Below are 54,508 nucleotides of genomic sequence, written 5' to 3'. Positions count from 1 at the left end.
GATGGGGTTTCACCATGTTAGATATATTTTTTCTGTCACTATCTATTGAGTGACTGCTGTTTGCCAGGCACTGTTGTTAGGTGTTGAGGATTCAGTGGGGAAGAAGACAGACATGATTCTTGCCTTCTTTGAGCTTACAGTCTAGTGGAGGAGACAGACATTAAAAAAAATATCACACAAATGTTAGGCTGGGTGCCATGGGTCATGCCTGTAATCCTGGCACTTTGAGAGGCTGAATGGGAGGATTGCTTGAGCCCAGAAGTTCAAGACCAGCCTGGGCAACATAACAAGATCCCATCTCTACAAAATAAGTAAATAAATAATAAAATAAAATGTTTGTACACTTGAAGTTGTGATGTGTCCTACAGGAAAAGGCCAGTACTCCCAGCAGAAGGCCTTGAATATAGAAGGTAGTCAAAAACATCTGTTGAATGTAACTGAAGGGGTTGCTGGGAAAATCAGATACAAAAATGGTATCAAGGGTTTTACAAGTGCAAGAGAGCATTGGTCCCTTTTCCAGGGAGATTAACGGAACTCTATCATCTCCCTACCCCCACTCTGCTTTGGGCTTCCTTTATTAGAGTGACTAATGTGACTCTTCAGAGCTGAGCTTGGGGAACTTTTTTGGTTATGTCAGGGTGTGCTTTCAACTCCCCCATGTGCCCTAGATGGTCATCTGACATACGACACCTTCCTCTTCTTTTCTTCCCCCTCTTTCTTATCTTCCCCCTGAGATAGCTGGGGTTCTCCAGCTGCTTCGTGGGGCTGCTTGACTACATAGAAGGTGGGATATATTGGAGTGTATCTGCTCAGAATTTGTAGGGGAGGAGGGAGAGAGGTGACAGAGGCAGGCCTGGCTCTTCTGGGGGAAAGCAGAAATACGGAGGGGCTTAGAGTACCCAGGACAGACAAGATCCACAGTATCAAGAGGTCCAACGCCCCTTACAGATCAGGTCTCTGTTTCCCTACTTTCAGATGGGTAAATGGAGGACATCTAGAAAGGGCTCCAGGCAACGCAAGAATCAGAGGCAGGCAGGGCCAGACAGTTTTCTACCTCTGTCTCCCTAATATCTGGGTCAGGGTCTGGTGCAGAGCAGACACTCAAGTAAATGTCTGTGGAACCTGTGAGGGAGACCAGGTCTCCTGATGCCTGAGGCAAGATGGACTGGCAGGGCTGGACCCAGACCCAGATTGGTCACCCTTTGCTCCCAAAGACAGAGAGCACAATGGCCGAGCTGGAGCTCTCTTGAGCCAAATGGACAAGTGTAACATAAACATCAGGGAACAGAGAAAGAGCAAGAAGAGAATTAGGCTAGCAGATAAACCCTGAACAGCAAGCACTCATGATTTCGCAATTACAATTCATCAACCAACAAGCAAAAGCTTGGCCGCCTCAGAGTAAGCAATAAAGAAGGAAGGGTTGCCAAGGAGCACAAAGGGCCTGCCAATTTCATCTGTAGACATTGAAGGTTGACATGATTCCTACCCTCAAAACACTTACAGTCCAGTGTTGGAAGGAGGTGTAAAAGCAGACACCTGCATGGGGTGCTGTGGGTTGCACAGACGAGAGAAGCACCTGCATGCCCGGGGAGTGAGGGGGGCTCTGTGGAAGAGGGCCCGCTGCAGTGAGGAGAAATGGATCAGGCGAGAGAGGCCTGGACGGGCAGTACAAGAAAGACTGTCGTGAGCTCACCAGATGGGGCTGGGATAAGCTGGACCCCAAAGAAACTTCGAAGGGGCAAGAGAAAAACAAAGGAGAAAAGTGGAAGGAAACAGATCAAGGGGACTGGCACCAGAGCGCTCAGACAGGGTGGTGGAAGCGAGGGTAGCTCTGATTCACCCTCAGCCTTTGGAATGACTCAGTTCTAGGAAGCTTTGGATACCTGAGGTTTTGCCATAATTTCTTTTCTTCCGATCTTCTCCCTCTCTCCTACCCTTATTTGGTTAGGTATTGCAATTTCAGCTCAGTTGAAAACATTAGGGCCAGGGGTGGTGGATCACGCCTGTAATCCCAGCACTTTGGGAGGCTGAGGTGGGTGGATCACTTGAGCCCAGGAGTTAGAGACCAGCCTGGCCAACGTGGTGAAACCCTGTGTCTACCAAAAATACAAAAATTAGCTGAGCGTGGTGGTACAGACCTGTATTCCCAGCTACTCACTTGGGAGGCTGAGGTGGAAGCCTAGAGCCCAGAAGGCCGAGGCTGCAGTGAGCCAAGAAAGTACCACTGCACTACAGCCTGGATGACAGAGCAAGACCCTGTCTCAAGCAACAACAATAACCAATAGCAATGGAGAACCTATTTAATGCCAAGCACCAGGCTAGGTATTCTAGACAGAGTATACCTAATCCCTTCATTCACCAAATTTTTCTCAAGGCCCTACTTAAAGTCTGGTATTGTTCTAGGTTTACAATTGCTTGTGTGTTGGTTTAGGGGGCAGGGAACACAGACAGGGAATAAAAGAAGTGCATATGTTATCAATACAAGGATTGGAGTCATCGGAGAATTTCAAAGGAGACAGAGGGGAACGCTAGTAGCTGTGTGACTTTGGACCAGACACTTCCTCTCTTTGAGTCTTGGTTTCCTCATCTGGTGAAAAGGATGCATCCTATTTCTTTGCTGTGAGATTTAGCAGGAGTGTTTGAAAGGCTTCTCATGTAGTAGCTGCCATCCAGGAGCTGTTCATTAGCGCTACTATTCAGCTGTGGGGAGCGAGTATTTGCAGTGTGCTCTAATGGACTGAGAAGTGGAGAGCATGACATTTCCCATGGTGGCCCAGCATACACAAAAGGCTGGAAGTTTGCTTTGGTAAGGAGGAGGTTTAGTTTGATAGGAGCCTCAGGTTGGTGGACGGGAGTAGTAGAAGAAGAAAAGTCTGAAAAGTGGTAAGCGGGGATGATTTCCTAACAAATCTCTTTACGTATCGGGAGGCCTAGATATGTAAAGAGATTTATGTTTCACTGGATTCTAGGTTTAGAATCCAGTGAAAGTAGAGCCAGGAGTGGTGGTGGGAGGAGGGGCCCGTGGTGATGGAGGGTAGGGCAGAACAGGGGACGTTTGAAATCCTTGGAAGCATTAGTGATTGGATCACTTCTAGGCCCCGGGAACAGCAGCCTCCAGGGTCTTGGTTCAGGGTCTTGGCGGGGGGTGACCAACCCTCCCAGTTTGCCTGGGATGAGGAGTTGCCCAGGATGCTGGACTTCTGTTGTACCCAAGCGAGACAAGGAATGTGCCACACTCTGAGATTGAATTATGAGTCCTTTATTATGCCGGTGAATGAGAGGTGGCTAAAGCCCAAAATTCTCTTGGTCCCTAAGAAAAAGTTAGGTGGTCTTTTACACCCTAGTTTTAAAAGGGAGGGGGAGCCTAGCTGAAGCAAATTTTTCACAAAAGCAGAGTGAGCAAATAGTTAACAGATAAACTAGTACATGAGAAATAAAACAGTGCCAGGCACAAGGGGTAAAGCTGTCATGAAAGACATACAACTTATAGATAACTGAGGCTCTGGGTGCTCGACAGCACCTGCATTCCCAGGCTCTGCTGGTGTCACTTAACTCGGCCTCTTATCAACAAATGCATTCCTGGAGGTGCCCAGTGTCAGCCTGCCCCAGCTACATACTATAGTTATATACTTAATGGTGGGAAAATAACTAAAATGAAGAAGCTAAGATGGAGTCTGTCTGGCTCAAGAAGCTAACATAAAGCCTGAGCAGCTTTTAGTCTGAGAAAGAGAGAGTTAGCTTTAGCTGGCAAAAAGCAGGGCATCACACTTCCAGGGCTAAAACTGGTGTAAACTTGGGCAAGCTGGAACAGTCGGTCCCCCAGTTTGGGCCCCTGTCACTGTCTCCTGGACTGTAGAAGGTTGCTGCCTGCTCACCTCCCTTCCTTTGGTCTCCATTCTGCAATTAGAGGGGCTGCTGTCAAACACTCCAAAGGCTCCATTGCCTCTGGGATCCAATTCAGACCCCAGGACCTGGACACAGAGCCCTTTCTACACTGATTTCCACCCTTCTTGAAAGCCTCATTTCCCATCACTTACACACTACACCAGATACAGCCTGGTTCCGCAAACTGGAAGTGTCCTTTCCTATTCTGAGCAGTATCCTGTCAACCTGACTGGCTCTACCCACCCTTCAAGACCCAGTGAAAATGTCATTCCTTGCTCTCTCCTCTGGGTTTCCAAGGCACATTATACATACTTTTGGGAGAACACATATCAAAGAGGTGGGTTGTGAGTGTAAACCCCACCTCTACAGCCAGCTTCTGGCACAATGCTTGGTGTACAGTAAGCTTTTGGCATGTATATTTTGAATAGCTGGTATATTTACATGACTCAGAATTCAAAAGAAACTGTGTGAGCTCAGTGAAATGTGTCCTTCCCACTCCTGGCCTCTAACAACCCAACACTCCACCCCCTCTAGGGACCTCTTTTTGCATACGCAGGCAAATAAGGTAATTTACTCTGTAAATGAATAAAGAAACTAACAGTAAAAATCTGGAATCATTCCAAATGTTCAAAATCTGGGGCTGGCTAAGTAAGCGATTATATAGCAACATTATAGACTAATCAGCAGTCATTAAACATTATTAAAATTATTGTAAGGCAGACTCTGTAGTATTATATGCTAAGCTTTAAAAGCAGACTACAAAGCAGACCTCCACATTGAATGCACTTGGTAAAAAAAAAAAAAATTGGTCTCTTCAGTGGTAGACTGAACTGATCCATCAGTCTGAGACAGAAATGATTGCTGCTTTAAGGTGAAGGGACTCAAAGTTTTCTTTTATGCAAAGTTGTTTGAATATGAAAAGAAAGAGGCTGGATTCTTGTGAATCTGCCTGATGAAGTGTGATTCATGATGGGACTCATTCATTCAGTAATTCATTCAGCAGACATTTGAATGCTTGCTTGGTCAGGAAGAAAAACCAGCAACAATCCTGAGCTTCTGGGGATGAGCACTAAGTAGGTGTTGGGGACATAAGAAGCTCTGATGGAGAAAGAGGGGTGGGGAATGTGATGAGTTCATTCTAAGACTGTGGAGTTTGAGTTCAGTTTGTTCATCAAGGTGAGCTGTGTAGCAGATGGCAGGATACAGGTCTGGGAGCTCAGTGAAACAGTCAGGGCTAGTGATAGCCTCCAGTATATTTGTGGTCAGGGAAGCTGGAGGTGGAGTAGAGAAGATAGACAAGGAAAGGGGAAGACAGGTGAAATAAAGCTGGTGAGGAAGTCTTTCTGCAAATCTCTTAATGCCTCTGAGCCAAGGCGAAGGGCACCAGGGTAGCAGAGGCTGTATCTGCTACTGAGTGTTGAAGAGCCTCAGAGTTCAGGCAGAAACCCTTCTTCCCAGCCCCTGTCTCCCAAACCTCATGCACTTACGGCCTGGGTCTGGTCTTAGTTGTCCTGAAAGCCCTGGTAGATGAAGAGATTCTTTGACTGGCTCAGAAAATATGTAGCAACCGGCCAGGTGCGGTGGCTCACACCTGTAATCCTAGCACTTTGGGAGGTCCAGGCGGGTGGATCACGAGATGAGTTTGAGACCAGCCTGGCCAACATGGTGAAACCCCGTCTCTACTAAAAATACAAAAATTAGCTGGGCATGGTGGTGTGCACCTGTAGTCCCAGCTGCTCGGGAGGCTGAGGCAGGAGAACTGCTTGAACCGGGAGGCGGAGGTTGCAGGGAGCTGAGATCGTGCCACTGCATTCCAGCCTGGGCAACAGAGCGAGACTCCATCTCAAGAAAAAAAAAAAAGACAGAAAATATGTAGGAACCCCTGAGTGAGAGGCTGGGACAGAAGGTTTAAAAGATTTACTTGAAGCCTGGGCAATGTAGCAAGACCCCATCTCTACAAAATAAAACAGAAAAAATAGCTGAGTGTGGACATTTATCTATTATCCTAGCTACTCAGGAGGCTGAAACAGGAGGACTGCTTGAGCCCAAGGATGCAGTGTGCAATGATTGTCAATAGCCACTGCTCTCCAGCCTGGGCAACATAGCAAGACTCTGTCTCTATTTTTAAAAATGAGGTGATGGCATTCGGGTTAAAGAGAGCAGAGTTCACAGTTACAGTGAGCTATGATTGCACCACTGCATTCCAGCCTAGGGGAGAGAGCAAGACTCTGTTTCTAAAAAAAATATAAAAATAAAAGGGTTACTTGAACAAAGACCAGCTAAATAAGGCTGGACAGGGAAATGGAAAGTAGGTGGGCTTGGCATTGGGGGCAGGAATGTTCCACTGCAGGTTGAATGGTGCAAGGGCCCCAGGAAGGGTAGATTTCTGAGTGGGGATTTGCCCCTAGTGAGCCGGTCTCAGACTGTCCCTGAAGGGGCCAGCAGGCAAAGCTGATGGAATTGTTGCTCAAATCTTGGAGAGAGAAAGGGGAGGAGAGCACTGTACCACCAGGATGTATTTCCTGCCTTCATATGTCCTCAGGCCAACCTGGAACCCGGGCCCAGCTCAACCACTTAGAGCTTAGTGATCTTTGGGAAGTCTATTCTCTAAGCCTCAATTTCCTCATCATCGACAGATTGAGTCTATAATAGTATCTACCTTGGGTGTTGTGAGGATCAGAAATATTGTGTGTAAAGCTCCTAGTATATAGTAGGTGCTTAATACACAGTAGCCATAATTTTTATTCCTGCTACCATGCTGGACTAGGCTGGCCTAAGACATTGCTCAATTCTGCTCTCTTTGGAGGATTTGTTGCCAGTTGGAACAAGACACTGAAATCTAAGACTTTGCCCATCATCTTTTCATATACATTTGCCAAAGGTGGCCTGGCAGTCAGTTACGTAAAAACTGGTTCTCAGTTTTCATTGTTCATAGTTCTCTGTTTTGCTGGTCATTTCAGCATTTGAAAAAAAGCATGTCACCTTTTGGCTGGTGGCGACATCTAGAAGATTGATTGAGGAAGCATTGGAGGAGCAAGGGTTAAAATGAAGTCAGGAACTGCTGACTTAAAAAAAAAAAAAAAAAGGCCAGGCTCAGCGGCTCATGCCTGTAATCCCAGCACTTTCAGAGGCCAAGCAGGAAGATCACTTGAGCCCAGGAGTTCAAGACCAGCCTGGGCAACATGGTGAAAACTCATCTCTACAAAAAATACAAAACTCATCAGGGTATGGTGGTATACACCTGTAATCTCAGTTACTTGGAAGACTGAGGCAGGAGGATTGCTTTAACCCAGGAGTTTGAGACCAGCCTGGGCAACACAGGGAGACCCCATCTCTATTACAAAAATTTTTAATGAAAAAAAGAGCATCCCCTCCTCCATCCCTCCAGCTTACCAACAGCCTCCTGCTCTTACTCCTCACTCTTGTGTCATGTCATAACTGGTCAAAGTGCTTTTGCCTATTTGATTTCCTTTGCTCCCTACCCTGGCCTGTGAGGTAAGTAGGGAAGATATTGGCTACATCTCAGAGGGGCTAAGACAGTGACAGAGCTGGTATTAGAACCAACGTCACCTTGTGATGGAACAGAAGTGAACCATGCCCTGTTGACTTGCACCTTGGAGGAGTGGGTTAAAAGGAATCTGTGAGGAAAATGATGCACAAGTTTTGGGGACAGCTGTTTTGCAAGGGGATGGTGATAACAATACCCTATTGTTGTAGTATGCCCAGCAGAGACGGGTGGCAATGCTCCTGTTGTGCTGATGAGCAAACTGCAGGCCCAGGGTCAGCGGAGGAGGACTTTCTGGGGTGTGAGTGACACAGAGAGGTGGTTTTCCCCTTTTCAAATTGTGTCAAATGATAGAAGACTTTGCCTGGGGCCACTCAGCTTGGGAGCAGCAGAGCCCCCAGAACTGAGACTTTGACTTAGGTTTGAAGTCAGTTCATTTCTCCCCTTGCCTTTTCTCACAGGGGTGTTGAGAGGAACAAGAGTGGAAAGGACAAATCAGTGTGTAACGGCATTAAAGGAAACAGTGCCTAGCATTCTCCTTTTTCAAATCTAATTGGCCTCCCCGTGAGGGCCACAGAGAGCAAATGCTTTGGCTAAGCTGATCTGTTTGCGCGCTCTACTTCTTAGCTGTGTGAAGATATCAGATCTTGCTTGACAGGTTGTGAGAATGAAATAAGCAGCATATGTGAAAGTGTTTCGCAAACTATGAAACAGTACTATCATTGAGAGCTTTAAGGAGTCTTTGTTTCTGGGAATCCACCAAACCCAGCTCACTCTAGGACCCTGAAGGAACTTGCCTCTGGTGGGAGTAGTGAAGGTGGTGCTTTTTTGGTTTCTCTGGCAGTCAGGCAGACAGAACAGGGAAGGAAAATGGAGGAAGATGGGCTTGCTCACCACCTCCGTCTTCTTATTCCCCAGCTGAGGGGGCAGTGGCGGGGGAGCTGGCATAACCTTTTCTTTGGTGAGTCAGCTAAGAAGGAATTTCTAGAGCTCCAGTGATGTAGACATAGTTGTTTTAGTTTAGATTTTTAAAGCTGCTCTTCTTTGAAGCAGCTTTAAGACACAGCTAAAAGCACAAGCAATTGGGAAGCACATGGAAAGTGACAGTAGCATAACATCTTACCAGTGTGAACTTAAAGAAATCAATTTCGCAGGGTCCTTGTATTAACAGTGTGGGAAAGTGCCTGGCACATACTAGGGGCCCGATATCTGTCCATTTGCTTTCCCTTCTCATGGACAGACTGTAGTCACCTGAGCTAACGGAAAGCACTTACTCTTTAGTTGCCTGAGTTTATTATAATAGGTGCCATTATTCATTTAATCCTCACAGGCCGAAGAAAAGGCAGTTCAGACTTTTATCGCCCAAGGTCACATCACACGGCCTGCAATTTTTAATTTTCTTGTTTTGGGGGTGCATAGTAGGTGTGAGGAAGGAGATCCAGGCATCTGGGATCACCTCCCCCTGGACTTCCACAATGCATTTCAATAGAAGAAAAAAGCAGGCCAGCTGGCGCCTCCTGATCCACCTTCCTGTAAATAACACGCTTGGTATTGGGGAAACTTTCCGGAAGACACTGTTTTTACTTAAAACAAGATCAAACCCCCACCCGACTCCTCAGTCCAGGGACAAGAACGCTTTCATATGTGATTTCTAAAGCTGTAAACTCAGAAGCCTTTTCACATGTGGTTCCTAAAGCTGTAAATCCAAAACCCTTTTCACTCGTGATATCTAAGGCTATAAACTTAAGATTCTTCCACATGTAATATCTAGAGCGTAAGCCTATATAAAGGCAGAACCTTCCTTTGTTAAACGAGCTGGGTTTTAGACACATCATCGCCCGGCTCCCAGACGTAATAAACCCCTTTTCCTTCCCATTCGGTGTTCGAGATCTCTGTTTCTCGAGGCTGCTCCTGCTACAGGTGTATATGTTTATGGGGTACCTGAGATGTTTTGATACAGGCATGCAATGCATAACAATCACATCATGAAAAATGGGATAGCTATCCCCTTAAGCATTTCTCCTTTGTGTTAAAAATTATACTTTTATTTTTAAATGTGCAATTAAATTATTGACTATAGTCAACCTGTCGTGCTATCAAATAGGTCTTATTCATTATATATTTTTGTATCCATTAACCATCCCCACCCCCCAACCCCTCCCTCCAGTACCCTTCCCAGTCTCTGGTAACCAACCTTCTACTCTCTATCTCCCTGAGTTCAATTGTTTTGTTAGCTTCCACCAATTAGCGAGAGTTTCTCTTTCTGTCAGCCTGCAATTTTTAAAGCCAGAATTCAAACCCACCTTGTCTGGTCTGTCTCTTAAATATCAGAATGTATGAAGGGGTTTAATTGAGCTGGACCCTCTGGAAGGCCCAATCTTAAAGGGACTTCGACCAAGGCGGTAACTCCAACTTGGCCCATTTGAGAATAAATGCAGGGTGGAGTTTCAAGAGCAAGAAATAGGGCATTGCTAGAGGCAGGCTGGGAACCATTGAAAGAGAGCGGAAAATGATGCTTTCCAAATCTTTGGGGACTTTAATCTGTGCTCTCCCAGTTTCAGGAGCTTATGTTGTGAGGGTGAGATGACTCCTCTCATTAAGCAGTATACAAATAGATAGATTATCGGCAGTCTTCTATCATCTCCCACGAAACACAACCTCCCCCTCATCACCTGACAGCCCTCCACTAACCACCCTATAAACGAGGGAACTGAGTCTCCTTTTCAAACCCCTCTCCTAAGCTAGACTGCAGAAGCTAGGAGGGCTGAGTCATCTTCCTCTTAAAAGAAAACCCGTGTAACAAAGCCGCAGAAGTATGCTTTCTGTGCAGATCATTTGTTTCAACACATGGCTGCTTTTATAGGATACCAAAGCAAGAACTGAGGACACTGTCTTCTCTCTTCCCCAGAAAGTAGGTGCCCTGCAGTGTCATCTGTACTGTCCCGCTCCTCCACACCCATTATCTGCGTGATTGCAGGCACCTCACTAAGCAGCCAAATGACCATCGTGGCACATTTACCCAGGCCATTAGTTTGGATTGTGCCAGGTATCTCCCAGCATAGGCAATAAGGACCAATTGGAATTAGGCTGGCCAGGCGCGATGGCTCATGCCTACAGTCCCAGCACTTTCAAGGCCGAGGCAGGTGGATCACCTGAGGTTGAGTTTGAGACCAGCCTGACCAACATGGTAAGGACTCATCTCTACTAAAAATACAAAAATTAGCTGGGTGTGGTGGTGGGCGCCTATACCACCAGCTACTTGGGAGGCTGAGGCAGGAGAATCGTTTGAACCCGGAAGGCAGAGGTTGTAGTGAGCCAAGATTGCGCCATTCCACTCCAGCCTGGGCAACAGAGTGAGACTTGTCTCAAAAAAAAGTTAGGCTTTGGCCTGAGGCTGCTCTTCACCCTAAGGGATATATGGTAATGTTTGCATGACAGTAAAGGCCCTGGCCTCAGATACACACACAAGGAGGACTCTGTGTCTCCTCCTCTGTATCTCTCATTTCTTCTTGCCAAGCTAGGACGAGGTAGATAGGACCAGGAAGTAGACTACATCCCTTTGCGGTCCACTTACCTACAGCTATAGTTTCTGAAAATAATAGCACTGTGTGGCACAGAAAGCTCTCCCCTTATAGAGTGCTGGATTGCCTCATGGTGCAGGGTGTTACTTATATGGCTTCATATCATATGCCCAGTAGGAAGAATGCCTGCGCAGATCTGATGCTGGACAAATTCACTGCCCACATCAAAGGGCATTTCTCCATAGGCCCAGAGACCCACAGCTCAATGCCCCCACTCCCCCAACAAAAAAAGCAGCTGATAGCCATATTTCTGCACAGGCTCATGTAATAGAGGGGACTTTTATTTTTTCAGAGAATTCAGACAGCCATTGATTACACAGAGCCATTTCTCAGCACTCTTCTTTCTACCTAAGAAATTAGAATACAACATGATGAGGATGATGATGCCAAAACAAAACTGCTGGTTCACATCACCTAGGATACAAATACACACTTAATCACTTGACACTTTATTGAATGCAAAGCAAGATTTAGCATCTTTGCCTTTGTTGTACATAGCTGAAGCGGGAGCCCAGGGAGGGGAGGACTGCATGATTTTTCTTGGCGGGGGAGGTGTGCACCCTGCAGTCCTGTGGTGTTGTGGGAAGATCAGCCCATGTTCTGTCGGTTGCCATAGCCCCTAGGATGGGTGTCCTTCCAGTCATCCCACTCCCGAGCTCTGTACAGCGTTTGTTCATCATCGTCTTCCTCTTTTTTCTCTTGATTTTCCTGTTGCTGAGCTGCTTTTCTGAATTCTTCTTCTAAAAGTGGAAAAATTAGAAAGGGAGGTGAGAAATTGAGGGAATGTTAATAAGTAACGTCAGGGGACTCAGTTCCACTCTGAGCACAACCACATGCAATGAGAACAGGAATACAGCCAGCTGCCTACCCTGGGCCCGGCGGAAGCGAGGAGAGCACTTGCATTACCTAATATATCGCATGTTAAAAAATAGTACCAAAGGATGCTCTGAGCGGTTTCCACAAGGCAAAAATCATAAAAGGTGCCCCTCAGAATGAATTCTATTTTGGAAGAGAATTCTTACAAAAACGGCCAACACGCCCCGGTCCCAAAACACAACACTACCACCACCACCAAACACCACCAGCATTCCAAAAACACGAAAGTAAAAAATATTTATGAATTTGTGATTTGTGAGTTGCTGGGGTGGGGGTGGGGGTGGGACTGCAGTTGATGTTTCCTCCTCCATCCATTTCCTTTACTATAGTCATACAATTTTTTTGTGCATAAAACTGAAAATCACAGGGCAGTTGAACCTACCAGAAAAGAATGCCTATGTATTATTTTGCAGTGCTTGAAATAAATAGGTTCTGAGGTCCAAATGGCACTTATCATGCAGTGTATACCCAAAAGAAATTAAACCAACTGCTGCATCTCTTTTGCATTTTTTTCTTTTGTCAGATAAAACAGCATTTTCCTGGCTACACTGAGTTTGCCCATGAGAAATAGTCTCATTATTATGAATGAAATGTGTGGGGATCTGATATCTTCTAACAGCTCAGGAGTCTTGTATTTTCCTTTTTTGAGATAGGGCTTCTCTCTGTTGCCTAGGCTAGAGTGCAGTGGTGTGATCACGGCTCACTGCAGCCTCAAACTTCCGGGCTCAAGTCATCCTCCTGCCTCAGCCTCCAGAGTAGCTGGAACCACAGGCATGAACCACCACATTTGGCTAATTTTTACATTTTTTGTAGAGACAAGGTCTTCCCCTATGTTGCCCAGGCTGGTCTTGGATATCCTAAAGTGCTGGGGTTACAGGTGTGAGCCACCTTGCCTGGTTCATTTCTTTAAAACCCTTTATTATAAAATAAAAGATGGTAGAAACCATACAAGTACATAGAAAACAAATTTTTATAAAGAGGCCTTATAGCTTCCACTCAGGTGGAAACAGATCTCCTGTATCCATCCCAAAAGCCTCTCTGTGTGCATTATACAAATCAACTCTCCTCCCCCTGGCAAAAGTAACCACTATACTGCTTTTTATAGTAATAACTTCCTAGAGTTTATTATAGCTTTATTACCCAAGTGTACATCACTAGACACTGTAATTGTCCATTTGTACATCCATTTTTTACTAAATGTATGTTTTTAGTAGAGTTGTGCCACTATCACCACAATCCAATTGAAACAATTCTATAACCCCAAAAGATCCCTTGTGTCCATTTACAGTTAATTCCCATTCCTTTCCTCCCTGCCCTCAGCTCCGAGCCCATGAATTTACTTTCTGTCTCCATAGATTTGCCTATTCTGTACATTTCATATACATGGAATCAAAATAATGGAATCTGCGATCTTTTGTGGTTGACTTCTTTCACTTAGCATCACTTTTTTTTTTTTTTTTTTTTTTTTTTTTGAGACAGTCTTGCTGTCTCCCAGGCTGGAGTACAGTGATGCAATCTCAGCTCACTGCAACCTCCACCTCCTGGGTTCAAGTAATTCTACTGCCTCAGTTTCCTGAGTAGCTGGGATCACAGGCACCTGCCACCATATTTGGCTAATTTTTGTATTTTTAGTAGAGACAGGGTTTCACCATTTTGGCCAGGCTGGTCTTGAACTCCTGACCTCAAGCGATCTGTCTGCCTTGGCCTCCCAAAGTGCTGGGATTACAGGCGTGAGCCACTGCGCCCAGCCAGGCATCATATTTTTGAGGTTAGTCTTGCCTATTTAAAAATGTTTTGGTATCTTTTAAATCTATAGGTTCCCCCTCCATCCCTTTCTTTCAAATTATCTGTTGAAGAAGTTGGGGCATATGACCTGGAGAGTTTGTTTCCCAAAGACTGGATTTTGCTGATTGCATACTCATGATGCAGTCTTAACATGTCCTCCTGTATTTTCTGCAGATTGGCAACTGAATACAGAGGCTTGATCTGACTCAAATTTGATCCTTTCGGCATGAATAACTATACGTGGTGCTGCATTCCTTCATCAGGAGGCATGTAAATATCTCTGTCTCACTGTAATGTTAGGAGGTGTTGATGTTCAATGCTGAGACCCATTCATTTACTGGGGGATTTCAAAAAGGTGATAACCTTAACTTTTTTTTTTTTTGGAGACACAGTCTTACTCTGTCACCAGGCTGGAGTGCAGTGGTGTGATCTTGGCTCACTGCAACCTCCGCCTCCTGGGTTCAAATGATTCTCCTGCCTCAGCATCCCGAGTAGCTGGGACTACAGGTATGTGCCAGCATGCCCAGCTAATTTTTGTATTTTTAGTAGAGATGTGGTTTCACCATGTTGGCCAGGATGGTCTCGATCTCTTGACCTTGTGATCTGCCCACCTTGGCCTCCCAAAGTGCTGGGATTACGGGCACAAGCCACCGTGCCCGGCCAATTTCAACTTTTTTAAATTAACTGAAATACTTTTACAAAGAGAGCCTTCCCCTCATCAACTATTTGGTTACCTAGTAGAAAAGATAAAATACTTGACTCTTCCTTTATTTACCATTTCTCAAGATAATGGGTTACAATTTGGTTTTGTTTTATCATATAATTATGGGCCAGGCACAGTGGCTCATACCTGTAATCCCAGCCCTTTGAGAGGCCGAGGTGGGAGGACTGCTTGAACCCAGGAGTTCAAGATCATCCTAAGTAAGATGGCGAGACCCTGTCTCTACCAAAAGAAAAAAGAAAAAAAAGAATGATACTTATATTGGCTCAAAAAATTATAAAAGAAAAAAACTTAAAAAATCTGCCAGGCATGGTAGTGCATGCCTGTAGTCTCACCTACTTGGGAGGCTGAGGCAAGAGGATTGCTTGAGCACAGCCTGGGCTGAGTGAGACCCCATAAATTAAAAAAAATATAATTATGAACTCACAGATTTAAACATATTTGATGAGTTTCAACCAGTTGCAATTATTATTATTATTTTTGAGACAAAGGAGTCTCACTCCTGCCCAGGCTGGAGTGGAGTGGTGCAGTGCAATCTTGGCTCACTGCAAGCTCCACCTCCCAGGCTCAAGTGATTCTCCTACCTCAGTCTCTTGAGTAGCTGGGATTACAGGCATGTGCCACCACGCCTGGCTAATTTTTGTATTTTTAGCAGAGATGGGGGTTTCACCATGTGGGTCAGGCTGGTCTTGAACTCCTGACTTCAAGTGATCCACCCGCCTCGGCCTCCCAAAGTGCTGGGATTACAGGCATGAGCCACCATGCTGGCCCACAATTACTGTTTTAAAAAACTGTATAAATCAACCTTTTAACTTTAGAGGTTTTCAATTTACAGAAAAATTGAGAAAATAGCACCAAGTTCCCACATAAGCACACCCAGTTTCTTATTATTAACATCTTATATTAATAGTTTCTGTGATACAACTAATGAACCAATACTAATACATTATTAACAACTAAAGTCCATACATTACTCAAATGTCCTTAGGTTTTACCTAATGTCCCTTTTCCGTTCCAGGATCCTATCCAGGATACCACAGTACATTTTGTTGTTTGTCTCCTTAGTCTCCTCTAGGCTCTTTCTCAGACTTTCCTTCATTCTGATGACCTGGACAGTTTTGAAGAGTACTTGTCAGGTATTTTGTAGGATGTCCCTCAGTTTGGGTTGCCTATTTTTTACAGAACTACAGTTATAGGGTTTGGAGGACAATACTATATGTACAACAACCTGACTTCACACTGATAATAACCCTGATCACCCGACCAAAGTGGTATTTGTAGGTTTCCAATTAAAGTTACTTCTCCTCCCTCCTTCCACGTTGCAGTCTCTGGAAGCAAGCCAGTAAGCACAGCCCACACTTATAGGGTGAACAGTCATGCTATACCTTCTTGAAGCAGGAGTATCTACATAAAATTATTTGAAGTTTTTCTGTAGGGGAGATTTGTCTCTTCTCTCTCATTTATTTACTTATTCAATTACCTATTTCTATCACAACGGACTGGTGTGCGTTCATTTTATTCCTTGTGTGATAATCCAATACTGTTAAATTTACTTTCCTGCCCAAGGCCTCCCAGTTTTGGCCTGTGTTCAGCTGACTCTTGTGTTCCTTTAAAACTCCAATAGTTTTCTGAGCTCTTGTTTTCTAGTACAGAGAGCCCTGAGTTAAGATTTTTCAACTTTATGATGGTGTGAGTCATATGCATTCAGTAAAAATCATACTTCATATTCTGAGATATTCAATATTTTAGCATAAAACAGGCTTTGTGTTAGATGATTTTGCCCAACTGTGGGCTAATGTAAGTGTTCTGAGCAGGTCAAAGGTAGGCTAGCTTAAGCTATGATGTTGGGTAGGTTAGGTACAGCAAATGCATTTTCAACTTACAATATTTTCAACTTACAATGGCTTTATCAGGATATAATCCCATCATATGTGCACTATAAACTGACAACAAGATGCTCAAGGCTAATCTTGTATATTCCCCACCCCAGCCCTAGAATCAGCTATTTCTCCAAGGAGTCCTGGTTCATTTATTAGAGGATGGTATTAGAAGCCAAGATTTGGGTGTTGGATGGACTTGTTACTACTGTCAGTTATCCTCTGTGAAGCCAAATTGGCTACTGAAAACATCTTCAAATTGGCTTTTGCTATGACCCCAGTGGTCTTTGAAAGCTCCTTCCCTATCTTTTATGACAAGATGTTCCAAGCTTATCTTGTACATTTCCTGTCCCAGAATTGTAGTTAGTTATTTCTCTAAGACATCTTGATTTCTTAAAATAAGGAATATTGGGAAAAATATGTCTGTATCACAATTGGAATTACTGGTATACTTATTGCTTCTGGGCTGGTCCTTGTTTCTAAGCCTTTTCAGTGGATAGAGCAAAAGCAGGGGTGTGTTTACTTTTAAATAAACAGTTACTTACATTATCTGGGCACAAAGGCAATACATACTCCATTCTCCCTTTTAATCCTCATTTCATCTTCATTCTACAAGTAACTGTACATTTAATGCTCGCTACCTGTCCTTACGTCAATGTCTCTCAACACTTTGGCTGTCTGAAGCTCATTCTCTAGCAAATTCATGGGATTGTGGGAACAATATTTCTTGAATTCCTGCATGTTGATAAATATCTGTACTCTTTATACTTGAAAGTCAGTTTTACCAGGTATAATGTTCCTTGGCTCACATTTTTTCCCTGAGTTTCTTAAATATCTGCTATTCCATTTTCTTCTGGCATAAAGTGTAGATCTCAAAAAATCTGAGGGTAACCTAAGTTTCTTTCCTTTATAAATCACCTACTATTTTTATTGAAATGTCTGTGGCTTTTCTTATCAAGTGACCGTGGCGCTTGAGCCCTCCGGGAGCAGGAGCTTAGGCCTGGCAGAGAAGCTGGGCCTGGTTTGTGGAAGCAGTTGCACCTCTTTAGTGCCTGATCCAACTCAGTCCCTCAGCCCCAGGGAATTGAAGCTTTGGCCCAGAGGAGTAGCTGTGACCCCGGTGCTTTAGCCTGCATGGTGCCTGGTCCCTGGACCCTCCCAGAGGAGCACACCCTTGGCTAATCTGTATACACTGCTCTCTGGGCCAAACAGACACAGCACCCCCACCTCCCTGGATCTGGACCAGCCCTCCGGGGTCTGAGCTGCTGAGGGGCCCCACCTCCCTGGGGAGCAAAACCAACACTGCACTGCATCCCACCCACTAGAGTTCAAACCACAGCTATGCCCCACTGTTCCTGGGGCTGTGTTGCCACGGCATTGGGCCTCATAGACCTTCCAGGGTCCACTACACAGTATCTTCTCTCCTGGTGCCTGAATTGCCACTGTGCCCTCCTCCCTAGGGTCTGAGCATCTGGAACACCCCTCCCTCCCCAGATCCATGCCAGTTCTATGCCCTGAACCCCAGGATCAGAATCACAGCTACATCCCTGACCCTGGGTCCAAGCTACTGGGTAGTGCCTCAGAGTCATAGTCCTCTGCTTAGTGGCATGCCTGAGACTGAACATGCACCCATGTCACAGGTGCCACAGCAGTTCAACCAGACACTGGACCCAGGACCCAGCTCCACAGCCACTCTGAGCACCTGTGCCTTAGAACACAGCACTGCTGTGGCTGCCTGTGGGTCACGTCACACCCAACACCAAGAGGGATTCCTCCCCGCCCGCTTTTTTAATCCCAAGAAACTTTCCTCAATATTAACATTTAGCATTTATTCTTTTTCCCTGCTTTGGCTTTCTTCTTCAGATAATCCTATTATCTATATGCCAGGTCTTCTTTACTATCTTCAGTATATTTCACTTTTCCTCAAACCCTGTTTACCATTTTTCTTTTAAAAATTGTCCTTCCTTTTACCGTAGTGGGGCATTTTCTGTTGTGTTCACGCATTCTTGTTTCCTTTTACTTTAGCCTAAATTTCTGAAATGATTCATGTTCCCCAAGTTGTCACATTTCTGAGTTTTTCTAATCCTGCTTTATATTGTCCTTCCATGTCCTATGTTATTTTCTGAATATCTTCCAACTCATTTTTACATACCATGTTTCAGATTTGTTCTGTATTTTGAGCATGTCTTTCTGGAATGTTTTCTTTTTTTCTCGTCTAATAATTTTGTGTAGAATTTGACTTTGGTAATTTTCTGTTCCTTTTTTTCAGTGTTGAGCTGTGTTTCACAAACCATAAAACCTACCACTTAAAAGTGTACTTTTTTTTTTTTTTTTTGGGACGGAGTTTCGCTCTGTTGCCCAGGCTGGAGTGTACTGGTGCAATCTCGGCTCACTGCAACCTCTACCTCCCGGGTTCAAGCAATTCTCCTGCCTCAGCCTCCCAAGTAGCTGGGACTACGGGCACGTGCCACCATGCCGGGCTAATTTTTTTCTTTTTTGTATTTTTAGTAGAGATGGGGTTTCACCATGCTGGCCAGGCTGGTTTTGAACTCCTGACCTCGTGATCGGCCCGCCTTGGCCTCCCAAAGTGCTGGGATTACAGGTGTGAGCCACCATGCCCCGCCCAGTTCAGTGCTTTTTATTCAGAGTTGTGCAGCCATCACCACAATCTGCTGTTCGTTTTAATGTCAAATACGTTTTTCTAAACTTGCAGAAAGAAGGAAGGTTCAGAGTAGCTTTTCTAACTCATGGAGGCTCGTTTTCTGCTGTTTTTATGTACATTAAAGAAATATGGTTACTTGCTTGATTGGAGTTCCTCGTTCTGGTCCTCTTTCCTAACTTCATCTGGACCTTTTCTTTCTTTCTTTTTCTATTCCTGTCCTGCTTAATTCAATTCTACTCTTAGCAATTTCTCCTCAGTGTGAGTCCCTGACCTGGAAAGGAGATCTGCTGGATCAATTTCAAGAGTCCATTAAGGACCAGACTACTCCATCCCTTTCGGACCTTCTGACTATGGGTCGCTCATACTCATCCCTCCCAGTTTCAACTGCAGTTCTTAAATTGGACTGCCATACTTTCTAGGGAATATGCCGTTTTGGAATTCTGTTTGTCAAGTTTTTCAGATGGTCTATCAACTCCGGTTTTCTCCTACACAGATGCCAATAGCTGCTGGATCTTGTGGCTATGGGTAATTTGCCCTTACCTGTTTTTTTTTTTTTTTTTTTTTTTTTTTTTGTGAGGTTCATGGAGACATACTGCCACCTATTTTCTCTTTTTTTTCTTCTGTCACTCTTAGGATATGCTTAAGTTACTAAATGTAAACTTTTTTTTTTTTTTTTTGAGATGGCGTTTTGCTCTTGTTACCCAGGCTGGAGTGCAATGGTGCGATCTCGGCTCATCGCAACCTCCACCTGAGTTCAAGCAATTCTCCTACCTCAGCCTCCCGAGTAGCTGGGACTACAGGCGCACACCACCATGCCCAGCTAATTTTTGTATTTTTAGTAGAGACAGGGTTTCACCTTGTTGACAAGGATGGTCTCGATCTCTTGACCTCGTGATCCACCCGCCTCGGCTTCCCAAAGTGCTGGGATTATAGGCGTGAGCCACCGCGCCCAGCCCCCCATTTTCATCATAAATATTGTCCATGGGTTTTTTTTCATATTCACTGAAGTATAATATAAATATAGAAAAGTATGCTCAGTGAATTCTCACATATTGAACACATCCATGTAATCAGTACCCAGATCAAGATACAAAATATTTCTAACTCCTTAGAAGCCCCTGTAGGTCCAGTTCCATTCATGATCCCCAACTAAGGGTGAACATTTACTGGCTTTCAACCAGCACACACAAGTATCACCTGTTTTTGGAAGTTTGTATGAATGGAATCAAACAGTATATACTCTTTTGCATCTGGCTTTTTTCACTCATAATTAGGTTTATGAGATTCAGCTATATTTGTCACTTACAGCTAACAAACTATAGTTTAACTTTATTGCTACATAGTCTTATATTGTGTGGATATACCAAAATTTATTTCTTCATTCTAGTATTTATGGGCATTTGAGTAGTGTATTCAGTGAGGACTATTACAAACAATGCTGCTGTGATCAATCCTGTACAGGTCTTCTGTGGACATATGGTCTCATTCCTCTAAGGCATATACTGAGGAGTGAAACTGCCAGGTCATGGGAGTATACACATGTCCAATTTTTGTGCATTACTACCATGACCACTACCACCCCTAGTTTCCCTGCCTTTATTTCCTTTCATCTATTTACTTTGGGCTTGCTTTGTTCTCTATGCACCCCCCTCCCTTTGTTGAGGTAGAACCTTAGGTAACTGATTTTATCTTCCTTTTTTCTAACGTAAGTGTTGAAAGTTATACATATTTCCATCTCAGCATTGCTCGAGTTGTATCCCATAAATTCTGATGCTGTACTTTCACTGTCATTCTGTTCAAAGTATTCTCTTTTATTCATTTTTAAATGGGCAGATAAACATATTTATTGTGTACAGCATGTTCTGAAGTACGCATTATGGGATAGTTAACTAATTAAAAGATGCAGTACCTCACATTGTTATCTTTGTAGTAAGAACACTTAACATTCACTTTGTATTTTTCTTTTTTCTTTTTGAGATGCAGTTTTGCTCTGTTGCCCAGCCTGGAGTGCAATGGCATGATCTTGACTCACAGCAGCCTCTGTCTCCCGGGCTCAACTGATTCTCCTACTTCAGCCTCCCAAGTAGCTGGGATTACAGGCACCTGCTACCACACCCAGCTAATTTTTGTATTTTTAGTAGAGACGAGGTTTTACCATGTTGACCAGACTAGTCTTGAACTCCTGAACTCAGGTGATCCACCCGCCTTGGCCTCCCAAAGTATTAGGATTACGGGTGTGAGCCACCGCGCCCAGCCAATTTTTCAAGAATACCATATATCATCATTAACTATAGTCACCATGCTGTATAACAGGTCTTTTGAACTTATTCCCAGTTAGAAGTATTTTCTAATTTTCTTTCTAATTTCTTCTTGGACCTACAGGTTATTTAGAAGTATGTTGTTTAATTTTCAAATATTTGAGAATTTTCTAGGTATGTTATTGATTTCTAATTTAATTCCATTGTGGTCTGAGGGCATATCCAGTGTGATTTCAATTTTTGAAAATTTATTGAGACTTATTTCATGTACTGGTATATGATTGACCTTGGTAATGTTCCATGGGTATCTGAAAAGATGGTGGAGGCATACCTTGTTTTATTGTGCTTCACTCCACTATGCTTTGCAGAGACTGCATTTTTTTTTTTTTTAAACAAATTGAAGGTTTGTGGCAACCCTGCAATGAGCAAGTCTACTGGTGTCCTTTTTCTAAGAGCATTTGTTCGCTTCGTGTCACTGTGTTACATTTTGGTAATTCTCACAGTTTCTCAAACTTTTTCATTATTATATTTGTTACGGTGATCTGTGGTCTTTGATATTACTAATGTCATTGTTTTGGGGCACCACAAACCATGCCCAGAGAAAACAGAGAACTTACTGGGTAAATGTGTATGTTCTGACTGCTCCACTGTCTGTCTGTCCTGACCCTGTCCCCAGGCCTCTCTGTTCCTTGAGACACAATAATATTGAAATTAGGCCAATTAATAACCCTATAGTGGCCTGTAAGTATTTAAGTAAATAATTTGAAAATTATTAGGCACAAATGCATCTATGACTGCTATGTCTACCTGAAAAATTGCCACTTTATCAGTAGAAAATGCCCTTTTAAAATCTCCGATTAATACCTTTTTATCTTGAAATCTACTTTATCTGATATTACTGTAGCTACTGCAGCTTTCTTATGCTTACTGTTAGCATGCTACAGGTTGAGTATCCCTTATCTGAAATGCATGGGACCAGACGTATTTCAGATTTGTTTTTTATTTTGGAATAGCTGCATTATATACTTACTGGTTGAGCATCCCAACTCTGAAAATCCAAAACGCTCCAGTGAGCATTTCTTTAAGCATCACATTAGTCTTAAGAACTTTCAGATTTTGGAGCATTTAGGCTTTGAATTTTCAGATTTAGGATGCAACCTATACATCTTTTTTTGTTGTTGTTTGAGACAGAGTCTTGTTCTGCCACTCAGGCTGGAGTGCAGTGGTGCGATCTTGGCTCACTGCAACCTCCACCTTCCGGGTTCAAGCAATTCTCCTGCCTCTGCCTCCCAAGTAGCTGGGATTACGGCGTGCACCACCACACCTGGCTAATTTTTGTATTTTTAGTAGAGACAGGGTTTCACCCTGTTGGTCAGTCCGGTCTTGAACTCCTTACCTCATGATCTGCCCACCTAGGCCTCCCGAAGTGTTCTTTTTATTTGTAACCAATCTGTGTCTTCATATTTAAAATGTATCTCTTATAGACAGCATGCAGGTAGGCCTGATATCGATCCCTGGCTTCTAATTTGAAGATTTATTCCATTTATATTTAAGGTGCTCTGAATTTGGCCATTCTATCAGATGTATAGTGGCATCTCAGTGTTATTTAATTTGCATTGCCCTGATGACATGATGTAGAGCATCCTGTCACATGCATATCTGTCATCTGTATATTTTCTTTGGTGAGGTATCTGTTAAGGTCTTTGGCCCACTTCTTAATCAGGCTGCTCCCTTTTTGAGACAGGATCTTGCTCTGTCATCCAAGCTAGAGTGCAGTGGCATGATAATGGCTCACTGCAGTCTTGACCTCCCAGGCTCAAGCAATCCTCCCACCTCAGCCTCCTGAATATTTGGGACTACACGCACGAGCCATCATGCTTGGCTAGTTAAAAAAAAATTTTTTTTTATGGAGGGGGTCTTTTTTACTATGTTGCTCAAGCTGGTCTTGAACTTCTGGGCTCAAGGGATCCTTCCACTTTGGCCTACCAAAGTATTGGGATTATAGATGTGAGCCACCACACCTGGCCTAAAACTGCTCCTTTTCTTATTGTTGGTTTTAAGAATAAATATTCTTTGTATATTTTGAGTAAAATATAAAAAGTCCTTCATCAGATATGTCTTTTGCAAGTATTTTCTCTCAGGCTGTGGCTTGTTTTCTCATTCTTTTGACAAGTTATTTTTTAAGTGGTTGCTCTAGGAAATACAATGTTCAAGCTTAACTTCCCAGCCTAGGGTTCATACTATGTGATGGGGGCCCTCAAGGATGGTGCCCAATAATCCCAGCCTCTTGGTATTCATGCTCTTATGGAGACCCCTCTCATACTATATCAGGGTTGGTCTATAATGACCAACAGAATAGGGCAGAAGTCATATTCCAACATTATGAAAGATATTGAGGCTTTCGATTTTGGTCATTCTCAGATCATTCACTTTAGGGAAAGGAAGCTATTATGTTGTGAGCAACCCTATGTGAGCCTCCTGTCCTCAGCTACATCAATGAGCTTAGCAGCAAATTCTCTAGTCTCGTTCAAGCTTCCAGAAGACTGCAGCCCCAGCTGACAGCTTGACTGCAACCTCATGAATGTTTCTGAGTTAGGACTACTCCGTTGCTCCTGAATTCCTCATCCTCAGAAACTACGTGATACAATAAATGCTGATTATTTTAAGCTACTAAGTTTTAGAGTAATTTGTTATACAGCCATAGACATGTATCAGTTAACATAAAACAGAAGAATCTCACAAACAAAATAGTTCCATTTACCCTGCCCTTTTTGCGATGGTTGTCATATATATTACACCTAATACATTATAAACCTCACGAGACAGTATTGTAATTTTTGCTTTGAGAAGCCATGTATAGTTTTTTAAAATTGGGTTGAGGGAGATAGTTCTTTGTATTTACCCACATAATTACCATTTCTGCTGCTCTTCGCTTCTTGAATATTTATGTTTCTATCTGGTACCATTTCCCTGAGCCTGAGGAATTTCCTTCAGCATTTCTCTAATGCCAATTTTCTGGTGAAGAATTCTTTTAGCTCTCATTTATCTGAAAACGTCTTAATTTCATCTTCATTTTATGGATATTTTTCACTGGGTATAAAATTACACGTTGACAACTTCCTCCCCCCACCACTTTGAAGACGTTCCACCATCTCTGGCTCCCTCAGTTTTTAATGGAAATTCAGCAATAATTTATGTCCTTGTTCTCCTATTTGTAATGTGTACTTTATCTTTGGATGATTTCAAAATTTCCTTTTTCTCTGTTTTTCTGCAGTTTGGCTATAATGTGCCTATGTGTGATTTTCTTTTTCTTTTTTTAAATTATACTTTAAGTTCTGGGGTACATGTGCAGATTATGTGTGATTTTCTTTGTATTTAAACTGCTTGGGGTTTGCTGACATTTCTGAATCTAGGGAAATCTTTAGCCATCATTTCTTCTAATGTTTTTCTGTTCCCTTCTTTCTCCTCTCGTACTGGCATTCCAATTGCACATACATGGGATCTCTGTACATAATTTTGCAGGCCATCAAGATGCTGCTTACTTTTTCCCAATCTTTTTTGTTTTCAGATTGGATAACTTCTGTTGATCTTCAAGTTAACCGACAAGCTCTTCTGTCAGCAACAATCTGGTATTAAGCTCATCCACTGACTTTGAATTTTCAGATACTGTATTTTTCCATTCCAGAATTTTCTGTGTGTATAGTTTCTATTTCTCTGCTGAGATTTCTTATCTTTTCATTAATTACAAACATATTTTGCTCTCTGCCCTTGAGGATAGAAATAAGCTGCTTTAAAGTCCCTGTCTGCTAACTCTAACACCTGAGTTACCTTGGGGTTGGTATCTATTGATTGCCTTTCGAGTTATGAGTCACATTTTTCCTGTTTGTTTTTTTCACGTCTAATAGCTTAGAATTGAATTCTAGATGTGATAAATGATATACTGAGAGATTCTAAATTCTGTTTCATTCCTCTAAAGGGTACTGATTTTTCATTTTAGCAGGCAATTAATTTGTCTAAAACCAAAATACCAAATTCTGTCTCCCTTGCACTGGGCAACAGCTGAAGTCTCCATTCAGTTATTTTAGCATTAGTCAAGGTGCTTAGAGTCTGTGTGTGCATAGTCAGCCAGAGATTTCAGTAGGGTTTATATACAGAATCAGGGTGTTTTCTCTGTGGTTCTCTCTTTTCTGGGATATCCTCCTTCATTTTTCAGCTGCTAGTCACCCTGATCTCAGTTCTCTCCTCAAACAACAAGACAGCAAGTTCCTATCTAAGCTTGAGTTACCCCACATCATAGTAACTGCAGTTGGCCCACAAGTGAAAAGCTAATTCCTTCAAATTACCACTCTTCACTTTTTGGTGCTATAGTAGAAATAGAACTAAACCTGGGAATTTGAAGGACAGATTTTTAAATCCTACCCAGGCCACTTTCTAGCTATGGATAAGTCAGTTCTCAGTGACTACTTCCTCATCTTATTTATCTGAGACAGGGTCTCACTCTGTCACCCAGGCTGGAGTGCACTGTTGTGATCTTGGCTCGCTACAACCTCTGCCTCCCAAGCTCAAGTGATACTCGCACCTCAGCCTCCCAAGTAGATGGGACTAAAAGGTGCATGCCACTACACCCAGCTGGTTTTTCTATTTTTGGTAGATATGGTGTTTTGCCACATTGCTCAGGCCAGTCTTAAACTCCTAAGCTCAAGCAATCCACCGGCCTCAGCCTCCCAAAGTGCTGGGACTACAGGTATGAGTCATTGTGCCTGGCCTATCTTATTTAATTTTTTTCTTTTTGTTTTCACCTATTTGTCCCAGAGCACTTTCTCATCTTAAAATGAGGATAAGAATGTGTCTTCATGAAGTTAAGAGGATCAAATGAAGCTGAGCATGGTGGTTGATGCCTGTAATCCCAGTGCTTTGGGAGGCTGAGGCAGGAGGATTGCTTGAGCCCAGGAGTTTGAGACCAGCCTGGGCAACACAGTGAGACTCTGTCTCTATTTTTCCTTTTTAAAAAGGATCAAATGGATAATATATGAGATAAGGAAACTGAGGCTAAAGGGGCTAGGATGTCCCATCTATTAAGTGACAGGAGTTGGATTGTTCACCCCAGGTCTGTCCATACTTTTTCTGTTATGCCCTATGGCTTCCACATTTTTGATAGCCACCCTCTCCATCTTCCCTTTCCAGAGACAACTCCATGTACCCACTATGATCCAATTACCAAGTTGGGCACTAAAGGGACAGTAAGTCAAAGTCCCTGCCCTCAAGGAATTCCAACTATCATTCCCTCCTTCTAAGTGCTGACTGTCCTTTAGCTTACACCTGCTTTTGGTTACTTTCCAGTACCTTCAGGTAGTAGTTTTTAAAAATATTTTGTTCAGTTTGTAATTGTTATCTGTATGAGAGGCTGGCCTGATACAACCTCTTCTGCCATTACCAGGTGCAGAACAGCTATCCATGGATTTCTGATTTTGCTATACAGCTGCTCTGTTATTATGTCATGACATGTGGAGAGATTTACAAACTATGCTATTGCTGTCCCCATCCTCCCATAATAATTTGCTATTTAATAATAAACACAATACTGCCTAGAATGTTTCTATTACTTAGACTCTTTGTCCCCACTACTTCTACTCCTAAAGGACAACTATACTTGGTGAGAACTTAATTGCCAGGGAGTAAAAGTACTATTTCCCTCCTATCCAGTCATACCTGGTGTTTCTTTGGCTATTCCTTGATCTGGTAATGCTCCATATTTCCGATGTTGCTCATACCAGTCACTCACCGTCATAGTTGCCAGACTTGGATAACCAGCTCCAAATACTCTGCAAAAATTACACTGCATTTAGAAAATGAACAAAACAAACAAAAAAACAAACCAAAAAACCCAACAACACTACTAAAAAGTCTCTTCTCTTTAACAACAAAATCTGTGTCCTTTTCAGCCTTGTTCCCTATCCAGTCAACTTCTAAGGAGTTGTACAAACTCATGGGAGGATATGTTTAAAAAAAGGGATCCAGAAAGGGGCATTAAGGTCAAGAACCTTCATGAGAAGATGAATAGCCCAGGATCATCTCCCATTAAGCAATCCCAGAGGCCAATGCCCCACAGAGCAGTGAAGACACTGTGGAATGGGTTGGGTGAGTGACTCTGAAAGGTTCAGAAAAGAAAGAGACTCTCCTGCCACCCTAGGGAAAAGCATCTCAAGAACTCAGAATTAAATCAGAGAGAGGCAAATATGTCCTTTTGAGAATCGTAGCTGAAGGCAGGAAGAGTGCCAATAATGTTAAAAAAAAAAAAAAATTTAAAGTATACAATTCTCCATTCAATTATTTTCTTTTTTCTGTTTTATTTGCTTGTTTACATGTGTGCCTTTTTTCTTCTTGAGATGGAATCTTGCTCTGTCACCCAGGCTAGAGTGCAGTGGGGTGATCTCAGCTCACTGCAACTTCTACCTCCTGGGTTCAAGTGATTCTCTTGCCTCAGCCTCCTGAGTAGCCAGGATTACAGGCACCTGCCACCACACCCAGCTCATTTTTGTATTTTTAGTAGAGATTGGGTTTTGTCAAGTTGGCCTCAGGTGATCCTGGCCTCAGGTAATCTGCCCGCCTTGGCCTTCCAAAGTGTTGGGATTACAGGCGTGAGCCACACCATACCTGGCCCATATGTGTCTATGTTTTCTTTTTCTTTTCTTTTTTTCACCAAGTACTAGAGCTGAAGGTCTATATGAATGTGTGTCTATTTTTAAGCTCAAGTTTGTGAAGAAAGTATCTGAGGAAGAGAGACATGGAGAAAGTTTCAGGAGAGATAATACCCCTTTGATGAAAGAACAACTTTCACAGGTGAGATCATGACTTTTCAACACCACCCAGTCTGTGGGTTACTCATGAATTGCCACCCTGACCCATAAAAGCAGAGGGTTGCAAAGCAAACCACTTTCTAGTACTACTTACTTGGCTTGGGCCGTGTTCCGAGTGAGAATGAAGGGTTTCATTGGAGGCCTCTCCAGGCGAGATGCGTTAGAAGTTGATGCCTAACAGGGAAATTAATTATCAGGTGAATTTGCCATTTTACCCAACCTACCATGCGGGCTCTTAAGTCTTCAGGTGCTTGAAAAGTCCTGGATTCAAAATTCACTCACTTTCTATTTATCAGTTTCTAAGATATAGCAGCAGAACACTAATGGTGAAGGTTCCTTAGCTTTGAGGGGGCCTGAGTACCTTGCAAAAAAGAGAGAAAGAGAAAGTTCTCCCAGGAATCATGTCACTAGAAGAAAAAAAAATTACTTGGCTTTAAAATACTCCATCCAAAGAAGGAGATTCCAAAGCCCTCTTCCATGTTCCACCTAAATCCCTTGAGCTGAACTTGAAGCTCCCTTCCTCAGCCTGGCCTTCAGTTAAAAAGTTGAATCACTACCACCCTTCTTCTAAAACCTCTTCCAATGTAATTATGCACTTAATTGTCAATAACTTCTACGGTGCTTTAGAAGTCAGTGTTCCTAAATGGAAGGGACAAGGACGGGTTAGTAGTTTCCATATAGAGGTATATAGAAAAGTTGCAAGGAACCTTGGCTTTCCAGGGGCGTGCTGAAACAAAGGATGGTTAAAGAAAAGGTGCTCACTTAGTTCTAGCTTGATCACTTTCAGAGCCAATTCCAGTAACACAAGAACAATTTAAAACAACACAACAATGACACCAAACAAACAAAAACCCAAAAAACCCACAAAACCCACACACAAAGAAAGGGACAGGGCAGGACCCAGAAAAGTCCAGCCTCAAAATGCTTGAGAAGCACCAATCGAGATGTGCTCCAGAGGCCTTATGACCTTAGAATACTAGTTGTTCATTCTTTTATCTGTTAACATGAAGAACTAGGTTGATGTTATCCTGAGGCAAGAGCTCCTGGGCTAATTAGTACAAATCAAATTACTAAGAGGTTTCTCTGAGGACTTAAATGCCTGTGACTTGCTGATAAATTCAACCCAATTCATGTTGTGTCCTGAACCAAAGAACAAGTGGCGGCTGAGCCTATTCTTTAGAAGCCACAGCTCCAAAACAGGGTTATGATGTTCAAAGAAAGCCAAAGCTGTTATACCAGGTTTCTTTACGGGTTTACTGGACACTCTGTGCATGGAAATGCCCTTGCTGTGTCTCCTACTTGGGTAAGCTAAAGGTGTGAGAGTGCATCATTGTGGCAAGGTTAAATTCCAATTCCTCCCCCAAACTAAGCATATCCCCTTGGTCTTTTGTTTCACATTCTTCCTACTCTTTTCTCCCTCTCCTCCAGTTCTACCTTTCTTCTCCCTTCCCATCCTCTTCCTCTCTTCCCCTTTATTATAGTCAGCACAATTTTTTTTTTTTAAGATGGAGTCCCGTTCTGTTGCCAAGGCTGGAGTGCAGTGGCACAATCTCAGCTCACCACAACCTCTGCCTCCCAAGTTCAAGTGATTCTCCTGCCTCGGCCTCCAGTAGTTGGGATTACAGATGCGCATTACCACACCCGGCTGATTTTTATATTTTTACTAGAGGAGGGTTTTCCCATGTTGGCCAGGCTGGTCTCAAACTCCGTGCCTCAAGTGATCCACCTGCCTTGGCCTCCCAAAGTGTTGGGATTACAGGCATGAGCCACCACAGCTCCCAGTCAGCACAGATTTTAAAGGTTAACTCCCTATGCCTTCCTTCAGCAGCCATCACTTTCCACAACCAACCAGTTTTCATTTCAGAGACATTTCTGTTCCCCATGGTGTACTAGAAAATTACAAATGACTACAAGTGTGTTACAGATTAAAAAGCATGGGGAACACATTAAACTAAAGAGAAAGCTACCCTAGTGACCCTTCGGCCGTTCTATACTCATCTTGATAAAAACAGTGATTTCATGGAGACTTAAAAGGATCTTAAGGCCGGGCGCGGTGGCTCAAGCCTGTAATCCCTGCACTTTGGGAGGCCGAGGCGGGTGGATCACGAGGTCAAGAGATCGAGACCATCCTGGTCAAAATGGTGAAGCCCCGTCTCTACTAAAAATACAAAAATTTAGCTGGGCATGGTGGCGCATGCCTGTAATCCCAGTGACTCAGGAGGCTGTGGCAGGAAAATTGCCTGAACCCGGGAGGTGGAGGTTGCGGTGAGCCGAGATCGCGCCATTGCACTCCAGCCTGGGTAACAAGAGCGAAACTCCGTACCCCCCCCCCCACCAAAAAAAAAAAAAAAAAAAGGATCTTAATTTGATTACCCTCCTACAGAATACTCAAATCTCTGGCAGTAGCTTTCTTTAGCCAGGCTTACCTCTCTTGAAGAGTCTCTTTCTCTCAGGATCTTTATTTCCTGGTCAATGCTCTCAATCTCTTCTAAGCTGATATCAATCCACCTCTGAAGGTGAAGAAGATAATATTCACGAACACGCTCATCATCTGCTTGACCACTTTCCACAGCAGATTTCATTGTAGACAACCTATGCTCCAACTCCTTCTTCTGCTTGTATCTGTTCCACAGAAAAGCATTACCCATTGAAGTTACAAATAAAGAGGCATTCCTTCAAAAGAAGGCCTCAATAAGATTTTATCTTTGCAAATGACCAGGTAGTAGCCATGCCGATTTCTGCCTTGGCAATAATATAGATTCTATACCTATAGAGAATACAGAGTCTGCCACTAGGCAGTTCCCTCAGATGACAAGTAAGGGCCCAGCAGGGGTCTTACTACATTCTGAAGTCAGAAAAATACCGAAGTAACTGGATCTCAGCTAGTCCTTTAGGGACGATGAGTACCTTAGTCATTTGATTATATTGATCTTTACTAGGGTGGGTGCTTAGTATCAAAACACAGTGCTTTCTATGATGCTTCCCTTTTGAGAATTACACCTTCAAAAAAGTCATAGACTCTTAGGGGTCATTTACCTGCCACTTATGCAGGAATGCCTTGTGAAACAGCCTAAAAAATGGTCAACTCTTTTCTTCTGGGCAAAACATTCCCAGCTCTTCTGGCTCATCCTTATATCATCTGAAGACTCAACCACCCTAGCTGCCTTCTTTTTCAGGATGCATTCTAGTATGTCATCTGACAAATATCTACTGAGTGTCTATTGTGTGACAGGCACCGTTCTCAGTGCCGGAGACACAGCAGTGTATCAAAGAGAGTCATTGCTCTCATGAAGCATTCATTCTAGTGGGAGTAGACAAAAAGAAATAGACGAGTTAGGTTGTGATAAGTGCTATGAAAGAGCAAAAAGGTCAAGTGCATACAGTGATGGTGCAAAAGTAATGGTGCTGTTATTTACAAGGCAGTCAGAAGAGACCTCTCTGAAGAGATGACAGTGAACAAAGTTTTCAAGAAAATATGCCAGTATCTGGAAGAGTATGCTAAGGAGGAAGAGCAAATACAAGGGCCATGAGGTGGGAGTATGCCTGGCCTGACATGGCTGAGAAATAACCAGGTGGCCAGTGTGGCTGAGATAAAGAGTGATAGAAAATGAGGTCAGACACAGCCAGGGCTGTAATGTATAGAACTTGGTAGGTCACAATAACCAAAATATCAAATACCATGGTATTTTAAATGGGAAAACCACTGGAGGCTTTTGAACAGAATACATGACATGAATAGAGTGACATAATATGGGCTACTCTGGCTGCTGTGTGGAGTACGGGCTGTGAAGGCTATGAGGCAAGGATATAAGTAAGGAAAGCAATTAAGAGGATACTGCCACAATCCAAGTGAGATGATGACCTGAAATAGAAAGGTACTGATGGAGACAGTGATGTGTGTGTGTATTTAAAATATAAAATAGATATGATTTGTTGATTTACTTGATTTAAGAGCTTGAAGGACAGAAGAAAAAACATCAAGATTTCCAAGAGATGTATCTTGAAATATCTCTACTTAAAATCCCACTCCAGACTCTCCAGAATCAGATGTTCCTCTGTAAGTCTTCAACCAAATCAGCTAAATCTCAAGCTGAAGTCCACAGAGAGTTCAGGGTGGTGGGGTGGTCCTTGAACTGCCTCAAATTTTATACAGACCTCTACCTGTATGCTTTTTCTTTTTTGGCTGAGAAATTTTTATAGATCTTATCAAATTATCAAAGGGACAAGGGGTCCATGACCCATGAAAAGTCAAGAATCACCTTCTGAATAGGCTATTATAAAAATTTTTAGGCTCTTCCATTCCTTTTACCTAACAAGTGGACATTTACTATAATGCTACAAATAACTGAAACACCATCATCCTAGGTAGCTTTTTGAGTAAAACATGACAAAGAACTACAATTCCTAGTTCATGAATGCTATTAGAGATATTACTTGAGAATGTTTAACTCCAGTCTCACTCCCATCCCCAACCCTCTTTCCTGGATGTACCTAAGTCACAGGAAAAAAAAGAACATACAAGGACCTTAGGATGTCTATAATTCAGGGTAAATTCAGGGTTAGTCTAGCAGTCCTCTGAATAAGGTTCTTTTGCTTCTTTTCCCATTCCCTGCATGCTTAAAGCCTAACTACTGTACTCTGCTCCTTTTCTTCTACTTCCTAGCTTCTATGACTTTGCTCATCATCTTTTTTTGTTGTTGTTTGAGACAGTCTCGCTCTGTCACCCAGGCTGGAGTGCAGTGGCACGGTCTTGGCTCACTGCAACCTCCAACTCCCAGGTTCAACTGATTCTCCTGCCTCAGCCTCCCAAGTAGCTGGGATTATAGGCATGCACCACCACACCCAGATCATTTTTGTATTTTTAGTAGAGATGGGGTTTTGCCATGTTGGCCAGGCTGGTCTCGAACTACTGACCTCAGGTAATCTGCCTGCCTTAGCCTCTCTAAGTGCATTACAGGTATGAACCACCATGCCCAGCCTGCTCATCATCTTTCAAACTTCTAACCCAGTGTTTTTAAAATTGTTTTGTCTTAGTAAAAGAACATTTTCTTCTAATGAGAGATGTCATGGAACTCCCATAAGTAATAAACAAGTAAAAGTATTTACCTTGGCTAAATCAGGAGGGCTGCCAACATCCCCCCTGCCCCCTGACCCCAGGCATTGCAGTGAAATTTTAGGGCTCCAAGGAATAGGCTGAAAACCACTGTCTTAGACCTTCATTGCTGTTATATATTCCCCATGGTGGGCCATTACATGGAAACACTCCCTATTACCCTAGAATCCCCTATCTTTGTAACCCTTCTGACCTTGGGCAACTTTCACCATTCCCTTTTTCTGTTCCCAAGCTGTTGAAGAGTTAAGGAATTAGAAACTTGTGTTAAATGTGTCTGCTACAAATCACTATTGTCAAACTTTGGCTGAATGGTCACCCTTGCTCAGCCATACTTTTTTTAATCTTTTGTTAAGACTATTATCATCATCACACTCACCAGATGGCCAGCCAATGAATGTAGAATTCAATTTCCCTCTTCACCATAAAATCTCTGTAACTTCATTCTTCCTCTTTTAAGAATCAGCTCTTGTCTTTAAGGAGCTGATTCTGTCTCTACCAAGGCATTTCCAAGGCAATGTCTTTGTTTTTTTTGTTGTTGTTGTTTTTTGTTTTACCTGTTTTGGTCTCGCTTCTTTGCCCAGGCTGGAGTGCAGTGGCGTGATGACAGCTCACTTCAGCCTTGACCTCCTGGGCTCAAGTGATCCTCTTACCTCTCAGCCTCCTGAGTAACTAAGACTACAGTTGCACACCACCATGCCCAACTAATGTTTAAATTTTTTGTAGAGACAGGGGTCTCACTATGTTGCCCAGGCTGATTTTGAACTCCTAGCCTCAAATGATCCTCCTGCCTCAGCCTCCCAAAGTGCTAAGATTAAAGGCATCAGCCACTATGCCCAACCAAAGGCAGTGTCTTTACCATTCCACTTTTGTTGTCAATCTAGTCCCTCCCACACATTCTTCCAGGCCTCACTCTATTTACTGATCATCTTCTTCATCATTAGCAGCTAGTTTTTCACTCTACTGGTGCCTTTCTCCTGTCTTAGAAACACTTTCCCTCAACTCATTTTTCAACCTTTTCGAATGATCACTCTTCTCTTTATTTTTGTTTGTTTATTTTTGAGACAGGGTCTTGTCTCTGTCACTCAGGCTGGAATACAGTGGTGCGATCACAGCTCACTGCAGCTTTGACCTCTCGGGTTCAAGCTACCCTCCCACGTCAGCCTCCTGAGTAACTGGGACTATAGGCGTACACCACCACCCAGCTAATTTTTGTATTTCTTGTGAAGACGGGGTTTCACCATGTTGCCCAGGCTGGTCTTGAACTCCTGGACTCAAACCATCTGCCTGCCTCGGCTTCATTACAGGCATGAGCCACCACACCTAGCCTACTATTCCCTTTTCTATGCTACAGTGTGAATGGTACTAGAACTGGGAATTTGAAGGCCTGAGTTTAAATCCTAACTGAGCCACTTACTAGCTATGTAACCTTGAGCAATTCAATTCTCAGAGCCCATTTTAGTATCTCTAAAATGGGGATAAGAATGTCTATTTCATGGGGTTGTTAAAAGGATCAAATGGAAAAACACACGTGAAAGTGCTCTGTAAGGAGCACTATTGTTAGCTGATATAGAAATTGAGGCTGGGGGGTGTTAAATGATGCCACATCTATCAAGTGGTAGAAATTGGATTAGTTACCCCAGGTCTGACTCCTAAGTCTAGGCTTTTTCTGCTACTGCATTTTGCTTCCATCTTTTTTATGACCACTCTGTCTCTCCCAAAGATAACTCCAAGTGCCTACTATGATCCAATTACTGGGTTGGGCGCCAAGGGATACAATTATATACAATGATATATTTAGGATACTGAGATACAATTAGTCAAGGTCTCTGATCTTGAGGAGTTTCAAGTCTAGAGACTGACAGATAGTTTTACTGTGATAAGTAACATGAACTAAATGCCATGGTATCTGGGAGGGAAGATAACTACAGAAAGGCTTCAAAGAGGACCTAACATTTGCTTTCTCTTTTCCAGGCTTCTGTAAGTACCTGTACCTTACTGAGTTTCTTTTTTTTTCTTTGAGACGGAGTCTTGCTCTGTCGCCCAGGCTAGAGTGCAGTGGCATGATCTCGGCTCACTGCAACCTCTGCCTCTCAGGTTCAAACGATTCTCCTGCCTCAGCCTTTTGAGTACCTGGGATTACAGGCATCCACCACCATACCCAGCTAATTTTTTTGTATTTTTAGTAGAGATGGGGTTTCACCATGTTGGCCAGGCTGGTCTCCTGACCTCGTGATCCACCCACCTCAGCCTATCAGAGTGCTGGGATTACAGGTGTGAACCATCGCACCCAGCCACCTTACTGAGTTTCTGATTGCTGTTTCCTTCCTCTTCCTTCTCCCTTAACTTGCCCCAAAGTTTTATCCTTCACTTTTTTTCTGTCTACATGTTTTTCCTTGGCAAACTCATCTACACCCAACAAGGCAGAGACCTCCTAAATTTTTCACATCAGTTACAAAACAGTCTCATAAATTTTACTTGCACATTTCCATCTGTCCATGACTATCCAGTTGTCACTTTAGAACCTAAATTCAGTAAATCCAAAACTAGACTCAATACTTACCCAGTGTCCACTTCTCTATTTCTCTCAAAAGGATGGAGGCGCTGTTACCCAACCAGACTCATACTTACTCCTCAAATATGGGAATTAGAGGACACACATGAAGAAACAGGTTTTGAGAGAGAGGACATACCATTCAGGTGTTTTATGTAAGATGGCCTCAGTATCTAAAGGCATGGGGTTAGGGGAATTCCAGAAAGTAAATAAGGATCTGAGTAATTTTTTTTCTAACCATGTAAACTCTTCTTGCAAAAGTAATATCGCTGCTATAACTTCATTTTTTATTGCTTCTTCCTATTTGAAGTACTATAACATGCTAACTTGTATTTCTCCCTCTGCCTCTCTTCTTTTTCAATATTTTATATACACATCACTTCCTTATGCAAAGCTGCAACCATACTGCTCTTAGCTTCTGCCAAACCAAACTATTATCTAGTCTTTGAACATACCTAAATATACCCTGGCTTTGGGCTTTTGTTCTTCTGCTTGTCAACAATAAGTATTGATTAAGTAACTTCTATATGCCAAGCTCTGTGGTAAGCATAACACAGTGAACAAGAAATGGCTTGTGCCCTCATGGAGTATATACACTATAGTAGGGGAGAGAGACAAAACTCAGAAAGACACACACATGAAATAACTGCACATAAGTGCCAAGAAGGAAACAAACATGAGGCAAAGAGAGAATAATAGTTAACTACTTAGAGAGACTGGTCTAGAAAGGCCTGAGGAGTGACATTTAAGCTGAGACTTAGAGGATGAAGAATTAGCCGTATGAAGAGCATTCCATGCAGAGAACTGCACACACACAGATTCTATAGAGGGACAAAGCTGGCTCTATTCAAAGAACTGAAGGACAGTCATTGTGGCTGCAGTCTAGTGAACAAGGGGTGAATGACACATGGTGAAACTGAAAAGAGGCAGGCAGCAGGCCACACAAGGCCTTGGAACAGATTTGTTTATCTCACGTGAGAAATGTTGGTAGCCTAGACTGAGGTATGATAGTGGATATGGAAAGAAACAGAAGGGTAGAATACACCTTTTGTAGCTAGAATGGACTGGCCTTTGCTGATGGACTGGATGTGAAAATTCAGCAAAAGGGAGGAACTGAAGCTAAATCCTAGGTTTCTGGCTTAAAAACCTAAGTCAATGAGATGGTATCTGGGAGGGAAGACAATTACAGATTATCCTAGGTTTCTGGCTTAAGAACCTAAGTAAAAACCACACTTACTGAGATGGGTGTGGAGGCACATTTGGGGTTAAAAAGCCAAGGGTTCAACATATGACATGTCCGAAACACCCATGAAGGAAGGGTGTTGGAAGTATGGGTCTGAAGGTCAGGTGGAGTCTGGGCTGGTGATATGAATGTGGGAGCCATTAGTATGAAGTGTTGCTATCTGTCAGGCATTTAAGAAAAATGTTCAAAATGGGCAGGCCAAAGAAATGCAAATCAAAACAATAGATACTTTTTCTTTGCCAAATTGGATTTTCTTTCTTCTTTTTTTTTTTTGAGAGGGAGTTTTGCTGTTGTGGGTCCAGGCTGGAGTGCAATGGCACCATCTCGGCTCACTGCAACCTCTGCCTCTGGGGTTCCAGCAATTCTCCTGCCTCAGCCTCTCGAGTAGCTGAGACTACAGGCGCCCACCACCATGCCCGGCTAATTTTTGTATTTTTAGTAGAGACGGGGTTTCACTGTGTTGGCCAGGCTGGTTTCAAACTCCTGATCTCAGGTTGATCCACCCACCTCGGCCTCCCAGAGTGCTGGGATTACAGGCGTAAGCCACTGTGCCCAGCCGCCCAATTGGATTTTCTAAGTGTTAACATCCAAGACAAGTGCAGTGGGAAATATTCTAAAACTCTGTTATTGTAGAAAGCAACACTTTTACCATATATCAAGAGCCTCAAAATATTCAAACACTTTGATCCAGTTACTGGTTCTAGAAATCTACCCTAAGGAAACGGTGACAGATGCATTTAAAGACACTTGTTTATAGCATTACTCAGACTAGCAAAAAACCAGTCTAAATATTTGACAATAACAGATTAGTTTAAATAATTATGGTATAACTGTAGCATGAAACATTCATGACCATTCACTATCATGGTTTCAAAAGACATGAAGAAATGCTCACAGAATAATGTTAGGTTAAAAAACAGGATAAAAAGCTCTATTTACAGCATTCCAAATTTATTAGTTCAAATAACTATATATCTGAAAGTAAACACATCAGAAAGTTAACAATGATCATCTATGAGTAACTAGGATTGAGACTTATTTTTAAATTTAAAAATATTCTTCTGTTTTGCAAACTTTCTACAATAAGCACTATTACTTTTACATTCAGGAAAATCTTTTTTTTTTGAGACAGGGTCTTGCTCTGTCACTTAGGCTGGATCACAGCTCACTGCAGCCTCAACCTCCAGGGGCTCAAGTGATCCTCCCAGCTCAGCCTCTGGAGTAGCTAGGATGCCACCACACCTGGCTATTTTTTGGGGGGGGGTATGGGGGGTAAAGACAGAGTCTCACTTTGTTGCCCAGACTGGTCTCGAACTCCTGGGCTCAAGTAATCCTCCTGCCTTGGCCTCCCAAAGTGTTGGGATTACCAGGCATGGGCCACCACGCCGAGCCTAATTTCTATTTTTAACCATCCTAAGACTCATCTCAAATGCCATTTATGTTCTTGTTTTTTTTGAGACAGAGTCTCATTCTATTACCCAGGCTGGAGTGCAGTGGCCCGATCTTGGCTCACTGCAGCCTTCACCTCTTGGGCTCAAGGGATTCTCCTGCCTTAGCCTCCTGAGTAGCTGGGATTACAGGTGTGCACCACCACTCCTAGCTAATTTTTTTTTTTTTTTTTTGTAGAGACAGGATTTTGCCATGTTGACCAGGCTGGTCTTGAACTCCTGACTTAAAGTGATCCACCTGCCTCGGAATCCCAAAATGCTGGGATTACAGGCGTGAGCTACCACGCCTGGTATCAAATGCCATTATGTTCTGAAACCTTTTCTTCATCCCTTCAACCAGATGTGACCACTCCATCTTTCTCTTGCAGTTTTTTTTTTGTATAATTATTTGGATACCAAACTCACTGTTTAAACTACCTATTATCTGCTGACAGGCTGCCCCCAACTTCTTACAAAGGTCAGGATGTTAAATTCCATTTCATATCAATCTAGCCCATATCCTCAGTCAGTCACTACCCCCTAACTTTATCATTCTTCATGGCCCTTACCAGCTGAAATCACATTATTATTTACTAGCTTACTGTTTGTTTCCACCACCGGAATAAAAGCTCCATAACAGCACTGACTTTATCTGGTTTTCTAACACCTAGAACAGCTCCTGGCACACAGGAAGGGATTAATAAATATTTTTAAGTAAATGAATCATCTTCAGCTCTCTAGACCAAGTCTCTCGAGCTTCAGACTAACAGATACCTCTACTTATCTCCTAGGCACGTTTTTTTCCTTCTTTGTTTTCTGAGATGGAGTATCACTCTGTTGCCCAGGCTGGAGTGCAATGGTGCAATCTCAGCTCACTGTAACCTGTACCTCCCAGATTCAAGTGATTCTCCGGCTTCAGTCTCCCAAGTAACTGGGACTATAGGCGCGTGCCACCACGCCTGGCCAATCTTTTTGTATTTTTAGTAGAGACAGGGTTTTACCATGTTAGCCAGGATGGTCTCGATCTCCTGACCTCGTGATCTGCCTGCCTAGGCCTTCCAAAGTGCTGGGATTACAGGCATGAGTCACCGCACCTGGCCTCTAGGCACCTTAAACTCAACACGTTTCAATACTAAATTCATACTCTCCCCTTCCCCCATCTTCTCTTCTTCCTCTTTTCCCATCTCAGTAAATTTCACAGCCATCCACCTGAATTAGAAACATGGACATCTTTCCTCGCTGCTTCCTTCTATCCCACCTCCCACAACCAACTGATCACCAGGTTTCCTGTAGATTCATATCTAAATATATTCCCCCGTCCCTCTGCCACTGCCATAGTAAACCCTAGTCACCTTTGTGACTTAGCTGGGTCTAATCTTTTCCCTCACTGTTTCCTAACTACTGTTAGCTTGTGCTAGTTAAAATGCAAATATGATCATTCTACTACTTAAAAAAAAACAGCAGGGCGCAGTGGCTCACGCCAGTAATCCCAACACTTTGCACTTTGGGAGGCCAAGATGGGTGGATCACCTGAGTTCAGGAGTTCGAGACCAGCCTGGCCAACATGGCAAAACCGCATCTCCATTAAAAATACAAAAATTAGCCAGGCGTGGTGTTGGGCTCCTGTAATCCCAGCTACTGGGGAGGCTGAGGCAGTAGAATTGCTTGGACCCGGGAGGCAGAGGTTGCAGTAAGCCGACATCGCACCATTGCATTCCAGCCTGAGTGACAAGAGTGAAACTCCATCTCAAAAAAAAAAAAAAAAAAAAAAAAAAGAGAAACAGAACTCTTCAGTGAATCTCAGTCACAAAGTAACCTCTTTAGCATGGCCTACCTAATAGCACCTGACATTTATAGAACACTCACCATGTGCCAGATATTGTGCTGTTTTATGTGCTTTTTCCCATTTGTGCTTATTAACCCTGAGATAGGTACACATGGGTCTCAACTTACCGTGGGGCTATATCCATACATTGAAAATATGGTAAGTTGAAAATGCATTTAATACACTTTATTGAACATCATAGCTTAGCCTAGTTTATCTGCAATATGCTCAGAATACTTATATTAGCCTACAGTTGGGCAAAATCATCTCACACAAGGCCTATTTTATAATAAAGTGTTGAATAACTCATGTAATTTATTGATATTCCCCTGACTGTGTATTGCTTCTGCACCAATATAGTAAAAAAATTCTAAGTCAAGCCATCGTAAGTCAGGGACTGCTGTACCATTATTATTTAGTTTTCACATATGAGGAAAGCTGAGGTTCAGTTAGGTTAAATACCTTCCCCAAAGTCCAACAGATTATAAGTAAAACTGGGTCTCAAACCCAGGTCTCTGGGTCTCTGACTCTATGACCAATACTCTTAGCCACAAATAATAATAGTTGATTTTGAGTGCTTACTGTGTCAAACATTGTGCTAAGTGCTTTATATGGTTCTCTTTTAATCCTCATAAATTATAAGGAAGGACCTATTACTATCTGAATTTTGCAGCTGGAGAAATTAAGGTACGGAAAGATTAAACAACTTGCCAAAAATCACACTGATTAATCACATTGTTCGAGTTGGGATTCAAACACCTTACCAAGTTCTCAGCAACAAGTTGCTCCTTCATGTTCCTCACAGCCCAGGCTCTCCTGGGTGTGGACCCTACAACATTCTTCATTATCATTCCTTCCCTCTTACCACCACCCTCTTTGTGTTCTACCATCACCTAATTGCTTATAGCTGCTGTTTTTGTCCTACACATCTCCACCCACCGTTTCGTTAATGCCTCTGCGGATTTACTACAGCTGTTACCTCTGCTGGCTAATGCCCTCCTCTATTTTTCCTCTGGAAATTCCTATTTACATTTAAAGAACTCAGGAGTCACCTCTTCCAGGGGGCCTTCTCCTCTCTCCTGCTCCCTTTGGTTAGGTGCCCCTCCTGTCTGCTCTCATAGTACCTTGTACATACCTCCATAACATCACTTTATATTGACATTCTGTTTCTATGCCTGTTTTCCTCACCAGGTTGTATGCTCCTCCAAGGCAGGGACCAGTCATATTCACACAAATACCTATGCAGTTTCTATCCCCAGTGCCTAGCATAGTTCCTAGGCACTATGACCACCCATTAAATGTTTAAAAAACACCACCACCACCACCACTAAGAAAGTAAGCAACTTTTCCAAGGTCACACGATGAAGCTATGCAAGGACAAAGATCAGTTCAGGATGTTACACATCTGCTCCAGTAGACTGAACAGAGCTCCTCAGTCAATGGACCACAAAATGGCCTAGCTTTCAGATACTGTGCACTTTAGAGACATCTACCTCACTCTACCATATGAACATTGCTATGGTGTGATGTGGAAACGGTTGGGAGACAGTTTGCTAAACCACATTGCTGCTGTTGGCAACCATAACATAGTAGGGGTCTGACAGGTAGGTATTATGATCTCAACAAAAACAGAGGCTTCTTGAAAAACTCAGTTTGCTCTCCCCAGGGCCTATGCTCAATAAGAACCAAGTGACACACACCATTCTGGCCCCCTACCACCCACCAAGAAAGCATGCCCCCGAAAAGCACTGCCACTGGGCAGCACTCAAATTATAGCTATTGACCCACCTCTCTATTTTAGCCTGTCTTTGAGATGCCATAGCAACGAGGTTAGGATAAGCCATGGAGGAATCAGCAGTGTGATTTTCAGCTGAGTTGTCCTTGGTTTTGGGCAGCTCAAACTCTGCCACATGATGGCAACGGCACTCAGTTAAGTAGTTTATAAAGTGTTCTCGAGCCCGCTGCAAATGATCTAGACGCTTGCTGGGGTTAACTTGTTTCATGGTGAGGGCTCCTTGAAACGCTGGCACCAACAGATACTTCAGGTCGGTGGAAGCAATCTCTTCCAAATCTTCATTTCGGCTGGAACAGCAAAAAGGAGGCAGTGAAGCCTGGCTGGGCATTCAAATTGCGGCCTGCTTCCTGGGGGACAGAAGGGGAGGCTGGGCTCAAAGTGGAGCAGAGGGAGGAGGCACGGGAACAGCGGCCAGTTTCACTCAATGAACGCGGCTGAGCGCTCACACCCAATGCCTATGCAATCAGCAGACACTAGGGAGCAGAGTCGTGGGATATCAACCATCTGGGAAGAGAGGTGGGGAATGTAAACCGTGTACACAAGATCACAGTGGGAAGTAGGAACGAAAGGTTCTCACTGCTAAAGGTCCCCTCCACTCAGGCGCAATGGCTCCACTCTTGGTAACAATTACTACTATCTCCCCCATACCTGAACAAGTCGAGCTGCTTTAACATTTCCGCAGCCTTCTCAAGGAGGTCCAGGCCCTTGAACACCTTCTCCTGGACTATCCGGGAACCGGCGGGTTCAGTCGCTACTTCTACTTCATCTAGCAGCTGTTTGCTGGTTTCGAATAGCTCTGGGAGCCGCGGCAGCAGTAACTCGTCTTCAGCGGCCATCTTGAGGAGACAGAAGCCCGGAAGATCTTAATTCCGGGGTTAAAGGCAATCTTGATGAAGAAGTACTGCGCGAGCGCGGACAAAACCGGAAGAGGCACCTCATTGGTCCAATAGCTTCATTGTTACGAAAGCGTCAAAGGACTTCCGGGAACCGCAGTTTGCTGGCCCTGGCAACCGTTTCCATAGACTCATTTTATCACGCAGCCCGTTTAAAGTCGTAGGCATCTGTTGAAAACAAACAAGCAAAACCCTAGGCGCTGTTTTACTAGGTGCTCCTCGTCGCCGACACGGGACTGCCAAGTTCTAAGGGCTCTGAGGCCCGGGTGTAACGAGGCTGAATTTGGAGCGTGAGGAGTGCGGGCGAGCGAGTGCCCTTTATGAACCGGTCAGGCGCGCGCCTTACCTCGCGCGTCGCTCTCTAGGTTAAGGAGCCCAGGAGCTCCAGCAGCCGCGCCGCTCCCACGGTTTTTAGAGCCCGTCGCTTGAGCGACAAGTGCGAGTAGCGCCCCCCTGCGGCTTCCGTCCACCCACCAGATGGAGCTCCGGGTTCCTCCCAACCAATCCTCTCCCGTCCTCTTACCCCTTCACCCCACACACGCCTACAACCCGTAGGCCAGCGTCCTTTGAAGCCCCACTCAGTAAGCAAGATTGGTAACCGGCAACTCCGGTCACCCCACAGCCTGCTTCCCTTCGTGCACTTAATTTCTAAGTCAAATGTTATTTCGGTGCAACCTTTCTTGTCTCCCCACCGCTTTCCACCCTGTGCCCTTCAGCCGCCAAGTCAGGGTTTCTTCTCTGCATCTCTATCATGGCATCTACCACACTGTGTAATTGCTAGTGATTTACAACTCTCTCTTATCAGAATTAATTTGATTCATCTTTACACCCCTGTGGCTAGCCTGAGTACTCAGTCATTATCTGAATAAAAAAAATAAGTGATCAGTTTGTAAAACAGCCCAGTTATGCAGAACTGCATTGTTCAGTAGGTAGTTACTAGCTGCATGTGGCTACTAACCACTTGAAAGTGGCTATTTGAATAGAGATGTGCTGCAAGTGTAAAATACACTCCAGATTTCAAAGACATTTAAAAAAATGTGAAAAATGTCAATACTTTTTACATGGACTACATGTTGAAATGATAGTCTTTTGGATATATTGGATTAAATATATTATTAGAATTAATTGTACTTGTTTCTTTTCACTTTGTAAATGTGCCTACCAGATAATTTAAAACTATATTTGTAGCTCACATTATATTTCTACTGGACAGAACTGATGAAAAATATAATTCCAGGACTTCAAAGAAGGGAGTTTTGTTGTATTTATATTGCTTTGTTCAGTTTTGAACAAAGCAATATAAATTTGTTCAAAACTGAACAAAGCAATATAAATACATACTGATTACCTTAGGATGCAGCCTGAATTGTCCTAGGAGATTTAAGTAGCAGGCACACTGTCTGCCCCTGAAAATAAACTTTTAAAGTAGTATTTTAAACTACATATAGTTGAGAAGAAAAAAGTTTCATAAAAAACAACTAGAGGGCAATATAGGACAGTATAAAATAAGTAATATGCTGTATTGCACAGGCTGTTGGAAAACCAAGAAAGGGCAAGTCATTCCATGCTAGGAGTAGTTCAGAAGGCTTCTTAGACATGACATGCAGTCATATAGAAGAATTTCGAAGTTTCTAGGGAACCTCTAAATCAGAGGAAAAACCCGAGACCAGAAAGGTTAAGGGACTTGCCCAGCCCTTTGTGACAAAGTCAGTGACTTCTGAGTTCAATTGTTTCTACCCCATTAACCTTTAGTTGGGTAGGATTTACAAAGATGAAGATCTTTAATGTGGGACAGATTGAAGCCCCAAACTAGAACGGTGCTTCCTAAGAGAGAGAGGAAACTGTGGCACACGTGTAGGTTGAAAAAGCTTCCCAGGTGATTCTACTAAACCTCCCCTTGCAATCCCTGCTTTATAAACAAAGAAGGAAGTGAGGCTTTGGCGAATTACCTATTTGGTTTGTCTAGCACCTCTAGCAACTCTAGTACTGACCTTTCAGGGTCAGTCTTGGCAGGGAATATAAAAAAGAAAAAGAAAGTACTTGTGGAGGAGACTTAGAAATTTAGTAATTGTGAGAGTAAAGATAATTTGCTTCTCTGCACTTGCTTGGATTAAAACATGTCTTTACTGTTCCTTAAGAGGCAAAAAATAAGCAGAACCTTAATTTGGTCCTAAACTTTGTAAGCCATTTTCTATGGCTTTCAATTTTTTTTTTTTTTTTTTTTTGAGACAGGGTCTCACTCTGTCACCCAGACTGGAGTGCAGTGGCACAATCTCGGCTCACTGCAAACTCTGCCTCCTGGACTCAAGTGATCTTCTCCCCTCAGCCCCCCAAGTAGCTGGGAATACAGGTGCAAGCCATCACACTTGGTTAATTTTCATATATATATTTTTTTGTAGAGGTGGGGTTTCACCATCTTGCCAGGCTGGTCTCAAACTCCTGAGGTCAAGTGATCCACCTGCTTCACCATCCCAAGTGCTGGGATTACAGACATGATTCACTTTGCCCAGCCAAAATGATAGTCTTTATGGGGTATCCCAATTACTTTTAGATTGCCTATTATATATTAGAATTGCCATTTTAAGCATTGCATTTCATCTTATTTTGAAAGGATACCAAGATTAAAAAGTAGTTAGAAAAAAAAAGAATAATGGCCGGGCATGGTGGCTCACGCCTGTAATCCCAGCACTTTGGAAGGCCAAGGTGAGCAGATCACCTGAGGTCAGGAGTTCGAGACCAGCCTTACCAACATGGCAAAACCCCGTCTCTACTAAAAATACAGAAATTAGCTGGGCATGGTGGCAGGCGCCTGTGATCCCAGCTACTCGGGATACTAAGGAGAATTGCTTGAACCCGGGAGGCGGAGGCTGCAGTGAGCTGAGATTGTGCCACTGCACTCCAGCCTGGGTGACAGAGCAAGACTGTCTCAAGAAAGAAAGAAAAACAAAAGGAATAATAAAAACGAGTTGTTTGCTGCGTTTTGTGTGTAAACACGTTATCACATTAAACTGTTGTGCATAGGAGATTTTAAAAAATCCTAGTTTAGGGTACTTAGCAATCATTAAAGTATAGTGGTATTTAAACTTTTTGTAGTAGCATAATTCTTTTTCCAAAATAAGTTTTAGAGAGGCCCATAATTTCTAAAAGGACTGATGTATTTGAAGAGGATACAAAGAAGCCTGCCAACTCAGCCACTGGCCCATCTTCCTCAGCCTGCTCAGTGGCACTCCAGCTGAGGGACTCAAGGGCTCTAAGTAACACACTATAAAAAGCTCTAATCTGGCCAGGTACGGTCGCTCAGGCTTGTAATCCCAACACTTTGGGAGACTGAGGTGGGAGGAGCCCTTTAGCCCAACTCTGCTACTGAATAGCTATGTGACCTTGGGGAAATTCCTTCCTTTATTCTTTCCATATGTGCTATGTGCTTCCTGAATGGTAGGCATTGAGAATTCAAAGAACACCACCCAAGGTTTGAACTCTTAAGGGGCCCCTAGTTCAAATGAAGAGACAAGTAAACAAATAATCAAATAGTAATTTGATAAATATTTTGAAAAAGGTGTGTTCAAGGTGTTAGAAGCATGGAGAGAATAACTTGGGCCATGAGGGGCATTCTGTTAAAGATCAAATTCAATAACATGTCTTCAGGATCCTTTCTGATCTGCCTGCTGACATCCTTTTCATTTTGTTCCTTCATGGATCCTAAGCTGCACCTTTAGCAAACTCTCCTAGTTCTCCAAACCTGTCATGTTCTCTTAGGCCTTCATGCATTCACATAGGTGGTACCTTCTGCCTGGAGTGTCGTCTTCCTTGTCTGTGCCTGGCAAATTTCTATTCAATACTCATGACTTAGCTCAAAGATCGCTTCCTCTGGGAAGCACATCCTGATTTTCCCCTGTGGGTGAGGCTGCTTCCTTCTTAGCTCTTATAGCATTTGATTCATCTTCTTGAGATAGTACTGGATTGTGGCTATCTTTGTCTCCACACCTGTCTCTCACTAAACTGAGAGCTCCTTGAGGCCAGAGAAAGTGTCTTACTCATCTTTGTTCACTCCTGCACAGAACCTGCCACCCATTAAGTAGGAGAGATTCAATGTTGAATGAATAACTTTGTAGCATAATAATACCTAACCTCCTCTGAGTGCCCACATCCTGCCAAATGACTATGCTAAGTACTTTACATGTGAAGGAGTTCAGGAGATGCCACCCCAAAATATGCCACTTTGGTATACTGATTATTAGAACTGAGGGCACTTGGGGAACAGTGGATACAGACAGTGGCTGTCTCTGAGCTCCCCTTACCTGCCTAAAGCTGGCGTGTCCAAAAGGAACTTGTCATGAATCCCCTCTCTGGGGATCTTGTCAACCAGGGAAGATTAACTTGGATCACAGGAGAGATTGGAGGCTGACGCCACACTCAGACAATCACCTGTTCTTCTGAGGGCTGCTTTGAGACAACTTTTATGACCTGAAAGACTTTTTAACTGCATAAGAAGACGATCTCTATTACCACACATTTCCTTCCCTTGCTCTCCCATAACTTGTGTTGCCACCAGCCCCCAGGAAGCTCCAAGCCTTTATTCCTTTCTGTAATTCAGGATGCTGTATAAGCTTCAATTTAAACAATCCCTATAAACTTCATAAAGTTAATTAGGGAAGAAGGGAGGGAGAGAAAAAAAATAAACCAAGATCGCAGCAAATTCAGCATGAATCATGAAGTCAGCTTGCTCTCTGACCCACTTCCTCGTAGTTGTTTGCTGCCTACTGCTTCAAAATCATGTAGACCCTGTTACAAGATTATAGTTCCCCTTAACTGTTCTATGTCTCATTGAGTATTCTTCTGTAAGCAGCCAAATGGTGCTTGTTATTGTAGCCATCTTCATCCAAATACCCTGAAGTTGTATAGGTGCAGTTGTCCTAATAATTGCCCATGGACTCACATCATCTATGCTGTTTTGCCTTGCGAACTCAAATTATGAATGAATCCATAGTTGAACAATACTATTAGCTTGATGATAGCGGCAGGAGGCAGGCAAATCCCTAGGCAGACAGCGGTGGGTCCCGGGTGAAACCTGACCTTCAAACTAAAGATAGTTTGAAGCCTGAAAACCAAGCTACAAGTTTCGAATAAATCCACAGACCAGATTGAGAACCTCTCTTCCTGTTTGGTGTGCTTTTCTCTGATTGATCCCCACCCTTCCCCTATTTTACATATACCTACCCTTCCCTAATGGTTTTTTTACACTGTTGTGTCCATCTTTGAGTGGTGTCTTTTTTAGCCTTTGTTGCACACTCACAAACTAATCAGCACACATTTCCCCATTCTGAGTCCATAAAAGCCCCAGACTCATTCACACTTTAGGACTACGTGCCTTCAGGTTGGGGGAGACTATCTGACTTTGAGTAAAAGGGCTGCCCAACTCAGGTCCCCCTCCCCACTGAGAGCTGTTTCACAACTCAGTAAAACTCTTTGCCTTGCTCACCCACTGGCTGTCAGCATAACCTCATTCTTCTTGGAGGTGGGACAAGAACTTGGGATCCCATGAACCCTGCGTGTGAACAGAGCTGTAACCCTATAGGAATCCCCTCCTGCTTGCTGAGCAAGCAGGAGAGGGAGCCGCTGGGCACCACGTGCCCCACTTCGTCGGGCTGCGGACAGTGGGACTGAAAGAGCTGATAGCATGCTGCAACACCTCCTTGGGGCTTTGAGGTCGCTGGGATCTCTGTTCAGGCGCCACCACAGTCCCCCTCACAGACACCAGTGCCCAAGGTGGAAGCAGGTTGTAGCACACTTGGCCCTGCTGAGGGCTGAGCATGGATCCCACTGGGCTGAGTGGGCAGGGTACCTCCTGTGGCGAGCCCAGGGCTGAGTGAGGCTCAGGCAGGGCGTTGGTGGCCACAGAGGTCTCCATTGGGCCAGGTGGCACCAAGGTCTCCAAACACTCCCCTAATAGGCATGTGATGGCTTTTAGCTAGTCTTACTAATCTCACTCACCCCACAATCATTCAGCCTAACTGGAGAACCTTTTGTAACTATAGCTTCATTCTCCTGATGTAACTTCACTATGTGTTAATAGGACTTAACTCGTTAATCACAGCCCTCTATTCACTATATATATTAATTATAACACAATGAGGGATATATACCTATCACATTAATAGCATCAAGCCTTCCTTTACGTGAGAAAATACCTTAATGTCCATGCATCTTTTTCCCTCCTCTTCCCGTCACTGAACCCCAAAATGATTTTGGGCTTCATATATTGTAAAAACAGTTGAACCAAAACATTAGATTGTAAGTCTCATAATAGAAGCCTACAACTTCTTATTTACCAAGAAAACATGCAAGAACTGCTAATTCATGCCCCCATATCTAACAATAAGGCTCAACTTTTACAGGATAGAAGCTTTCCATTGGCCTTAGGAGCCAAAAGCATTGGTGCAACTCCAAATAAAAGTAATGCATATATTCTTCTCCTTTACCTTAATTTCACTGACTCTATTAACTTTTCCAATTATTATTACTTAAATTAATATTTACAAAAGTAACTCCTACTCCACCTACATAAAAACCTACATCACATGAACCCTTCATTACCAGTATCATTCCAACTCCTACATTTATTTATCTACTTCCGGGAACCATCATCTCAAACTGACACTGAAAGGCTATCCAAACCCTAAAACTCTAACTTAGCTTTAAACTAGATTATTTTTCAATGATATTTGTACCAGTAGCACTCTTCTTCACATGGTCGATTACAGAATTTAAATATGATGGCTGGATGCAGTAGCTCACACCTATAATCCCAGCCCTTTGGAAGGCTGAGGTGGGTGGATCACCTGAGGTCAGGAGTTTGAGACCAGCCTGGCCAACATGCTGAAAATACAAAAATTAGCCAGGTGTGGTGGTGTGCACCTGTAGTCCCAGCTACTCAGGTGGCTGAGGCAGGAGAATGGCTTGAACCCAGAAGGCAGAGGTTGCAGTGAGTCGAGATCATGCCACTGCACTCTAGCCTGAAGTATTCATTTAAATATATATATGATATATACACTCAGACCCTAATATCAGTCAATTCTTCAAATATTTACTCATGTTTCTCATCACCATACTAATTCTGGTCACCACCAACTTTTTACTGGATGAGAGGGAGCAGGTATCATATCTTTACTACTAATCAGCTGATGATATAGCTGAACAGATGCTAAAACAGCAGCCCTATAAGCAATTCTAATAATTGTATTGGAGGCATTGGCTTCATCTTAGGAACAGCATGGTTCCTATCATTCTCTAATACATGAGAATTCCAACCGATATTTATTCTTAACCTCAGCATCAATATCCTCCTACTAATTGGGCTCCTAGTAGCAGCAACTGGCAAATCAGTTCCATTTGGACTTCATCCATGACTTCCATCAGCCATGGAAGGCCCAACTTCCATCTCTGTCCTCCTTCATTCTAGCACAATAGTAGTAGCAAGTATCTGCCTACTAATTTGCTTTTACCCCTTAATACAAAATAGTATAATCATGCAGGCACTTACACTATGCTTAGGTGCTATCACCACTTTATTCACAGCAATCTGAGCTCTAACACAAAATTATATCCAAAAAATCGTAGCATTTTCTATCTTGAGTCAACTAGGTCTCAATAGTTACAACTGGCATTAATCAACCTCACCTAGCATTTCTTCATATCTATACTCACACTTTCTTCAAAGCCATAGTGTATAGGCTCTGGATCTATTATTCATAATCTAAATAATAAACAAGACATCTTCACTTCCTCCTTACTTATCATTGGCAGCCTCACAGGTATACCTTGCCTTATAGGCTTCTACTCCAACGATCTCATCATTGAAACCACAAGCACGTCATATACCAATGCCTGAGCCCTGTTAATTACACTCGTCACCAACTCCCTAAAGGCTGTATACAGTACCCAAATTATTTTCTTCACACTGCTAGGATAGCCTTGCTTTACAACCTTAGTTGTCATCAACAAAAATAACCTGGGCTGGGTGCAGTGGCTCACACCTGTAATCTCAGTGCTTTGGGAGGCTGAGGTGGGCAGATTACTTGAGGTCAGGAGTTCGAGACCAGCCTGGCCAACATGGTGAAACCCCACCTCTACTAAAAATGCAAAAATTAGCCAGGCATGGTGGCACTCACCTGTAATCACAGCTACTTGGGAGGCTGAGGCAGGAGAATTGCTTGAACCCGAGAGTCACTGGTTGCAGTGAGCCAAGATCGCACCACTACACTCCAGCCTGGGTGACTGAGTGAGACCCTGTCTCAAAAACAAACAATCAAAAAACAAAAATAACCCTGTTCTAATAAACTAAATTAAGTGGCTAGCAATTGGTAGTACTTTTGCCAGATTTTTCATCTCCAGCAATATTACTCCTATACCTATTCCCCAAATAACTATGCCCCTCACCTAAAACGTATAGCCTTGGGCATAGCTATTCTAGGATTTTCAGTAGCAATAGAACTTAATCTCATGACTAACAATCTTAAACTTAAAATCCGCTCATACACATACACATTCTCTGATATACTGGGGTTCTTCCCAATTACAATACATCACATAACACCATACTCAAACCTCACTGCAAGCCAAAATACAGCATTCCTTTTATGATACTTAATTTAAATAGAAAAAGCAATACCAAAAAAAATGTAGCTCAGCTCTAGAAACTAGCCTTGATCACTGTATCCAGCCAAAAAGGCCTAAGCAGACTCTATTTTCTCTCCTTTCTTATCCCAATATTTCTAATCTTATTCTTAATCATATAACCCTGTTTCCTCAAGTAATCTCAGTCACAATAAAAATGCTGACAAAGATAAACCAGCATTAATCAATTACCATAACTACGATACAGCAACACCTACAGAATCTTCACAAAGCCCTACTTCCTCACCCTTAAAAATCACCCAATGTTTCATGTTTTAATAATCAGTAACAATTTCTACCTCATCATAATGCACTATTCGCATAATCATAAATAATTCTTTTTTTTTTTTTTTTGAGACAGTTTTGCTCTTGTTGCCCAGACCGGAGTGCAATGGCACAATCTGGGCTCACTGCAACCTCTGGCTCCTGGGTTCAAGAGATTCTCCTGCCTCAGCTGGGATTACAGGTATGTGCCACCATGCCTGGCTAAGTTTGTATTTTCAGTAGAGACAGAGTTTCTCCATGTTGGTCAGGCTGGTCTTGAACTCCTGACCTCAGGTGATTCATCCACCTCAGCCTCCCAAAGTGCTGAGATTACAGGCATGAGCCACCACGCCTGGCCAACCATAAGTGATTCTAACAATAAACTTAACAACAGGACATCTCAAATAACAGCACTTGAGCCCCAAGCTTCAGGGTACTCTTTAGTAGCAATCGCTGTTGTACACCCCAAATCACTATCATTCACCCAAAGTAAATTAAAAAAGAACCCCAGAAAAGCACCACCAAAATTTAACACAATACCACAACCTACTCGTTCACTAATGATCAACCCTAAACCTCAATAAATTGGTGAAAGCTTTGAAGAAAAACCCACAAAGCCCACAACAAAAATTGTACTTAATAAAAGTACAGTTTGACAGAGCAGGTGCATCGCCATCTTGGACAAGCCGCTCATTCTGAAGTTCACCTTAATGAAAAACCACCTAAATCCAAAAGGCATTAGCCTAATCGCTAAGGTCAGAACGACCATAAACCGCAACATTCCAAACCAGAAACATTCCAAACTCCTCTCCAACCAGAGACATGCTAGCCTTAAGATAAACCCCACTCCAGCTGGAAAGATGCTAGCCCCGAAATAACCCCACTCCGGGGTGGAAAGATGTCTGCCCAAGATAACCTCCCCTCTTCCCAGAGAGATTCCAACCCCACCATCAACCTCTTTCCACACAGGAACATTCCAAGCTTGTGATAAGCCCCCTCACCCTAAAACCAATATATACTCTTAGTCTGCAAGAGAAAGTGCTCCTGACCAAAAGAGGCCAGGAGCGCCTGTCAGGTTTTACCTAAAGTAAACCAGTCTTTAACTGCCTGCCGCGTTTCATGTTTCTTTCCTCTTTCTTAACTCTTAACATAGTCTATATCATAATTCTCACATGGAATTTATCCATGACCAGTGACATGAAAAATCATTGTACTAGTGACGGTTAATACTGAGTGTCAACATGATTGGATTAAAGGATACAAAGTATTGATCCTGGTTGTGTCAGTAAGGGTGTTGCCAAAGGAGAGTAACATTTGAATCAGTGGGCTGGGGAAGGCAGACCCACCCATCCAGGTGGACACAATCTAATCAGCTGCCAGTGCAGCTAGAATACAAGCAGGCAGAAAAATGAAAGGAGAGACTGGCCTAGCCCTCCCAGCCTACATCTTTCTCCCATGCTGGATGCTTCCTGCCCTCAAATATCAGACTCCAAGATCTTCAGTTTTGGAACTTGGACTGGCTCTCCTTGCTCCTCAACCTGCAGACGGCCTATTGTAGGATCTTGTGATCGTGTGAGTTAATACTTAGTAAACTCCCATATATACATTCCATTAGTTCTGTCCCTCTAGAGAACCCTAATACAGCACTTCAACTATAAGAACTCTAATGACCAACATCCGAAAACACCACCCCTTAATAAAAATTATCAATCACTCATTTATTGACCTATCAGCACTACCAAATATGTCTGCATGATGAAATTTTGGCTCTCTTCTAGGTGTCTGCCTGGCCCTACAAATTATTACAGGACTATTCCTAGCCATACATTATATATCAGATATAATAACTGTATTCTTCTCCATCATACATATCTGCTGAGGTGTAAATTATGGCTGATTTATCCAATATCTACATGCCAATGGAACATCAATATTCTTCATCTGCTTCTTCTTACATGTAGGATGAGGCTTATACTACAGGTCTTATATTTGTCTAGAAACCTGAGACATTGGTATTATTTTATTACTTGCCATAATAGCTACAGCATTTATAGGTTATGTCCCACCATGAGGACAGATAAACTTTTGAGGTACAACAGAAATCACAACCTATCAGTTATTCCATATACTGGCACTGACCTGGTGCAGTGAATTTGGAATTTGACAGGGCTTTTCAGTTGACAAGGCCACCCTCACATGATTCTTCACCTTCACTTCATCTTACCCTTTGTTATTGTAGCCCTAGAGCCGTCCACCTTTTATTTCTCCACAAGACAGGATCTAACAACCCATCAGGAGTTTCATCAGATTCTAACAAAATTCTATTTCACCCCTACTGTACAAAGACATCTTAAGCCTGATCCTCCTTATTCTATTACTACTTTATTCTCACTTGACCTATTTGGAGGCCCGGACAACTAGACTCTGGCAAATCCCCTCAATCCACCACCCTACGTTAAACCAGTGATACTTTTTGTTTGCCTACACAATTCTATGCTCTGTCCCTAACAAACTAAGAGGGGTACTGGCCTTTGTCCTCTCTATTCTTATCCTAGCTATTGTTCTAATACTTCACATATCCAAGCAGTGAAGCATGATATTTCAACCATTAAGTCAATGCTTATGTTGAATTTTAGTAGCAGACCTTCTTTTTTTTTTTCAATTTTATTGCATTTTAGGTTTTGGGGTACATGTGAAGAACATGCAAGATTGTTGCA

The 54,508-nt window shown here is 43.0% G+C and overlaps 1 protein-coding gene across 3 annotated transcripts; it reads right to left on the bottom strand.

Annotated features, from left to right (window-relative positions):
* Positions 1-11,218: 11,218 nt before the first annotated feature.
* IGBP1 (immunoglobulin binding protein 1) lies at positions 11,219-43,294 on the bottom strand. Of its 3 annotated transcripts, none has more exons than XM_032255851.1 (7): positions 43,201-43,294; positions 42,610-43,022; positions 41,955-42,248; positions 30,434-30,629; positions 28,102-28,181; positions 26,860-26,972; positions 11,219-11,708 (listed from the first exon to the last, which is right to left on the bottom strand). In XM_032255851.1, exons 2-7 carry the CDS (start codon positions 42,795-42,797, stop codon positions 11,560-11,562), a joined length of 1,020 nt encoding a protein of 339 aa, XP_032111742.1. In that variant the 5' UTR covers positions 42,798-43,022; positions 43,201-43,294; the 3' UTR covers positions 11,219-11,559. The 3 variants fall into 3 exon arrangements, with proteins under 3 accessions (XP_032111742.1, XP_032111741.1, XP_032111740.1); XM_032255850.1 differs by having other exon boundaries at positions 11,219-11,711; positions 43,201-43,276; XM_032255849.1 differs by having other exon boundaries at positions 11,219-11,711; positions 42,610-43,287.
* Positions 43,295-54,508: the final 11,214 nt, after the last annotated feature.

The sequence above is a fragment of the Sapajus apella genome, unplaced genomic scaffold (genome assembly GCF_009761245.1).
Source record: "Sapajus apella isolate SASKATOON/1434 unplaced genomic scaffold, GSC_monkey_1.0 scaffold91, whole genome shotgun sequence".
Classification (NCBI taxonomy): Eukaryota; Metazoa; Chordata; class Mammalia; order Primates; family Cebidae; genus Sapajus; species Sapajus apella.
Note: the sequence above shows the minus strand (reverse complement) of the source record. Positions and strands in the feature narration are given on the sequence as shown.

Excerpts from the sequence above, each read along its gene's own strand:
- IGBP1 (XM_032255849.1), bottom strand. The coding sequence starts at position 42,797 with ATGGCCGCTGAAGACGAGTTACTGCTGCCGCGGCTCCCAGAGCTATTC. Across the intron at positions 28,182-30,433 it reads AAAGAGACTCTTCAAGAGAG|GCATCAACTTCTAACGCATC; the intron begins GTAAGCCTGGCT and ends TTTCCCTGTTAG. Across the intron at positions 26,973-28,101 it reads CGGAACACGGCCCAAGCCAA|AGTATTTGGAGCTGGTTATC; the intron begins GTAAGTAGTACT and ends TAATTTTTGCAG.